The sequence below is a fragment of the Rattus norvegicus genome, chromosome 2, assembly GCF_021556685.1.
Source record: "Rattus norvegicus strain SHRSP/BbbUtx chromosome 2, alternate assembly SHRSP_T2T, whole genome shotgun sequence".
NCBI classification, from domain to species: Eukaryota; Metazoa; Chordata; class Mammalia; order Rodentia; family Muridae; genus Rattus; species Rattus norvegicus.
The window spans coordinates 191685299-191757203 of record NC_141535.1 but is presented as its reverse complement, the minus strand read 5'-3'; the positions used below and the strand labels follow the sequence as shown (position 1 = coordinate 191757203).

The 71905-nt window shown below is 46.7% G+C and overlaps 1 protein-coding gene across 4 annotated transcripts; it reads left to right on the top strand.

Annotated features, from left to right (window-relative positions):
• The first annotated feature begins 23092 nt into the window (after positions 1-23092).
• On the top strand, positions 23093-71489 carry Vangl1 (VANGL planar cell polarity protein 1). 4 transcript variants are annotated; one of them, XM_087634609.1, is made up of 9 exons: positions 23093-23216; positions 31702-31885; positions 39267-39405; positions 44342-44949; positions 62160-62293; positions 63259-63297; positions 63602-63734; positions 65045-65279; positions 67760-71489. In XM_087634609.1, exons 2-9 carry the CDS (start codon positions 31815-31817, stop codon positions 68018-68020), a joined length of 1620 nt encoding a protein of 539 aa, XP_087490735.1. In that variant the 5' UTR covers positions 23093-23216; positions 31702-31814; the 3' UTR covers positions 68021-71489.
• Positions 71490-71905: the final 416 nt, after the last annotated feature.

The following is a 71905-nucleotide window of genomic DNA, read 5'->3' as shown; positions in this document are numbered from 1 at the left end:
AAATTCAGCATGTCAGATTCTCCTAGGCAACTGAAACTCCCATTGTGTCAGATTTAGCAAGTAAAATTATCCTCAGCAATTATGTACTTTTGTAAATTAATAGACCAATCTTGTAAATATGGTAAAGCAAAGTATCTTACTCATTTCCAACATCATAAAAACAGGAAAATAAACAATGCCTATGCCAGGCAGCATGATGGCTTAATGATTCCAAGACTTGTAGCAGAGCCTACATTATACAGCCTACAGGAAAGAGTCAGGAATCTTTTTGTCATGGTTTCTACACTTATTTGGATACCTGTCCACAGTGATAAATTACTCTCATAATCAAGAGAGGAAATTACCATCTCAGCAGAATGAGCCTCTCCAAGACACAGGCTGGATATACGCCAACTCTCACCGTCTGGTCTAAGCTGTGTCTTCATTCTCTCTGCATGATACACATTGTCCCATTATTCATTTTTTCTAAAGTCGTCTGTTGACATAAACAGAAGTGATGGGTCTATATGGAGCGTTCACACACACAAATGAGGCCTCCTTCAAATCATTTCATGTATGGTTGTGAGACAATTGTTTTATACCCAGCCAAAGGGTACTATAGATGAATTAATTCATGAATCTTCAGGAAACAGAGCTTCAATGTCAGGCAGCCATGGTTAAAATACTTGCATGTACACACACACACACACACACACACACACACATACACACACACATACATGACACACACACATGTGCACTTGCACACACCTCACAATTTATGTTGTCATACCATATAGCTCAGTAGCAAACTCTGCAGTTTTTCTAGGTGGAGTCACCCATGTTGTTAGTTCCACAGTCCTTAGTCCTTCCATGTGCTGCTTGCCATTTCAGGGGCTCGAAGAGGGCTTGCGTACATGGGCCTGATACTTGGTTACTACAGGAAGCCTGGCACAGGTTCAGTTAGCAATTGATCCTATTGCTGCCTACAGATCTGGGGTTCAGCCTCTGCTGTCAGCAAAACAACCCCCCTAATACTGAACCTCTGTCCTAACCCTGGGCCTCCTTGACTGTGGCTTTCTACCCAATCCCAGCATTTCTTCAGTAGTGGTCCATGATCATTCAAACAAAATCACCTGGAGTACTACTTGCTACGAAAGTGGAATCCCAGGTCATAGCCAAGATATGGTGAATGTCTAGGTATAGATGTAGCTAGAAATAAACACACTTTTTTTTGTCGTGTTACTTTTTGTTTGTTTGGTTTCTGTGTTTCCTGGGGTAGAGGTATGCATGTGCATGTATGTACATGCTTGTGCATGCATTCATGCATGCTTGTGTATGTGTGTAGAGATTTATGTACATCATGGGACAATTGTACTCAGGTATGTGCCTGAGTGTAGAAGCCAGATATCAATGTCAGGTGTCTTCCCTGATCGCTCTCCACCTTACTTTTTAAGAGATTCCATTCAGCTGAGCTGGTTTACCAGCTCACCCCAGGCCTCTTACTGTCTCTACCTTCAAGTTCTGGGATTACCGGGATGACAAGCATGCATGCTTGTTCTGTGCTAGATTTTTTTTTAATGTGAGTGTTAAGGTTCAAATTCAGGTCTTATGCTAATGCAACAAGCACCTCACTTACTGCACCTCCTAAATCCTGCAACTTACTTGTTCAAAAGATAATTATCATGTAAAGATATGAAAACAGTGCCTAAGAATCATGTACTTAATGATTCTCATGTCTGAGCTTTTCCTTGAACCCACAGAGGTGGTACTATGTCTTTTCTACATAACTTCCAGGGAGCTGCTGACTAGGTAAACTTTTTATCCATTTTCCTGTGCCTATGACTTGACTTATATTCTCATTTAATTAGTCTTGTCTATATTTCATTACGATTTGTTCCATAGGTGTCACCTTTGGACAGTTTTAAATGCTAATGGCAGTATTTAATTTCTTTTGGCTCCCTGAAACCATTAGACCATCAACTGTCCCAGGGTTCTCTGGATGAACAGAGCAAATGGGATACACATAGATGGACACGGGAAGAAGAACTGTGTTCTAGACTGTACCCTGAAATTATGAATGCAACAAGGCCTCATCATGTGTCACCTTCGAGTTAGACTGGTGGGAAAGCTGCTGTGGTTCTGGATATAAATGTCTGGGAACTGGGACAGGAGAGTGGAGAAGGGTGAGAGTGGGAAAGGATTGGGGTGGGTTTATTTCTTAGCGTCCAAAGCTCCAAGAATCGAGAAATCTGATCTCCAATGGAAGAGATGAATGTCTGAAAGAAGAGAGAGCCTTGCCAGTCACCTTTTCTTTTACTGGACCCCTCACTTAGATAACGGCACCCACGTTAATAACAGTGATCTTCGCTCAGTCTGATGATACAAGTACTGACCTCTCCTGGAAATACCCTCAAAGACACATCCAGTAATAAAGTCTTACCAGCTACCTGGGCATTCCACAACCCTCTCAAGCTGACACATAAACGTAATCATCACAGACTTTCCATCACAGATCACTGGTGTCTCTGACCCAAGAAAGATTTCCATCAACAAGACAGAAGCCTCTACAGAGTTACTCTTCAGGTTGGAGTTTCGGGATTTGAGCTGAAAAGAAAATAGGCTCCACAGTTACTGGCCAATCCTCTGAAGAAACATCCAGGGAAGTGGAAACTCAGAACAGCCCGGGAAGCACTGGGCCATCTACTAACCCTTCTACGCTGGAGAGCAGAGCGTGTCCCACCCCAGCCACATCTACTTCATACCACCCACCATGCTGTAACTCTGTTATTGAGAGTTCTAGCTCTCAGGATCTTCTGCTTCCCCAAGAGGAGAGCTGGTTATTACTAGTTAGGTGTGCTCCCTCTTCTTTGAAGTCCCTTAATCTTCATGAGCCCTTATTTAGTTAGGCAAGTAGAGCATGTCAGACTGCGGATTGTCTTATGTAACTCTCTGTGGGACATTAAACACAAAACAGAGACATCACCAGGAAGGGGTAAATCCTACTCCCAGCCCCATCTCTCTTTTCTAGAGCCTTCTACTGGGAGAATAAGATGAATGGCTCTACAGATAATTTTCCATTTCACCTGTCCATTTCTATTTCCAGCCCCTACCTCTGCCTGCATGCTAGATCTCTTGGCCTTTCTCTTGGGCACCAAGCATAACATCCCAAACTAATAGAGCTCATTTTTCTCCAGACTTGCTTCTCTCAGTCTCTCTGGTAACCAGAGGGCCCGTCTCCTTGCTCACACTCTTGGGCACTATGTTCTGTCCACCAAGCATCAGTCAGCTCCGCTTTCCATGCTGGGCTGATCTCTCCTCATCGTATCCTTCATTGCCTTGTATTACAAATACATCGATGAGTTCCTTGGGGTTATACCCGCCCCTCTCTGCGGTTCATACTCCATGTGGTAGCCAAGCCTAAGGTATCTCCCCGCTTAGGCCCACTTACATATGTCTGCAGCTCTGATCTTGGGGCCAAAGCTGCCATCCTCATCCTGCCAAAAAGCCATGCTGTCTACCTAGAGCTTCTCCTGCCCCTCAGCCGTACCTCTTCATCTCCTTCCACTCCTTATTTTCTACTCTGCCTCTTCAGCTTTCCCAGCATGCTCTGCTCCTGCTCTTCAGCTTTCCAGGCTACGCTCTGGCTCTAAGGCTTTCCCAACATGCCACCAACTCAAGAACTTCCTTATCATTCTTCTCTCCTTTACCAGCTACCCCGCCCCAGATCTCTGATGCTTGCTCCCTTGCTTATTGCAGACCCCAACTCAAACATCACCTCATAACAGAGGCCTTCTCACCCCCCACCCATGCAAAGCTTCATTAGGGGCTCTTCCCTGGAACTCTCTCCACTCCCCTCACTGTTCTCCAAAGCACTTCTCCTCTGATGGTGTGTACTTACTTAGTTCCTGCTCCAGCATGTAAAGTCTATGATAGTGAAACCTTTGGTTTTTTGATGGAATTACCCCCCCACACACACACACAACAACATCACACTTCACAGTTTCTCCATGGACATTCGGTTACTACGGAGACTAGCTGTTGATTCTTGCACGAGTGTCCCATCTGCATTATTATGCCTCAATGTCTCAACAGACTTAGTGACTGAGCAATGTGCTTTCATTTTTACCACGGATAAGACAAATTCCCAACAGCCACAATGGCCTATAAAAACTCCAACACAGGGTGATCTGATGCCCCCCCACACACACACATCTCTTCTTAACTAAGTAACAATAACAATTTTTAGAAATTGAATTTTAAAATGACACTGTGCACAAAATACAGTAATATTGGACCCTTCACAACACATTTCATACATTCTAGCATGAGATCTTCCCCAAACCAAACGCTGTCAAGCCACACCACACACTTTCCCTTGGCTCACTCTACAGCATGGAGCCCCTCACCAGGCCCCCTCTGTATAGTTAGCCTGGAGCAGTGTTCCTTTCTGAGAACACATAAAATGTGACCTGAGCAATATGAAGAGGGTGGACATGTCCCTGGAACAGATAGGCTGAAATTCTTTTCTGTGGAATACTCACTAGGTGACTAGATAAGACTCCATACTGCTCAGTGCCAGGTCTTGTGTGGCCTGGGTCACAGGACGGCTGTGGTGGTCAAGTGAGGCTATCTGGGCAAATGCTATGCAATATGGTGTCTCAGCATGGGCTGGCATGACTACCCTTCTGGCTAAGTCCCCTCTTGCTAGACACTTGGGCCTTACCTGAGTGCTGTGGTTTGATCTCTTGCTATGTCTTTTAATGCTAAATACTGTACCTGATTACCTCAGGGACAGGGACAAGAAAACTCTCCCATACATCAAGTGATGCTATGTGACCTTGCTCCTTAATTTAAAACTGTCAATTGAATAAAGATGCTAGCAGCCTGTAGCTGGGCAGAAGAGAAGTAGGTAGGGTTTTGAAAAGTTCCCCCACCCCTCCCAGACTTGAGGTCTAAGGAGGACCATGAGGGAGAGAGAGAAGGTACAGAGAGGAGAAGACACCATGGGGTAGGTCAATTGGAATTAAGAGCTGCCCCGATGGAACATGTCAAGTTGTAGCTTGGGGTTTTAGCTTGGGAAGTAGACACTAACAGCTCAGAGGGTTGCTATCTGCCCAGCTCTAATATAAAAGCTTTGTGTCTTTTATCTGGGAACTAAATGATCTCAGGCAAGGTAGAACCCCATGATTGAAATTAAACATTTCCTATAACACCCCCACTGAGGGATGCAGGGCTGATCTAAATCCCTCCATGCCTACCTGTCTTTCCCTGTTCCATGATCTCCAAAAACAATGCCATGGGTGTGGGCCAAGCGTTCAGACACACAAGCACCCTCAAAGTTCTCCCCTACCTTTGCTGTGCACTCCCCCTCCCCCATGCCACAGCTCAACCCTCACCTCACTCCCGTGATGCACGCACTCGGGAAGGTTTTAGTAGACACACGTGCACATGTGCTTTCTCCCTGGGCTCAGCTTCAGGCAAACAAAGCTGCACAAGAGGGTGGTCCTGTGGACAGCAACAGTTTGGAAACCGCATTGGAGAAATCCCTAGGTTAGGCTTGTGTGCTGTGTGAGGAGTGGGGTTGGAAGTGCTGGCAAAAAGCAGACAGCAAGCAACTGAGGGTGTTCTGACCTCAATTCTGACCCAGTGTGAAGCTGCAGCAGCTTTTCTCCCAAGTCCTCCTTCCTCAATGTATGGGATGTTCCAGAAAGCCACCCAGGCAGGCTTGTGTGTGGTTGATGGCAGAATTGATGCTCTGAGAGAGATAAGTCCTCACCACTCACCCCTACCCATATACAACCCTTCTGGCTCGTCCGCCCCACCCCCAGTCACAGCACCATCCAGCGGGGATCTTAGGGACAGAGAGTTCAGTTTTCATCACTGACCAGAGGAGGAGTGTAACCTCCGAGAATGTTATTCCTCACATGTGAAATAGGAAATTCATGTCTTTCTATCAAAGAGAAGCCAGCCACCCAGGGGGAAGAAAGCTAGAAAGAATGCTGCTCCCATTCTAAGAGTGAGGAAACCGGCGGATAAAATTTTATGGAGGGTCTGAGAAAGCTGCAGCCGCAAAACTTCCAAATAAACCAAATTCCAGAGAGGAACAAGGCTTCAGAGGCGGGGCTGGACACACATGCAACCTCTCTTCCGGTGGGGTATGAGAGAACAAGGCAAAGCTGGAGCATGCTGAAATGTTAACGACTCCTTAAAGGCTGAGGGTGAGCCTGCATGTTAGCATGCAGTGGCTGGGGGTTGTAGACACCTAAGTTTGTCTTCAGTGGCAAACTTTTCTTCAGGGATCTCAAAGATGGGCTTGACGGGAGAGGAGAGCCACCTCACTGGGGGACTGAGGAGACCCACCTCACTGCATTGGTTACTTTTATCATTATGACAGAATGGATTTAAGACTGAACAGTCCATCCTTGTGGGGAAGCGATGTCTAGTCCCATTCCTGTCCATGGCAGCAGGGATTTGAGGCCGCTGCTCACATCTTTGGCTCAGTCTAGACATTGTTCCCACCTATCGAGCTGCTCCCCTGGAGCCCTAAGTTAGCCAGCTGGTAGCCATATTCAAAGGGTTCCACAATCTCCAAAACCATGGCCCCAGTGGGGACCAAGTGTTCAGCCACGTGAGTCTGTGAGAGGCGTTTCACATTCAAATGATAACACTGACACAGAGAGGAGAGAGTGAAGGATGTTGTGGGTGGGGATGGGCACAAAGACTGCCAATGCCCTTGGGTCCCTTCCTGCTGTGGATCAGGGCTGTAAGCCACTATAAGAGAGAAAGTGGACCTTCTAGGTCTAGTCTCCTTGTATAAGAGGAGAAAGAAAGTCCCCTTTCTTTTTAAACTGTAGAAAGCCCTCTTTGGGGCCACTTCCAGGGGGAAAGAATAAAAGCAAAACCTCCCTCCTTTTGGCTCCAGAATCTTACCCTGATACAAAGAAGAGACTGTGGCCACAGATCTGAGAGTAGCGCTAGGCACAAAACAGTTTAACTGTGACAATGAGGAAGGCGAGAATGCCAATAAAGCTGCTTCCCACCCAAAGCCCTGACATATGCTTCCTGGAGGCCAATCTCGGACAATAGCATCACTTCCTGCCGTACTGAAGTCCTCACTGAGCAGCAAACCACTACAGCTGAGGGGAGTGGCAGGGAGAGAAACCTCCCTGTGGTGTAAGGACTCAGGGGAAGCAAATGGTCGAGTAGAGAGCATGAACCCCAAGAAAATCTCAGTGGCACCCCAGTGGTAGCCCACTATTCAAACATGAAGCCCAAACCAGGTCAGGTTCCCACTAGACAGCCACAGTCCCCAGCTCCCCATCATAGCTGCTGATTTGACAGGGAAACGGATGATTCTATCTATTTCCAAGTGTGCATTTCCAAGTCCCACATGACTGGCTAAAACATTTATCCCTTGCAGGTCCCCTCAGTTCCCAGGTTAAAATGTGTCTAGAGAAAGACATTCTGAGGAAAAGCTGGGCTCTGTCCTCCTTCGTCTCAGAATAGGATGGAGCAATGCTGAAGTTCTGACTGACTCACCTTCTGGACCATGAACACAGTGAAGTGCTGAGGGATGGTCACAGTGGAGTCCCTGGGGGCTCCTGCACTGTGAACGAAAATCAGGTGCAAGCAGCTGAAACTCCGTCTGCCCTGAATAGGCTTTCTGAGCCTTGGAGGACTGGCTTGCCCTGGGTCTGAGGCATTTATGATTCTTGGTATTTCTCTGTGAGTACCTTATTGTGGGGTGTTCTGCCTTGCCACACGCAACACTCTGATGTGAGTGTGTGACAAACTTCCACACAGACCTAAGAAGCCCTATAAAGTATAAATGCTTTTCATCCTAGTCTCTTGTTCTTCCTGTTTGATTAAAAAAATGAGTCAAAACTTATTTATGCAATAAAAAGCAACCTATTGTAAATAGGTGATGAGTTACAGAGATCATGATCAAATATTGTTCATACATTGGAACTATCAGAAACCTTGATGTGAGGAGATAACCTGTTAGTTACTGCCCGAAAATAAAGTAAGAGTGCGTGAAGGACAGAGGGGGAGAGAAAGGATGTGTCTCTGCTAAATATTAATCCTCTGATATCAGACATGAACATTTTCTCCAATGGGGCTCTGGGTAGAGAAAACACAGCTGAGAAAAAATATCAACCACAGTGATTCTGAGTCCGCAGGCAGGGTTCAAACTAAAATACAAAGAGAAAAACCGGTGTGAGATCAAAGTATTCGAAGCTACGGGACAATATCTAATGGGCTAAGATACACGTAACCATGGGGACTAGAAAGAAAGGTCAAAGTGAATAAGCATTTGAAGGTGTGAGGTTTTCTTTAAATGATGAAGAACATGAAGCAACGGACCTCAGAGTGACTGAGAACCCAACAGTACAGATACAAAGCAAAAAACCAAAAACAAACAACAAAAACTAGATACACGATTGCCAACTAGATACCCAGATAAAAGATGGTGTCCTCAGAGCCAGCCAGAGAAAACATGAACATGTACAGACAAAGCAGTACAACCACCTTGCCTGACACAACACAACCTGGGAGAAATGGAATGTTAGCCTTAAACAGCTGTGGGTGGGAAAGACCAGCTATCTATATTTCTATACCGCGGGAAAAATGGAGGCAAACTTACGACTGCTTCATAAATCTGGGAAAATTAACTTGGAGCAGATCTGATATATAAGAAATATTAGAACTTAAGTTCTTTGAGTAAAAAGAAATATAGCAAAGGGGGATCTGAATACAGTCAAGGAAGAACATGGCAGACAATAAGGTAATATAAAATGAATAGTTTTACTTACCCTGGGTTGTATTGTGAGATAACTGACTAACCGAAGACAAACAGAATGTCAGTGCGTTTTACTGTTTGTAAAAAAAAATAAGATAAAATGTCAAAAAATAACATGGAAAGGTACAGGGCTTTTCTAATGTAAAGTCTGGGGCTTTCCTATTCTCTCTCTCTCTCTCTCTCTCTCTCTCTCGCTCACTCGCTCTGAAATAATGACACAGAGACTTGGTACATTCATTACATGCTTCTGGCACTAAGCTGGGCAGGTTCAGAGCTGTTCTAACCCAACTATGCTGACCTGGCCTACTTCCCACCTTACTTCCCAGCTATGAGTCCTTACTTGCCATCATGGTCTCACGCTGGGCTTCTCCTTTATCAGTGTTCTCATGGGGACTCTTTGGCTTACCTGACACTCTTTCTTGAGGCATGGAAGTCCCACTCTCTTTCCTGCCCAGCTAATAGGCTGATCAGTTCTTTATTGACCAATCAGGAGATGATGAGTCTGGAAATGCTTCATAATAAAGGCAATACCAAGTTCACACCGCACCCAGATCTCTGAGTGCAGAAATCAGCACTGAAATTCACAGTGCACAAAACCATTCCCCAACAATAACGTACATACACTTTGCCAGCCGAAGAAAAGTAAGGTTGTTAATAAAAGAACCATTGCAAATAAAATTAATCACAAATAAATAATACAAGTGGAGGCAGGAAAAATAAAGCCAGGAGGAAATAACAGCACTGTGGAAAACAGAAAGCCAACCACATGTTAAAGTAAATATAATTTATAATAAATTAAAAATAATTAAATATAAATGGTCTAGGAGCTCTGCTTTAAGCAAGATGAGGTAACAGTGAACAGATTTATCCAGCTCCCTGAGCCCACCGGTAGTGCAAAGCATACTAAATGATGTTTTTCATGACATTGAATAGTAGGTAACTGAGATCAGTGTTCCCTGAGAGACAGGAAGGGAATATAGAAGATTTAGGCTTGCCCAGGCTCACTACTCTGTGAGAGACTCACAGAGAAGTGGTGCAACAGAGATGGCACAAAGAACCAGAAGGACAGAAACCTCAAAAGCTATGCATGGATGGAAACCAGGCTCTGTTTTCCTATTCATTATATGCTTGAATCTGAACCTCCCCACTCTCCCACCCCCCACTCCCCCTACTTCCCCACTCTCCCTCTTCCCCCACTTCCCCACTCTCCCTCTTCCACCACCCCCTCACTCCTCCTCACCCCCACCCCCTACTCCTCCCACCCCCTGCTGAGAGGCTCCTATATTGAATGTTTGTTTCCCTGGCCAGCTGCACTATTGAAGAGGTTGTAAAAAATTTAGGAAGTGGGGTCCCTAGGAATGGGCCTTTGTAAGGTGATGCAGAGCCCTCCATCCTGTCAGCTTGCTGCTTCCTGACTGCTATGATGTCAACAGCTACCCTCTGTCCAAGCTGCCCCCTGCCAGGATGTTATGCTCAAGAGCAAAGGACCAAGACAGCATGAGCTATAGCTTCTGAAATGGGGGCCAAAACAAACCCTTCTCCCTTAAGTGGTTTCTGGCTGATTCTGCAGTCACTAAGTAACTAATAAATGCACTGCAAAACAAGCCTAGGGAATTAGATGGTTTCCAAGTATCTTGATGGTGTCTGAGACAATAGTTTAATCTCTCAGTTCCTTTTTTTAGATTTATTTATTTTACTTTATGTGTTTTGCCTACATGTACATCTATGTATCATGTGCACACCTGATGTGCATAGAGGTCAGAAGGGCTTCAGATCACCTAGAACTGGAATTCAGAATGGTTATGAGCTATCACACCGGTGCTGGAAACGACCTGCTCCTCTGACAGGGCAACCGCTCATAGCCTCTGAGCCATTTCTTCAGCCCTGCTTAACAGTATTTATAGAACTGCAAAATTTATCTGACACACACAAGATAAAATGCCCAAAGTTTAATAACCAAAAGAAAAAAATCACTAAGCAGGTCAAGAAGCAGAAAAAGAGAATCCAAGTAAAAAGAATGATTTAATCGCTTGAAAATGAAGAAGGATTGGTAAGGACTTTAAATCTACCCGATAAGAACATTAAAATGTGTATTTTAACAAAACCAACATTTACAAAACTCTTAGTAGAAATACAATTCAGGGATAAAAGTGTTTAAAATGAGCAAGTCTACTCAATAGGGTCGGGAACAGATTCGATGCTACATGAGAAAAGATTAATGAACTTAATTTCTCAGATTGGGGAATAAACTGTGAAATGAATCCTTTCAGACTTTACAGGTCTGAAGACTTTGGTCACACCTTAGCTTTTTGGTTTGTATGCTTGTTTTGGTTTGTTTGTTTGTTTTGAGACAGAGTTTCATGTAGCTCAGGCTCGCCTCAAACTCACTACATAGCTACAGAGCCAAGAATGACCTTGACTTCTGATGCCCCTGTCCCCATCTTCTGCATACTGTGAGTACAGGCATGCACTACCGTACCCGGCTTGATGCAGTGCTTGAGCTTAAGCCCAGGGCTTCCTACATACTAAGCCAGCATCTAGCAACTAAGTCACATCCATAGCTCCTCACCTTGATTTTTTGCAAGATAGAAATGGATACATTGCATAGAATTACAAGTTAAAAACTACCTGGTGGCTGTAGAGATGGCCCAGAGGTTAAGAACTCTATCTGTTCTTTCAGAAGTCCTGAGTTCAATTCCTAGCAATCACATAGTGGCTCATGATCACCTAAGTGATCTGATGCTCTCTTCTGGCATGCGGGTATACAGTCAGATAGAGAACTCATACATAAGATAAATAAATAAATCTTAAAAATAACAACAACTGTATCAGTTCCTTCTGTAAAACTGTTACACAAACACTCAAGAGAACTGCTTAAAGGAAAGACAGCTAACTTTTGCTTAGCGTTTCAGGAAGTTTAGTCATAGCTCTTGTCTTTGTTGATCTTGAGCCTGTAATGTTACAAAACATCATGGTGGTAGGGACAAGCAGAGGGAGAGGGGACAGGAAGGAAGCAAAGAACAACGAAGGGATTGAGGAATGGTATAGTCTTCAAACCAGCTTCCTTCAGCTACACCCTGAACAGGTCCCAGAACCTCTGAGGATATCATCCCCAGTTAGGCAGAGTGTTCAACACTTGGAAGACATCTTGTGTTTAAATGGAATACTTTTTCCTAGGGCTGGAGCCATAGGTCAGCAGGTTTGGTTTTCTTCCAGAGGTCATGAGTTGATTTTTGGCAAAGCAATGGCTCACAACCTCCTATTACCCCAGCTCCAGGGGGTCTGATGCCCTCTTCTGGCCTCTAAAGGTATCTGGGAAAATATGGCATGCATCCTCACAAACAGAGACACACAGAAACATTCTTTTTTAAAATGTTTAATAAAATGAAGATTTCAGAAAGAAAATATTTGCTATGTGGGATCAACGGAAGGTAAGACACTGCAGAAGGCTTGTAGACTAAGGACTAAGCCATGGGAATCATCTATGAGGAAACACGAAGGGAAAGGGTAAAAGCGAGAAGCAAATGGAGCATCTTCATTCTCCTCTCTAGAAGCTCATCCTCTGCATCCTTATGCTTCCCAGGGCTTTCCTGCCATGTCTAATCTTTCCATAGTATTCTGCACATGCATAAATGCGCCTGAAGGACCACGTTAGCGCATTTCTACCAGTCTCGTCAGCTCTGCCCGTCCGGGTGGGTTTCAATGGTTGCATTTCCCCTCCTTAGGATTCCTGTCCTCCATCTTCTTTACAAGTTGGGGTTATTTCTCCCAGAATTCCATCCGTTGTACACTTGCCTTGCTGGATGCTGGGAATGTGTCCAATATTCCATACATTGTGAAACTGTTATGAAATATAAATGTGGTGTAACACAGTGAGGGTAAGGGAGTTCTTGGCCGGCCCTTGCCAAGGTGTCCCCCTGAGAAATCATGCCATGCAACAGGCCTAGTATAAAAAGAGGTTTATTGTGGGAAGGGAAGGGAAGGGAGGGGAGGAGGAGGGAGGGGAGGAGAGGAGAGGGGAGGAGAGGAGAGGGGAGAGAAAGGGAAGGGAGCTGGAACCTGGAAAAGGGGTGGAGACAGAAAAAGGGAGGGCAGGACAGAGAAGGACAGAAAAAAGAGGGAGAGACGAAGAGAGAAAGAGTTGGGCCAGGAACACGTGGACAGAGAGAGACTGGAAGAAGAGGGGTGATGATGATGTATGATGTTACTAGGTCTAGGTCTCTGATGCTTGGTTCCTGGGAGGGGCCTAGTGCAATGGTCTGTAAGCCAATAGGAACTTTGTTCTGTGATTAAAAGTACGGGGAACAGTGGGACACTTCCTAGTTTTTGAAGCCTTCTCTAGCACAAGCAGAGAAGCATTTAATTCTTTTTTTTTTTTTTTTTGGTCCCACCATCAAGGCAAGGCTTTTCTGATCACCCTTCCACTACCCTATATGCTAAGGTGTTACAGCCTCCCTACACACAGATATCTACTTTCCTGTTGAGTTCTGTGCATTGCTGCTTCTCAGCCATTTGGAGGATACTTTCCTCTTACCCCTGCACTGAATGTGTTGAGTTGGGTGGACTATCTTAGGGAACCCAGGAGACCCCTAGGCAATCCTCCCTTGAAGTCTGGCCCTCTGCTCTACAGTCCTGGCCCTGCCTGCTCAGCATAGAAAGCAACAGACTTCCCAATTCCTGTGTCTCAGACTGAGCGTTAAGCCAGGGGTTCTCAACCTGTGGGTCGACACCCTCCTTGTGGGGAATGGATATCTCCATGACCTTTTTACAGGGACCACCTATGACCATTGGAAAACAGATGCAGATAGTATGATTTGTAACAATAGCAAAATTACAATTAACATAATTTTATGATTAAGGGTCACCACAACATGAGGAACAACATATTAACAGGTCACAGCATTAGGAAGGTTGAGAACCACTGTTGTAGGCAGAAAGCTGGAGAAATGGTTGGGATAGCCTGCTTGCTTCCTGTCTCTCAGAGATCACTGTCTGCTGTTATCTCACACCTGATTTCTTGCTTCCCTCTTCTTGAGTAATGTTTTGTCCTGAGAAATGTAGACCAGAGGCTTTGTTGTGGTCCCTTTAGGAGGAGGCTCATGTGAGACAGGACAGGATCTGCCAGTCTGGATAATTCCAGCAGATTCCAGGATAAGGGCTATCTCTGCTTGTCTGGCACTTGGCCCCGAGGTGCTTACCATAGATAGCAGAGGTCCAGAGAATTCGACCTCCATGGGAACCTGAGAAAGGAGGCGAGGGCTGCAGCTGTCAAGACATCAAAGTATGGACATTGCAGAGGTGTGGCTAGGGGCTGGAGAGATGTCTCCGTGGTGAAACTGAGTCAGGTTCCCAGCACCCACAGAGCAGCATGCAATGCTCCATGACTCTAGTTCCAGGGGTTCTGAGGCCTTTCTCTGGCGTCTGTGGTAAACAGGCATGCTGGCAAACATACATACACAAACAAACATACACAAACAAACATACACAAACATATATGCAGGCAAGACAGCCATACACAAATAAACATACACAAACATATATGCAGGGAAGACAGCCATACTCATTAAAAAAAAACACCTTAAACGGAGACAGAGACAGAGAGAGACAGACACACAGAGAGACAGACAGACAGACAGAGATCAGGTGGCAGCGGCACACACCTTTAATTCCAACGCTTGGCAGCCAGAGTCGGGCTTATCTGACTTGGAGATAAACCTGGTCTGCCAAGTGAGTCCCAGGACTACACAGAGAAACCATATCCCCCAAAACCAAAGTGGGGGTGCTGATATTAAAATATTAATACCAACCTTGATTGCTCAGATGGCTGTGCTGTCCTACCATGTTCAGATTTGGCTTACATCACCTGCAGTTTTCCCACCCATGGAAAATAGTACCACCTGCTGTTAATTCAAAAAATCAGCTTAACACTACATGTGGTGGGTTATTCAAGGTATTTTTCCCCTCATAAACAGTAAGTGGGCATGGATGCTCTCACAGATTGGAAATCAGCTTTAAAGAAGAAAGTCCCGTGTCCCAGAAAGTATCCTGAGCCCAGCTCAGTGCTGCCCATGATTGGCTCATGAGAATAGCCTTCCGAACTGCGCAGACAATTGGAATCACTTGGGAAACACCTAGCATCCTCAAAGGTGTGCACCGGTTGGTGTCTTTATTGGGCCCTCTGTCCTGGACCTGACTCATATTCTTTTCACTGATAAGAAAGCTGACCTAGCTCAGGGATTGCCTGTAGCCCTAGAAGGATCCTGCCTCTGAGATTACATATCTACACACCTGTCACCATGTTCCCTCCTGGGCCTGAGAGCCTGGTGGCTGGCCTGCCTGGGCTTGCAGAGAATCATGGAGGTATCCAAAGGGCTGGCCTTGCTGGGGAGGCTAGTATATTTGGTCCACAGACCTTGGCTGTTTAGGCAGCCATGGCCCTGGTGAAGTATATACTTGTCCACAGACTACACATTATTAAAATGACCATGGAAACACACACCTCTGGGTGTGTCAATGAGAGCGATTCCAGAAAGTTCTACCTGAAGATGGAGGATCCATCCCTACTGGGGTGGCACCATTAGTGGGATAGAAGGCTAAACTGATACAAAGGAGAAAGGACACTGGTGTTCGTCTCTCTTTACTTCCTGCCTGTGACCTGCTGCCTCAGTTTCCCGCCACCATGACTTCCCTACCAGGATGGACTGCACCCTCAGTCTAGGAACGGAGATAACCTCTTTCTTCCTTAAGTTGTTCTTGTCATGTATCTTGCCTCATCAACGAGGAAAGCGACAGGAACAACGGGGCAGGGGCGCAGCTCATGGAAGAAAGAAAGCCTTAGATGTGAAAGAGACCATATAGCACAGTATTGGAGTCCTCAGGTCTGTAACCAAGTCACTGGGCTTGCTAAAGTCGGGGTGGGGTTCCATTTCTGTGTGATTTCCACCTCAGTGATCATCAGATTCTCAGAGGAAATCGATTATGAGACACCTCTTCCTCTGGCTCGACTCCACCTCCCAGCTTCCTTAGTTTCTATCTGCCATTCAGAGCCTTTGCCTCCTACTACATCCAGAACATTGAGCCTCTCCCTGCCGCTGTCACTTGACCCTGGTCATCTCACCTTTGTCTGTGCCGATGCTCTTTATCACAAGACTGCTCTGTCTCGTGGGATTACCCCTTCTTTCTTAACTTTAGCCTCTCTGATTTTACTTCTCTCCCTCTAAAGGTTTCAGAGCTTCCTGCAGTGCAACAAACCAACAGCTACACCTGTGTCACCACCGTCACCTCTGCCCTGCCCTATCCTATCTCTCTGCTTCACACAGACAGTATTTCCTCACACCTCTCTGCCTCCTAGTATTTCACCACTCCCCTCTTTACTGAATGGAGACTTACAACAGCTGTCCCAAAACTATATTCCCTATCACTAGATTATCTGTTTACACTTTTAAAAACAATTAATACCCCAGCTCCGGAAAAAAAAAGAAAAGAAAAAATTTAATAATTGTATGTGTATGAGTGTTTTGCCTGCACATCATGTGCATTCCTGGTCCCTGTGGAGGTCAGAAAAGGGTGGGAAACTGGAGTTACTGATGGTCGTGAGCCACTGGGAATTGAACTCTGGTCCTTTTTAAGAATATCAAGTGCTCCTCATTGCTGGGTCATCCCTCCAACCCCTCTTCATGACTTTTAAACCCATTGCTATGTGGATTAAAAATGAAGAATCTGGGGGCTGGAGAGATGGCTCCGTGGTTAAGATCTCTTGCTGCTATTGCAAAAGACCAGAATTTAGTTCCCAGAGCACACACTAGGCAGATCATAACAGTTTATAACTCCAGCTGCCAGAGATCCCACACCCTCTTCTGTCCTCCAAGGGCACACATTTACACACAGACACATATGTTCTCTCTCTCTCTCTCTCTCTCTCTCTCTCTCTCTCTCTCTCTCTCTCTCACACACACACACACACACACACACACACACAGATGATACATAAATAAATAGATAGATAATAGATAGATAGATAGATAGATAGATAGATAGATAGATAGATAGATGGGTGGGTGGATGGATAGGTAGGTAGATGATAGATAGATAGATAGATAGATAGATAGATAGATAGATAGATGATAGATAGATAGATGGATAGGTGGGTGGGTGGATGGATAGGTAGGTAGATGATAGATAGATAGATAGATAGATGATAGATAGATAGATGATAGATAGATAGATAGATAGATAGATAGATAGATAGATAGATAGATAGATAGATAGATAGATAGATAGATATTTGTGGTCTGCCAAGTCTGGCCCCAGCTGTTAGCAGCTGAGTCATCTTGGGCAAGTGATTTGGCCTTACTCTATCTTTTCCCTGTAGAATATGATGTTAGGATGATAAAGACCATGACCACAGGAAACTTGAAGAGTTTTTTATTTTTATATTTTTACAACAGATGGCGCTCAGTAGGGGCTTGCTCCTTGTAGCCTTCTCTGACTGCATTCTTAGAGCAACCAGGATCACCAACCCATAGGTGGCACTGCCCAAACTGGGCTGGGGTCTCCCACATCAATTATCAATCAGAAAAATGCACCACAGGCTTGTCCACAGGTTAATCTGGTGGCGACAGTTTTTTTCAACTGAGATTCCCTCTTCCAAAATGACTCTAGCTTGTGTTAACATAAAACCAGTGTCCCCTGAGCTCTGGTCTCTGCGTCCCTTCCCGGCCTGTGTCTACCCTCTCCTACGAAACTCACATTCCTCAGATTCTCTTTGTTCTCCAGCCCAGACTGCCGACTGGCACCTGTGAAGAGCCATCCTGCTTTAACATCCAGCTTCTCCCTTCTCTCCCCATGTCGCACCTCCAGCAAGTGGGTCTTCTCAGCTCAAGCCCGTGGACAGCCTCCTTAGCGAACCCTGCTGCCCCTGCTGGCCAGTAGCTTGTACTGCATCTGACTGTGAGAGGCACTTTCCTGCCTTTGCCCAGTGCTCCCTTTCTTTATGGATCACCCACTTATCCTTCCATTCCTGGGCTCACAGCCAGGTGAAGCCAGGCAGTCTCTGCAGGTTGAACTGGGCCTTCAACCTCTGATTTCCCACAACATTCACATCCACCCACCCAGTCACAGCGCCATTGATCCACTTTGCAACATTGGTTCTCAACCTGTGGGTCGGGACCTGGGGGTTACCTACAACCATCAGAAAATACAAATAGTAAATATTTACATTACAATTCAAAACAACAGCAAAATTACAGTTATGAAGTAGCAACCAAAATAATCTTCTAATTGTGACAGTCACCACAACAGGAGGAACTGTATTAAAGGATTCCAGCATTAGGAAGGTTGATGACCACTGACTTACAGCAACCTTTCCAGGCTGTGCACAAGCTCCTCCAGAGGGGTGTCCTGTATCTCCCATCTTCTATCCCTCGCTGCTCTCCACCTTGTTAAAGAGAACATGTTTGTGTTGCTTGTGTGTCCCTTCCCCTCCGCCCCCAAGTACACAAGCTTTTGTCTGTCTTGATATGTCTTTAGAGCCTAGAATATGACTGGATTGTGGTAAATGCTTAATAAATGTTTGTTGAATGAATTATTGAATCACTGATTGAAGCAACACAACCTGGATTTATATCCCTAGTGACTTACACTAAGTTGAGACACTTCTCTGATTACCATGAAGTTACGGTCCCGATAAACCTATTATGTTGAGAACATCCTAACAGCGTTTAGCTGACCTAGCCTACCAAAACACCATAGCTTAGCAAAGCTCACCTTAAATCTGAATCTCTACCCCCTTACTGTTGGGGGAACAAACATCGACTATAAGGCCTATCTAATAATCCAGTGTTGACTATCTCATGCAACTTAGTGGACACATATGTTGAGAGAGCATTGGCGGCATAATGTGCTACATTTGTGCTGTTTACCCTCCTGGTCACTTGGTCCACCTGGACGCGTGGCTCCTTGTGGTTGCATGCATATTACTAATCAGAGTAAAGGCTGATACTTAAAATTCAAAGTCCATTTCTGCTGGATAGGTATTGCTTTTTTAGCACTGTAAAGTTGAAATGTCTCTCTGTGTACATGTATGTGTGTGTGTGTTCTGTATACATGTATGTATGTGTTCACATGTAAGCACACATCTGTGCACATATGTTGGTGGAGACCAGTGTTAGATGTCTGTGGCCTTCCTCCATTCCTTTCAACTTTTTTTTTTTGAGACAAGGTCTCTCACTGAAACTAGAGTTCATCTACCAGAGGAATTTAGCTCCCTGGATCTTTCCTGTCTCTTCCTCCCCAACACTAAGATTATGGGCACAGAGCAATGCTTTTTTATGTGAGGATTTAAGGATCTGAACTCAGGTCCACATGCTTGCATAGCAAGTGCTTTACTGGCTGATCTATCTTCCCAGACTGAAACCTCCTAGGTAGAACCATTGTAATTCAGAAACTTGTATTTATTCATGGATTAAGGAACACTTTTAATGTGTAGCCAGTTTGCTTTTTGAAAGTCGGAACAGTAGGGCTGCATTTCATGTTCTCTTCACTCTGATCCTAGCCCTGGCTTTTGAATTCCCTATGCCTCTCCACATAACTCCTCAACTTCACCTTGTCTACTCCCTGTCCTTGGCTATATCCCAGCGCTGTTCCCTCCACACCTATGCCCAGACAGACACACTACTGTCCATTTACTCAGCACTGGAGAGAGCTTTGCCTTCTTCCAGCCATCACCCTCCACCTGTGAACATTCAGGAGAAAATGACCCTTCCTTGGGACCTTCTCCGGCTATCCAGCCATCTCGTCACCAGGAGGATCAACAACAAGAAGGCTTTAACTATGTGTAGATCTTATATAAATGTTAACATTAAGTGGTCCTTTAAATGAACAGCTCCTTTTCCCAGTTTAAACATTCTGGATGTAAACCTTTCTAATATTTACTTTGCATTTTGTCTGCCTTCTTAAATAATTCAGATAGCATTCTTCTAGACATTTACAGTGCATGCTCATCCCCGTCCTCACTAGCTATTATCCTGTCATGTGGTCTTGAGCCAGGAGAAATATCTAGTAAAATGACCTTTGGGGCTTCATAGTCCTCACTATGACGCTTTCACACTCCCAGGTTCCTCTTAAGGTTTCCTCAGATCCTCAATGTGAGTGGTCTCTGAGTGTGGGTAAGAGAGTCTCCTATCTGTAGGTCTGTCCTCTTTTAAACTGGGTGTACAGGGCTGGAGAGATAGCTCAGAGACTAAGAGCATTTGTTTTTGCAAAGAACGAGGATTTGATTTATGCCACACACATGGCAGCTCACAACAGTCTATAATTTAAAACAAACAAACTTGGATACACATGAGTTTTTCTATTAGAGCTATTTCTCGTTTAGCTCCTGGTTCTGTTTTGTTTTGCTTTGCACTGTTTAGTAGCTTTGGGTTCTGGAGGTGGGATGGGTGACGTCTATGAAAGCACTCCTTCAGTGCACTTAACATGTATACTAACAGTATCGCCTGCCGCCATTAACTAACTTCAGGTACAGACGTCAAGACTTTTCTGTCAATTGTTCCCTGATTATTCTATTAACTTCTCAAGAGTTGGATATCATGATAGCCACACATTTTTGTTGTTGTTAAATATAACAAAGCCAGGATTGGGGCTAGAGAGATGGCTCGATGGTTGAGAGCACACGCATACTGCTCCTGCAGGGCACCAGAGTTAGTTTCCCAGCTTTAACTCCAGCTCTCAGGAATCGAACCCTCTTCTAGACTCCTTTGGCACATACATTCACAGGTGAACAATCCTCCAGTCCCAACAACAACACCAATAATAATGCCCAAAGCATTTTGGAAGTGGTAACAGGGAAGAGACTGAATTCTGGTTGGAAGAACTAGAGGCTTTCTGGAGCTGGGCGTTTGAGTTGGTATTGTGTAAGTTTCCTTTGGAATCAAAGCATTCCATCCTCTAGGAAAATTTCTTAACTAGGAAGATACACAATTCAAAATAGCTTCAGGAAGTCCCTGAAACTAAGCAGATTCACTAAGCCCCTCCTTGCCTCAGACCAGCAGCCAGTAAGAAGTTAAATCAGCTGCCTGGAAGAGGCTTAGACCAACTGAGGCACCCAGAAAGGACACTCTCCAACCCATTGCGCTGCCTGCAGGCTGTGCAGTATGTTCTAGGTTTCCAGCTTTTCGAAGTGCCACCCATGCCGGGGTGGACTTTGGTGATGCAGCCATCTTTTAGTCATTTCTGCTCCTGTTAAGTAACCCTTCACCCGTACTTCTGTATGAAACCTCTTTCAAACCTTTTTCATTGTGGTATCCGTACTTTGTTCTGTAATGGGTTCCCTATCTGGGGTGAGCAGATGTGTGTGTTGCATCTCCCCAGGAAAAGTTTTGTCATACAACAGTTCTGTCTCCATAGACAGGTGGATCACAGCAGGTGGGGAGGTGAGTATAAGAATGGTGTTGCACCAGAGGTAGGCAGGCTGAAGGTTTGAGAACACCCAGTACACAGCATGCCTCTTCCCTCTTCAGTTGGAAATAAATGGATTAGCAAAACAAAAGAGTAGCAGGTGGTGCCCACAGAGTCACCTCCATTATTGATAAAGGTGAAGCTGGAGGAGTCAACATCAGAAGAATGGCCAGTGGCACTGAACAGCTCCGTCACAGACAGCTTGTTCCAGTGCAATGTGCAGTTGTGTCGACGGCCACCCAGGGTCTGAATGCCTTCAACTGAATTTTTCAACTGGAAAACTCAAGTTCATGAGGGTAAAAACAAACAGAAAATGGCACTTGGAGGATTATTTACAATAGTTAATTTTGGACTATCCTTCTCCCCCGACCCCTCTAAAAAGCGCTGTATCATAAGGTTACTCAGTCTAATCACCCAAACTAGCTGGAATTACATTCCGTGAAAATTCATTGCGGGTCTTCATATTACACAGGGCTCCTAGGAACCTCACACAGGAACTGGGACGGCTTGCCCTGCTTTAACTGAAGGTTCTAAATGGCACGTGAATGCGACTCCATTTCCAGACTTCTGAAAACACCTCAGCAGCTAAGCACGTTGGACAGACAGCTGGATTTACCTAAGGAAACGGTTGCTGGAGTCTAGATCTGCTTTCTGGAGTCATTTGGAAGCTGCAGTTCAGGTAGGTGCAAGTGGTTGGGGCCAGTGGAGTCTGGAGGCTGGGAGTGTGGAACATCATCCTGCCACCATGAATATCTGGGTGTACTTGGAAAGAAGCGGCCTGGATGGTGGAGAAAATGGAATATAGAAGAAAAGGAAAAAGCAGACAGTGCGAAGTGAGGGCTTCCTGAGGCTACAGGTTCCCAAACAAGGCTACTTCACAAAGAGCCAAATCACCCCCAGCATTCCTGCAAACAAACCGCAAATTCAGCACTTCCTGCTGTGCGTGCCTTCACCGGAGCATTTTGTGACGGCAGCAATTATAGATCTGTCATTCTGGGCACGGATTCTATTACAGCTAAGAAAGAAGGGTGAGACTATTCACAAAAACAGTTGCCAACTGTTCAGCACTTTCTACAATTCTCATTTCAACCCTTCAAGGGCAACATTAGAGTCCTCACCACTGTCCAGTCAAGGAAAGGAAGCTTAGCGAGGGAAGTCTGGAACTTTTGACTCCCTGCTCTTCTGGTAGTTTCCGGTAGACCAGGAGAGCAGAGGCATGTCTGCTCTGGTAGAAGAGGAGCAGGGAGAAGCTGCTGTAGGACTGTGGGCGTTGGTGGTTACTGGTTGGGTCATCTCTTGGGCTACATTGGAGTTTAAGTGTATTAGTGTGCTGAAAAATGTATGAGTTTGGGGGAGGGGTAGAAAGTGGTTCTTGAGCCCTGTGAATATGCGGGTTGGAGCTTTTAATGATGGCAAACAATGAGAGGGCTTGGATTTTATGCACAAGTCTGTGTGTGTGTGTGTGTGTGTGTGTGTGTGTGTGTGTGTGTGTGTGTGTGAGAGAGAGAGAGAGAGAGACAGAGAGACAGAGAGACAGAGAGACAGAGATAGAGACAGAGACAGAGACAGAGACAGAGAGATCTCGGGGTTATATCAATCCCTGTGTAGGATGAGGTTTGCTGGACTGTGTGTTAGTGGGTCCACAAGAGAGGAAAGATGTCAGTCCCCAGCCAGGTCGTGTGTGTGTGTGTGTGTGTGTGTGTGTGTGTGTGTGTGTGTGTGTGTGCGCCCCCGCCCCGCCCTCCGCTGCAGGTGGGCCGGGCCGGCCGCGGGGCCCGCAGCGCTGGCAGCTCTTGGCTGGCGGCCGCGCCGGGCTAGCAGGGCTGGGCTGGGGCTGCGGGGCGGCGCCGGGACAGGAAGCGGAAAGCAGCAGAGAGCAGCGGCCGCGGCGGGGCTGTGCCTCCACTGCAGCCCAGCGCAGGCCGCGGAGCCGGGGCGCTTCAGCCGAGAGCGTGGAGCGCGGCGGGCTGGCGCCGGGGTGAGTCCCGGGAGAGGCGGGCGCGGCGCGGCGGCAGGGGACTGAGCTGGGTGGGAGGTCAGGCCCAACTGCGGGTGTCCCTGCTCCCCAGCAGTCCGATCGGGGTCCGGGGCCTCGGGCCGGGAGACCCCTGGGCTCCTCCGGGTCGTGCTTCTCGAGACTCGGGTCCTTCTATCCTTGCCCCGGGCTCTCTCCGCCCCATTCCACCGCTCCGAGTCTTGGGGCAGCCTGCGCTACCTCGGACGCTCCTTTGCCCTGTCTGGCCTTTGGAGTGCGCCCCTGAGTGCGGGTGCCGGGGTGGCGGCCGGGGAATGACGGCGTGTCGGAGGCAACCAGTGGCTGGACTCGCCTTGCAGGGCAGAACACGGTCGGGGTCCCCGCCAGTACACAGGGTCACCTGGCCGGTCTTCGGGCACACGAACGGAGCTGGCTTGTGTTTCTCACTTCGCTTAAAAAACCGCAGCCCGGGAGGCCTGGGGGGCGCGGCCCGCTGCGCATCGCGGAGCGCAACAGGCAGGTAGTTTACTTTCAAAAGCGCTGGGGCGGAGCAGAGGCATCCAGCCAGTCCCAGCCAAAGGAGGAGTCCCTGTCCAGGGCAACCTCGCCGCGCCCCGGCAGCCTTTGACGCCGGTAGAACCTTATTCCATCCTGCAGCCATTGAACTGCCCCCAAGCAGCGCGCCCAGAGAAGTGTGAAGCTTTATAAAAATTTAAAAGCGTCGGTGGTGGAAGCAGGAGTGGGGGCGGAGCCGTAGCCTGGCGGCTCAGGGACGAGCAGGGGAGAGTTGGAGCCAGGCTATCTCAATTTTCTCGTCTCCAAACCGGGTGTGATGCTCAGACCGCGAAGATGAGCTCCTTCTGAAGCTCGTGGAGAGGTGGCAGGGCTTTTTATCGTGATGGTTGTGTGGCTGGCGCGTGCGTTGGTTTGAACCCGTTTGAGGGGACAGTGGTCAGCATGCGTGCGTCCTTACAAGCTAATTCCAAAACGCTAGCTGTGAAGACTAGTGTTTTCACTGACATGTTTATACGTTTTACTGGGTTTGCTGAAAAATATTATAAGTTGTGTCACCAATCAACAATACTAATTAGCCTTCTCCTTGTAGTGGGCGTGTTGATTACACAGCTCCTAGGCGCTGTAAGTGCGATGGCAGAAACTGTATGAACCCAGGGAGGCATAATTAACCATTTTATGTAACCACTAATTAGAGTTTTTAGAATTGAATTAAATCAGTGTGATATAGTTAGGGCTTTGATGTGTGGGAGGAAACTGTTTTATTCTACATTTCAAAGAAATATCCAGGAGCATTTAGCATTTCTAAAGGTTGGCGACTTCCACTATGATTAGCTAAAACACTCAGTGTGAAATTTTCAGGGATGCAGTTGTTGACAGTGTCAATTGGTGGCAACTTAATTTGTAAGTAAAATGAAAGAATTGTGAATGTCATATTTTTGAGACTGCCTGCCAAGTCTCAAAAAAATTTTTATTGTCTTATTTATTAAGCAATAGGATGAAACCATACAGGAAATTGAAAAGTTTCCTTACCAAGCAACAATTCTATGACACCATCTGTTGAAGAATTAGTGTCGCCAAGTACTCTTTAGTTTACCCCCTGATGTATACCTAAAGACACATTTTGCATTGCATCTGCTGTAGTTTGGGTTGGATGGGGCCTCATCACGCTGATTAATAATACTAGGTCTCACCTGGGCTGGAGACTGCTCGAGATTAATTTTCCTTTCTCCTTACAGTGCACCCCCCACCCCAGCCTAGGAGTAGGAGTTGAGCGGCAGGATTCTTTGTGAGGTTATGTGTAGTTTGGAACAATTCACTATTGTTGCCTGCCCCTTCTCTTAGTAAACAAACAGTTCTGGTAATTACTACATAGCTCTCAGTTTTCCATGGCTCTCTGAAATCAGTCTCCTGAAGGTTAAAGCCATACGGGGCTACTTGCTCCTGTGTGTGACCTTGTCCCTTAACTGTGCCATAGCACTCACTTTTGCCTCCCTTACAGACTTGTTCTGAAGAATTGAGATATTTCATGCAAGTGACTTCAGTCTTAACACACAGTAAGCGGTTGAGGAAGGACTATGCCACCTTTCTGTGGAGTGAGCTAGCTGTGGCCAGTTAACTGTGCCACTTTCTACAAGGAGGACAAGATTCAGTGGCTATAGCTGGACCCTGTTTCTGATAGTCTGTGTCCTCCTGGAGCCAGAAGCAAACTGCCTACATTCTCTGCTGCTCTGTCTCCGCCCTTGTCCCTCTGAATCCCAATTAGAGCACCATGGATGCATGGTGTGCATAGGGTCTGAGTCTGAAGCTTTGGAATCTACTGGGGGGAAAGGCTTTGCCTGAAAAGAAATATCCATCATAGGTACAGTAGCCACTCGCATCTCCTCAGCAATCTTTTTCCAGGCATGTTTCAGAGATAATTGTTAACCCAGGCCAATAGCAGTTAGTCTGGGAATGGGAATTGAACTCACTGGCAAACCAGGTAAAATGAGGCTGGCATTTTCTCTCCTGGTAAACAGTGGCCCTTAGCCATACTTCTTGAAGTGCTGTGTTGCTGGAGGTGGACCATTGACTTGTCCCTGGTATCTGAGCCCTGCAGAGCCTCACATCACAGAGTTGGATGATGCTTTTTGATTTACAGGTGCAAGTTCAGGCTTTGTCACACCTCTCTGTCCCATCCTTCCTAACCCAAGATCCACCAAGTCAACCCACACATGCTATTCCCTGGACCCCTTGTGTAGTAACTTTTTACCTTCCCAGGCAGAGCCCCTTTAATTAATAGCTCTCCATGGAGCTGTTGATGTTTTTATAACTTCCTTTTCATAAAAGTTAGCTTACATTTACCATGGCCATTACTATAGCCTGTTGTTACACACACACACACACACACACACACACACACACACAGATACACATACACACAGTTACACACATACACACAGATACACACATACACATATATACACATGTACATTCACAAACACATGCACACAGATACACATACACACATATACACATACACACATATATACACATATATTCACACACATACACACATTCGCACACACATGCACACACACACATACACACATATACCTATACACATACACACATAATTCACACACACATACACACACATACACACATATACACACATTCACACACACAGATACACATACACACACATATACACACATACATTCACGTACATGCACACACATTCTCACACACACACAGATAGACATACACACAGTTACACACATATACACAGATACACACATACACATATATACACACCTACATTCTCACACACGTGCACACAGATACACATATACACACATACACATGCACGCATATATTCACACACACATACATATACACACAAACACATACATATATTCACACACAGATACACATACACACACATATACACACATACATTCACGCACATACACACACACACACCGACCACTTTTTCTTTCAGGTAGGAGTTGTGTTTTTAAGAGTAGATGGGGTCACTGGCTATCAGCTTGTTTTAGTACAGGGTGGTAGGGAATTCATTGCACACTGTGAGATGCTCTCATCAGAGCTCCCCAGGCTGTGTGGTTTGCTGTACTCTGGTCCAGACTGGAGCAGGATAGTCTTGAGCACCAGCTGAAACAATGGTGCGGGTCTTCCCTGAGCACATCTCACATATGTTCTGTTACTGAATAAGCTGTGCATCACACCAGCAGTGCTGCCGGTCAGGATAGTTTTGAAGTCCTCATTTTATCTACCCTCTGTAAGCTTTCTTCTGTGGTGAAGGTGTGCCTCCGTGTTCTGAGATAGGCATAGGACTTTCCATTCATTCACTCATCCATTCATCCAGCCAGCCAGCCAGCCAGCCAGCCAGCCAGCCAGCCAGCCAGCCAGCCAATATTGATTAGGTGCCTCTTGTTTGCCAGCAGCCAGGGAGTCAGAAAGGACTGTGGTCCCTGCACCCAGGAGCCTCTTCAGACCTTATGCTCCGTAATCACACAAGTGAAGGTGTGACTGGTGTGACTGGGCAGAGCTCAGTGTAGGGAGAGGGCAGGTGGTGGGCGGCCAGGTGTGAACGGGAGGGTCAGCATGCTCCCTCCAAAAGGAGTACTTTAAACTGAGAGGAGTTAGCCAAGCGGTTCCCGTGAGAGAATGAGCCTCAGCAGATACACTGGGCTACGCTCAGGTCCCGAGGCTGGAAAGAACCAGGCCCCGAGGAACTGCAGCAGCTGGCAAGACTGTTGATCAAATGGTGGATTCTGTTTTAAAGTTCAGGGGATACCATGGGATGACTCAAAGCAAGGAGGTTAGGTCAGCCTGGCTGCTGCCCCACCTGGACCAAATACGGGTCCTATCAGGGGCTGGTATGAGGCCTCACAGGTTCCAGGATGGCCTGTGTTCTCTCCTACTTGCCTGTATCCCATTTTGGCCACAGCAACAATTCACTAGTTACTACCCAAGAAAATTGTTTTCTTTTCCTTACTTGATCAGGAGGTGTATTGGTTCCCTTTAAGTGCATCATCACAGAGATGAGCATCAGGATAACATGTTTTTACTAATTCAAACGAGAACCCTTACCTGAGGTCAAGCCCTTTCCAGAAGTAGTTCACCATGCCTTTCATTAGTTTACTTCCTGACTCCTCCCTCAGATCTTAGATGAAGCAAGAGTTGGTAACTGTGGTGAAAGGGGGGCTAAGCTCTGTGTGGGGAGAGCTAGGCTCTGTGTGGGCTAGGGCAGGTGAGCGAGCCTGCAGATTTTCTCTAGATTATCTATCCTCTGTGACTGTGAACTGGGAGAGGATGGGGAGGGCCTGGGGACCAGTAGAGCTTGGCGGCAGTGGGTGCACAGATGAACAGCAGAGTGGGGCCGTCTACTGGACTGAAGGCAGCGTCACTGGAAATGGATAATTGAAAGACTAAGCCAGGACACATGAGAGCGCCCTGGGCAAGAGCTGAGCGAGGGGAAAGGAGAGTTGGCTTTATTTCTCAGGAAGTGTTTGTTATGTTTAGAATAATAGGGAGAGGGGCCATTCCTCCTGACTCAGGAGTTTATCCCTGGTGAGGGAGAAGAAGGGGGCAGGCCTTGAGTGTTAAGGATAACTTGGTTTAGGGATAGAAGCAGGTGTGCTAGAAGAGAAGGAACAGCACCTTCAAGCTAGTCAGCAAAGCTTATGGGGACAGATGGTGTGCCCCAGCTGAAGCCATCTCCCTGGCACGGCTGAGCAAGGTCTGGTGGCCATTCATTAAATATGGAGGCTAATCAGTGGGGTATGAAGGGCCTGCAGAAAGAGGGTAAGCATGTGACATTTGGGTTTGAGTCAAGCCAGACTCTGGCCAACTTAGAGCTTCTTCAGTGGCTGTGAAAAGATGGTGAATATAGTGGCACTAGGGAGGGAGGGATTGCACACACAGATTCCCCTCTCTGGTGAGCATAGGCAGAACTGTGGGAGAGGAACTCAGGCAAGGGTAGTTGGTAGAGTTAGGGAAAGGCTTTCCCAGAGGGCTGTTGGGGAGCTATGATTTCCACTTAGGGATATGCCTGGAGTTGCCTTAATGGATGACCCACATCCTCAGGACAAAGAATGATGACCTTCAGCCAAGGGGAAAGGGCATAAACTTGGGTTCTGTGTGCTGGCAGTTTTACCTCAGGAGTCTTAATCCTCACAGTAACCTTGGGAAGGGAATATTAATAAGATGCCATCTTACTGGGCACTTGGGTGTGAGATAGAGCAGAAGCACTTGCCCTGAGGTAAAACTACTAGGAAGTACAAAAACAATCTCAGTTGTGGTGTGCTGGGTTGGGGCTGCCTTCCTCTAAGATATCCCTCACCAGTTGGTGAGAAATCAATAGGAGTTAGAGTAGAATGGAGCCAGGCGTTATAGGATGGGGGCAGGGGGTAGAATACACGTCAGGATGAGAGGGGTTAATTATGAGTCTAGAGAATAGTCTTCTGAAGACGGTGCCAAGCATTGGAATCTACAGGTCAACCAAGAGCCTGGCTATTGGGTATCAAGGAAAGAAGATTGTTTTGTGCTATGCCCCTGTATCCTGACCGTACCTCCTAAAGTTGGCTGTCTGCCAGCCAGAAGGCCCGTGAGAAAAGAGCACAACCCAGAGCAGAAAGGAAGGGAGTGCGTAGTATGCTGAAAGCTCACTGGACAGCTGTTGAAAGGCCTGGGAGGAAGACGAGGTGGACTCCGCTCAAGGAGTCCGCTCCTGTTCTGAGAGATGCCTGCTCGGTCTTTATACTCAACCCCTTCCTCCCAGGAAGGCTGCTTGACTTTCTTTGACTGGGTGGAAAATCCACAGCTCTGAGAGATTAAACTGCCTTGTTCCGGTACACAGCTGGTGGGAGAGCAGGCAGCCTAAGGGGCAGCCCCATTCTGCACACAGCAGGTGAACCTTGGGTGGGATGGCCTAGAGGGAGGCGCTGGCTCTCCACCCTGCTGCTCTCTAAGACAAGGAGATCATGGCGTTTGGAAACCACTGAAGGGACCACCCACTTTTACTTACCCCAGTGCTTGTGGTGCCCATGCTGGGTACTGTCATCACTGCCAGCTCATATAGTCATCAAAGCACTCCTGAGGCTCACATTTTATAGATGGGACTTCAAAGAGATCGCATCGTAGCTGAGGTCCTACAGCTAGGAAGTGAGTCAAGTCTGTGTCTGTTTATAGCTTCACCCTGGGAGATGGTAGCTGGTTCTTGGGTTCCTAACTGACAAGTGAGCAGACTGAGATTCAAGAAGGCAAGGACGGCAGGGCTGGTCACCGGTGGCTAAGTTTGGGCTGGACTCCAGGCTTCCCCGTGGCTAGGCTTCGGCTCGTGATGGTGGAAGGCTGTTAAGTAATAACCTGATAGGGAGAAAGGGGACCAAAGGTTGGAGGAGAAATGGTACAAGTGCCATCCGATTGGAAAACAGTCACCAACAGGGCGGTTAGTTCTCTGTCATAGCTCTGTAGCCTTAGCACTCCTGAGCAGGGTCTCCTGGCCACTTATAACATGGATATAAAATGGATGAATGAGTGCATGGTGGCCTTCAGAGTTAACTCCATAATTATCATTTCTTACAAATTTGTGCTAATTTGGGTAGAACTGAACCATGTTTCCTACATTCTTTGGGTTAGGGGACCTTTCATTGTTGCTAGCTTTTGATCACAATAGTCATTGAGGAGATAACTTTTTTTCCTTGAAGAATTAGTGCTCTAAGATAAATTCCTAGTCAAGTCACGAGTTGAGACATCTAGGACAGGGCTTCCAGGGTCTCTTTAGAAACTTTTCTTTCTCTTCACCTTGGAAGAAACAGAATACTAGAAAGGCTCTGGGCCGCCATAACTGTATGCAGTCAAGACTTCCAGGCCCAGTTTGAAATGTCTCCCAGTCTTAGCTGTGGCTGGGTCTGGGAGCCAGAATCTCCTCCCTCTTGTGGCAGGGGTGTGGCCTTTGCAATTCCTTTGTTTTCCTTCCCACTTATCTCCCTGCTCTGTTTGCAGTGTTAGCCTCAGGACCCTGCAGGGTGAGGAGCCCTGTTGAGCTTAGAGCAGCCCTGGGAGAACAGTTCAGAAAGAGGGGAACTTTCCAGTTGACTTTCTAGAAGTGAGGACTGAGCATGCGGGGGCTCTGGAATGTATTTGGAAGTGTTTCCAATTTATTTTTATTGCAGAGCAATATTAGAAGGAAGTGGGGAAGGACCTAGGATCTTGTAACTAATAAATCACCATTACTGATGTCCCCTGTGGTCCCAGCCCTTCCATAAGTTATTTTACATCATTGCAACGGTTATGTAGAGTCATTGGCTACCTGCAATCCCATATCCTTCTTATTAAAATCTCAGTTCTTTGTAATTGCCGTTTTATACAGATATGTGGTATTTGACTGACAGAATCATATTTTCCTCCAGTTATTTATTATTTCTTTGTTTGGGGAGGTGTTTACATTGCTGCTGTCTTTTTTATTATCATAGGCAGCAAGGCAATTGGGTGATTGTTGAGTTTTAATTATCGAAGATAAATTTCTAGGAGTTTGGATTCTCAAAGAGACTAAGAACATTGACTTTTGGAAATGATGGCCAAATTGCTGAGTAATGGCTTTCCCTGGGTCTTGTTTTTATAACTGACAGTTGGGAGTGAGGTAGACATTTGTCTAGGGGTTGGTGTATTACTCTACAGCCAAAGCCATAAGGGTAGCAAGGCTGTGCCCAGGAAAAAAATGACCCAATGCCTATATCTCTTCCAAACCTTCTTCCTCCTGTTGTGTTGGGGTCCAGCTTGCTAGCACCCCACTTGCCTCTCAGACACCTGCGAAGCTTGTTCGTGGGCAAGTAGTGCATTTGGAGGTTTGACTTTTATGCTTACCCGTATTCTATAACACAGACCCCAAGGAGAGTTGACTGTCGTTGGTTTATCTTTCCGCCCTCTGACTTTGAGGATTAATCTCTCCCTTTTCTCCTCTTTACAGAGTCCTGTTGAAGAGTAGCGGCTCTGAGTCCCACAAGGCCTTCAGAGCTAGTGGGTGAGACTGCTCCTGGGAGAACAGCCCCGCTCCTTCATCAGAGGAAGCTTGCCGTTGCTATGGATACCGAATCCACTTATTCTGGATATTCCTACTACTCAAGCCATTCAAAAAAATCTCACAGGCAAGGGTATGTAAGTGACCAGCCACTCCATCCTTCTATGTAAGAGCACCAGTAGGGCTCTCTGTTAGAGAACCAGTTTTACAACAGCCTACCTCAGGGCTGAGGATGCTGAAGGTTCAGTCCCCTGGTGCAGGAGAAGCCAAGCTGTAGGGCAGTTGGCATGCTTGGGGAATCACTGTACTGCCAATTTACATTTTATAGCTGCCATTAGAGTCGATGACCTTAATTTCTCACAATTGGTTTTAAATTAAAGTTTCCCTGGCAGTGGAAATGTTTCTCATTTCTAAGTACTTCTTATAGGTGTGTGTTCTCTCCGAGCTTTACTGGTACTGTAAATGAAAGTTAAAAGGCAGGTGTTAATTTGTTGCTTCACCCGAAGCTGCTGACTCACTGGCTATTAAGCTTCTCCTCTGAGGCTATCTGGGACACACACACACAATTTCGCAGACACACACACATGGACACACACACTCACAGACAGACAGATAGACACACACATTCGCAGATACACACACATGGACACACACTCACACACACACACATTCGCAGACACACACACATGGACACACAGACAGACAGACACACACACGGACACACACACACACATGGACACACACAGACAGACAAACACACACACACACGGACACGGACACACAGACACAAACACACACAGATACACACACACATTCGCAAACACACACACACATAGACACACACACTCACAGACACACACAGACACACACAGACACACACACACACACACACACACACACACACACACACACACACACATGCTTGCTTGGCCCAGCCTTTGATTTCTCTTTAACTAATCTTCCAAGTGAGTTAGTATTTGAAACCACTGTCCTGAGTGGTAGAGCCAAATTCCCCTTTCTCTGCTCAATGAAGAGACCTGTGCTGATATTCACAGGGTCAAGTGCATTCTGAGGAGCAGAGTGCTCTCTGAGTGGAGAGAGAAATGGACAAACGAACAGATAAATGATGAAATGGGTGGTACTACACTGTGCAGGGTAAGAACAAAATGGATGAGTTGTCTCCTCCTCTGTGAAATGGGTACAGGGATCTCCTCCTTCTAGAACTAGTTAGGGCTGAATGAAATATACATGGGAAATGATTAACTCAACCCCTAGGAGGAGGTCTCTCTTTTGTAGCTGAGTTAATGCTATTTCGGGTCTTGGTATTTCCGGCACCTTTGTTCAAAGGTAACAGCTGACCCCAGCTCAGAGACCCAGCTGTGGCCACAGCTGTGTGCTGTGTGGAAGTGGTGGCTGTCCTGGTGTTTGCTTCTCTCAGTGAGCAGATCACCATATAGGTAACTGAACCCAGAGGGAGATTTCAGAATAAGCTGCATGTTTCATGGACTCTGCGTGGGTGGCCACACCTGGAGAGAAGCCTGCACGTGTTTTCCTAGCTGCTAGGTGTGGCATCTTCAGGGAAGGGGCTCTTGGCAATGACTGATGGATGGGAATTTTACACTTGAACTTTATTTTTCTGTACAAATGTGTATCTTGTCATTTTTTTAAGTGAAAGTGTTAAGGGTCAGGGGCCTTTAATCCTAGCACTTAGGGGTCAGAGACAAGCATATATTTGTGAGTTGGGGGCCAGCCTGGTCTGCATTGCAGGTAGAAAGTTCCAGGCCAGGCAGACAGGGCTACACAGTGAGACTGTGTCTTTAAGACAGTGAAGTGAGTGGAATGAAAGTGTAAATTAAAGCTCTTTACAGATAACGCCATTATTTTAAGGAAATAGGCTTCTGTCTGGTTCGTTTAAAAATTGTTACTTTATTTTCTGATCATCCCCGCATTGTTTGTGTGCTGTACTGGAGCTCAGCTTGCTGTTCATGTGAGACTCAGTGTGGGTGCTTCAGGGGCAGGGGAGAAGAAAGCCTACAGTGACATTCTACAGCCCGGATTCCGAGAGAGCCCTGGTTTTCAAAATAATCACAGATTTCGATCAGTGGACGAACTTGACAGATTTATTATAAAATACCAGAAGCAGCTGTTTTCAAATACCTGCTTTTTGGACCTAACTGGAAAACGCAGCTGGCTTGCTGGGGTGTTGGACTTCCTCTTCCAGATGGTATGAATAGGAATTTGGGTTTCCTTTGGGGCTGGGGGTGAGTAGGAGGGGATTCAGAGAATTCTGAATGGAGTCAGCTCTGGCTTCTTTCATTCGTACACTCACCAAGACTTGCACACTTCGAGGCCCATTGCCGCTATTTCCCTATTCCTCCTGGGGACCCAGAAATGGATTCTCTAGTGCTGTTATGGGAACTGTAAGAGACTATAACTTTCAATTAAGATGACATGCAGAACGCTTAGTTCTGTCTTGATCCCTTGTGGAAAGTACTTGGCAAATGTGAGTTGGAGCTGAGGCTTTTAATCAATTGATCAAGGAACATTGCCGAGCGCCTACCGAGAGGAGCGCTGAGTGGAGCTCCGGCTGCCCAGCAGTTGATCAGGGAATATTGCTGAGTGCCTATTCCAAGTGGAGCTGAGTGAGGGGTTTGAGCTGCAGGGTTGTGTGTGCACTTGGTGGATCTTCGAAGGCCCTGCGCCTCCTGTTGCTTTGAATTGTCTGAGGGAAGACCACAGAGGTCATGAGAACTAAGGGGCAAAGGTTGTAATACACTCACAGTAGGTGCTGTGCAATGCTTCACCAAGGCAAGAAGGGTGTCCGACAGTGAAGGAGCCCTCCACAGGCTTGCAAGCTGGCTGCCTCAGGATTTCAGGTCCCAGGAGGGCCCTGTGAAGGCTTCTCTGCTTGATAATTTGTGGGGAGTTTAAATGGAGGACCAGGGAAGAGAGGGACCTGGTCTTCTGGTAATTTTAGCACAGCTCCAACTCAGAAAGGAATAATGAAGTGCCTGAGGACACTGATTGTCTTAGAGGGTTGGCCACCGTCCAATCCTGTTTTCTGACAAAGAGGTCACTGATGCATGCTGTCTCCAGAGCGTATCCAGTTAGCTTTGTTGGGAGAGTGTACAGACTTCAGCCAGTCTCGGCTCACCTGTAGTCAGCCGCAGCATTAAGCATCATTTGCGGACTACCTTCAAGGTCCCTCACAGTTCCCCCCTTCTGTGCTTGGAGCTCTGTTTTATAGGTGGTAAAACTGAGGCACAGGGAGGAACATGGTTCCCAGATACTGGCAGGCCAGGCTTGTGGGCCCTTCAGAAGAGAATGCCACCTTTAAAAGGGAACGTGACTAATGTGCTATAAAATGCATTGTTCTAAAGGGCTGCCCGGGCAGTGGCAGATTCCGAGGACTCAGAGCCTGTCCCACCCCCAGCGGGAGGACAGGTGGGTGGTAGAAAGGAGGAAAGGGAGGAGTAATGGGGGGAGGGGGGCTTTCCCCATTTAGAAACAGACAAACAACAGAACGGGAGGAAATGGCCTGCCCGGGAAATGCTGACTGTAAGTAGGGACAGTGTGGGAATTGCAGGCATTCCGGCTGGACTTGGATGGGGTGGGGGTTGGGGGGGGTGCGGGGGTTGCTGCAGTCCTGGGACTCAGCTAGCAAATCACCTAAATGATGATGCATTTACCTGTGTACACAGTTGCCTCTTGCATGCTGCAGCTTGCTCTCCCCACCCTCTCACGCTTATGCACAGATACACTTATCTTTTGCACTGACAGAGTTACCTTTGGACTGATAGACTTACCCTTTCTCCTGTGGGCCAAGGAAGCAGGAAGACGGATTTATCTGTAAAGATACAGATTCCTGTGGGTGACCAGGCTCCCCAGAAAAGGGCCCCCAGGTGATCCTGACCACTGAGGCAGTTAAATCTTGGCTATGTCCTGATGCTCCATTTATTGGTTTATTAAACCGTTTACTCCCCCTGGACTTTTACTTATTTCTACACTCTTCATCCTTGGGGAACCCTCTCCTAGGATACTGGGCAGCCACATAGATGTTCCTTAAACTTACATCATCCATTGTTATCCCAAGCTGGTCTCAAATTCTATCGGTCACTAAGGGTCACAGGTGTGTCCCATTATGTCTGGTTTATGTGCTGTTGGGGACTGAACCCAGGGCTTCAGTAATGCTAGGCAAGCACTCTACCGACTGAGCTATTTCTCCCTCCCCTTGTTACTACTGTCTCTACAGCTACAGGGATGAGTGCTTAGCTGTGTTCTGCAGTGAAATGACCTCTTAGAGGTTTGTAGTTCTACAAACTAGAAAGCACTGGATGGATGGATGATCAACAGTGTTTTTCTTGGACGTCACTGCTAAGACCTGGCTTGGCTTGGAGACCTGCCCAGAGCAGTAACTAACATCAGTGATTTCTGTAACTGCCCTGTGAGGCTCACTCCATCCACAGTGAAGTAATAGAAGGAGCAGCTCTCTTGGTGCGGTGCTGATGGGACCCTCACTATTCTGGGGTACCCTCAGTCGGGGCTGCGTGCTGTCCTTCGTCCACACAATACTAAAAAGAAAAGGCTTGTTTTTATTTATGTGTATGGGTCTGTGCAAGTGTCTACAGGGGCTGATGGAACCCAGGACCTGGAGTTACAGGTATTTGCCAGTCTCTGGGTGAGGGGTGCTGGGAACAAAACTCAGATCCACACTCTTAACTGCTGGGCCATCTCTCCAGCCCCGCTAGGTTAATAATGACACACGGTGTATTACGGTGCGACGGGGCTGAGCACCCATGATTTTGATCCCCTGCCATTCACAAGGCGTTTTACACACACACACACTTCCAAGTAGGAATTCCCAGTCTCCCCAGAAACATAAGATGGGAAAGCCATCAGGAACAATCCTTGTATCAGCTGCATCCTGATGAGCTGGGGTGCTGGAGAGAAAATGTAGATTCCTGTCCTCTCCCTCCCAGACAAATTCTCTGAGGGCAGGGCCACCCATCTCTGCGTCCCCAGAGATTTGTCTGCACCAGGAGTCTGAGAAATGAGAACACTGGTGTAGGGGCAGATGCTAGAGGATGGAATGTACCTTGGCCTCTTACACAAACCGTTCTTACCTGGTTTACTCCAGGTGTTATCCGGGAGCTGAGAGACAAAGCTGTTTAGATGCTGGCTGTTCCCACCTCAGTGCTCTTGGGTCCTTTAAGAACCCTGCTGGGTGGTCCAGAGGAGAGGACCGAAGTCATTTTTAGTCCTGGTTGCTTTCCACCTGCTTTGCACCCCTGTGATGTCCAGGGATCAGGAACTGGCACGAAGCAAAAGGATTTTGTTTCAGTAGAATCTTTGCTGTCACAGGATTTGACCTACAGGAATTTTCGATAGAGAACCAGGTTTCTAAGCATGTGACGAGGCTGATGGCCAACAAGAGTGACAGATGGAGAGTCACAGGGGAAGTGGAAGGGATGGGATCATTCCGGGGTCATCCTGGGGTCATCCAGCTGGCTGCAGGTGGGACCTGGTGGACTAGCAGTTCTAGACCTTCCCTAAAATTCACTCTGAAGACTAACCAAGCTGGGAGCAGGAGTCTCCTACACTACTTACTGTTGCTCTCAGAGAATACCCTTCGGAGTGCTGGTTTTGGATAACCCAGTACATACAGCTAAGGCTATCCACTGGTGTCACAGCCAATGGTAACCTCAAAGGCCTATTTCGTAACTCCAACAGTGCAGCTGTATAGGGGTGTGAAGATGAAGGAATACTGACTCTATGAAATCTCCACCTTTTTCGATATTTAGGAAAGGAAGGGGACCAATGGGGGAGGGGAAAGAAAGATGAACATAACCAAAGTACATTATCTTTATATATGAAAAGTATCACAGTAAAATCTCATCATTTTATATAATTACATGTGCTAATTTTTAAAAATCTAATTGTTCCTCAAAACATAGTGACTTTGAATGGAAATAGTGGCAACAGATTTGGCATCAGTTCCTGTTTTGCTCCTTATCACAACTTTCGGAAGGTGCTTAAACTCCTTGAGCCTTAGTTTTATCATCCGTGAGATGGAGCAGTAATATTGGCCTCAGAATCATTTGTTAGAATTGAATGGAGCTAATAGAGTCACAAACTCAGCCAAGTGCTGTGTGAAGGGGGCAGGGGAGGAGAGATTGATATCGCGTGATACAGTGCTGGGTGAACAGTCAGATTCTCTGCTTATTTTACTGCCCCCCAGTTGCCTGGCTGGAACCACACACAGCTAACCAAAACACATCTCTTTCTAGTTATCTGGCTAAGAATGGAGCTATTGTCATTGAAAAACCATCTGCCCTGGGAAACCCTTTGTTCCTTGAAGGAATTATCCAATGCTTATCCAAGGGAGGGGTTCCCAAGAGTCTGGCAATAGATCTGTCATGCAGTCAGTTTGTTTTAGGGTTCCTGGTTGTTGCTATGTAGTAGGTTAGTAGGAGATAAATGTGTGGTGGGGAAGAGGTTTTGGTGGTGTGCCCATAGTGCACCCATGGTGTGTCCATGGTGTGCTCATGGTGTGTCAAAGGTGTGTCAAAGGTGTGTCAATGGTGTGCTCATGGTGTGCTCATATGAGAGGTCACACATGGGAGAGCTGACCGTCTGGCTTTGCACACAAAATGGGAAACCTTGAGCACCAGGCCAAGTGGGTATGGGAAAAAGTGATGTCGAGTCCCATGTGGGAGACACCAACTTTGGCCACTGCAGGCTGCTTTGGTTCTTATTGATCACCTTGTGGCCTCTAGGGCTTGGCCACTGTGGCTGATGCCTTTTATAGTTTTAAGACTCAACAGTGGTGTCCTCCCACTGTCTCTGGAAGACCACCCACCAAGTTCCTCTGGAGTATAGAAAGCCTGCTTTTCATAGGTGGCCTGGGACACACACCCCTTGGGCCATTTGTTTCACCTTTGTTTCTATGGGTGCCTTTGAGCTCAATCAAAACCCCCAGAATAGCTTTTCATGTTGGATTTGTAAGACAAGTAAAGGATTCTCTATCCTGGTTTAGGATTTCCTTTCTTCTCTTCTTGTCCCAAACTGTAGGGTGGTATCATGTCCCAGATTTTTTTTGCTTTCCCTTCTTTCTTTTTTTCAGATCGAAGTTTAGATATGATACAGTGTAGTGTTTGTCCAGTAAAAAACATTCCTAATTTAGGCAAATAATAACCAAATCAGCTGAGTAATTATTACAGTAAAATATGCCCAAGCAGAAGCTTTCTAAAACTAGGCTCTGCAAAACCGTGACCATTGTTGGTGGAGGAGCAGCAGTCCTTGTTTTGAGAATATTTAGTTGGGAAAGTTACAGCCATCCCCTGGCAGGCTGTGGGGACGGGTAGGTATGGGTGTGGGTGGGGCAGGGTGTAGGCACAGAATTTTCCTAAGGACAAAATAAAATTTATTTTTTTAGTGAGCTAAAGAGTATAAGTTTTGGTGTCTGGCATAAGTTTTGGTGTCTGATTATTGGGTTATTCCCCCCCCCCCCCCAGGGAAAGAACAAGAGAAAGACACAAATCACCACGGAATAAAGATGGCAGGGGGTCAGAAAAGTCTGTCACCATCCAGGCTCCCACTGGAGAGCCCTTGCTGGCGAATGACTCTGCCCACACAGGCACAGAGGAAGTTCAGGTAAGGATCAAAGGCTGTGCTGTAAGCCAGCTGCCACTCAGCTCGGCGCCTCCCTGCAAACGTTTTCCTAAGTCTTGTTGCACTAAGTTCTCTTGGGTTTTTAATCTTCGTTTTTCTAGCATCTTAACTACTTCTCTGGTTTTCTTGTTGGTCTAAGAACAACATGTCCTACCATTGAATACCTCGGGGTGGAGGGGGGGTCTGTCCTTTCTGCCGTGTGCTTGGTTAGCCTTCTTTGAATGGTGTTGGAAAGAAGCCAGCTTGGCTGGTGACAGGTCAGAAGAGGGAAAAAGGGTCCCTGGAGACTCATTCTAAACTGGAGCAGGACTGGAGAGGGCTGGAAACTCCCTCAAAAACAAACAACCAAAACAAAACAAAAAAACAAAACAAACAAACAAAAACAAAAAATGCACCATCAGGGAATGCTTAACATTGACTCAGAGTCAGCCCAGAAACTAGGCATATGAGGGAAATCAGAGTGTTGGCATTCAGATGACAAGCATGGAAATCGGGGTGAATGAGTTAGTACTGAGTCAAAGCTCAGGGCAGAAAGACGTCCAGCAGACTTTAGAGTTAGTAGCGGTAGTCTTTAGGGTACATCAGTGTCAAGGCCACAGGTTGGGGCTGGGACAAATCTGGAGAATGGGTTTCCTCTGTCAAGATCCATCGGCTTCTCTGGTCCAGACTGCAGCCACTCAGGACCGCAGGAATTTGGGGTTGCTAGGCCTTGCATGTTTAAGTGATATTAGCATTAGGACATCAAATGAAGTCAATCAGTTTTAAAATATCAGCACTTTATTACTTAAAAAAATAAAAGAAAGTTGTGTGGGATTGTCTCTGAGGCCCAACTGTTTGGCAGCCTAGTTGATTTAAATAAATGTGTGAGCTATGCTCAGAAGTATGTTTGCACTGCCCTTGCCCCCCACATCTCCTGAAACGTTGCATGCCCAGCCTTGCCTCACATAAACAAAGTGATGTAGGGCACACAGCTCTAAAGATACAGGAACAGAGATAAGCATGTATCCGTGCACACCTGTAGGTGCCCACAGAAAGGCATTTATAATCAGATAGGAAGACTGGAACTACAGTTCCTCCAAGGACACAGATGCCTTTGAGACTCAGAACTGCTTCCCCACTGAATGTGGGGTTTGTTCGTTAGTGAGCAAATGCCTTTAATGCCATTGTGCTGCTTGCTTTGGTTCTAGAAAGGCGGATGGATGGATGGATGGATGGATGGATGGATGGATGGATGGATGGATGGATGGATTGGAGATGGATGTGGTCAGTTTTAGGACCAGATCATTCTCAAAAGTTTCGTAGGTCAGTTTCCCCCTGGACTTGTATTCAGGGGTGCTAGTAACCCACTGTGAAAAGCATTTGCTTCTTTGTACCCTGAGTTTCCTGGGAAGCTGTTGATGCTTACAGCAGGATGGTAAGAGGAAGCCCTTTGGAGGTTGTGTGTTTCAGCAGCTCTGTCAACTTGGATAATTTAAACATTTGTTGTCCCCAGCTTCTGAGAATCCAAAGGTTTAGACTGGTCAAATTCAGATCCATTTCCCACCCCCCAACCCCCGAAGACCTCAAATTTGAAAGAAGCCTTTGTAGAGCCCTACTTTTTCAGACAAGGATGTGCAAACGTTCTTAAAATGAACAGGGACTTAGTTAGCAGTGCACTGGCAGGAAGCTGATACACGGCTGAGTCAGAGCAGTGATATTACACAACAGAATGTCCGCATATTTGTAATGGTTACCTCAGTGGGGATTTATCCATCGCATGTGTAGAATTCAGCATTTGTCTTCTCTGAGATAATTACCACAAAGTGAACTGTTCTCTATAGCCTGTGAACTTGTCTTATATTAACGCAAGTTATATGTCTTGGTGGTTTGTTTTCTCTTGTTGGTGTACCTTTTAAAAAAGACTGACCTAAATTTACACACAGAAACCAAATGGTTCTCCAGGGTGTACTTTGATAAATTTTAACAGATGAACCCACACCCCTCAGCAGAAAAACTCCTCCTCCCTCTTCCTAGTTCATCCCTACCCCCACCTCCACCTCGCCAGGGCAACTGCTGTTTGGATTTCCATCTCAGGGGGTTGGTTTTGCCTGCTGTAGAGTTGAGTATAATTGGAATCATATGAGTTTTTCCCCACTCAGCATGATGAGTTTGATATTTATCCATGCTCCATGTGCTACAGTTCTCTCTCTGTTATTTTTGCTGACTAGTGTTCCACTGAATTGACCACAGTTTGGTATCTGTTCTGATGGGTGGACATTCGAAGTGCACACATTCCAACTATGATGGATTAAGCTCTTGTGAATACTTTTATAGGTCTTTTGTGGACATATTTCCATTAACTTTTGATAAAATCTAGGAGTCGAATTGCTGGTCCGTATAGTTAAACATATGTCTACATCAATGTGAAAGTGTTAAGCTAGTTTTCTGGTGGTGTTAAACCATCTTAAACTCGACCAGCAGTGCCTGAGGGACCTGGCTGCTTCTAACTATTGTCTATGGCCATTTCTCTCATGCCCCGTGATACTTCTGACTTCCTAAGTTGATGGCTTCCATGTCCCTAGGTTGAGATCTTTACTAGCCACTCCCAACATTGCTCAAGTCTTCATAAATTATAATTTTTTAATGATAAAACATTATTTCTTTTTCTGGATTTTTTTAAAAATTAAATATGTTTTATTAATTATTTTAGAATTTCATACATGCATAGGATTTATTTTTATCATATTCACGCCTCCTAATAGTTTCTCCCAGATCCACCCTCACTTTCTCACCCGCTCCCAATCATATGTCCAATTTTAAGCATTTACCTAGTCCAGTCTATGAATTAGACTGAGTCATCCACTGGATTATTGTCGACCTACCATGGGCCAAACCTTTAAAGAAACCAAACTGCCTCTCCATCCCCCGGAATCCGTGAACTGTTATTAGCTCCTCCTCGCTGGGTTAACTGAGGTGTTTTTGTGCAGGCAACCATAGCTGCTGTGAATTCGAGAGTGCAGCATCCTATCACGGCCCAAAGACACTGTTTTTCCTAGGTTCTCCCTGAACTCTGACCCTTACCATCTTTCATCCTCTCTTCTGCAGTTGTCCCTGACCCACAAACATAAGGAGTGTGATGCAAGATGCCCCATTTGTGACTGAGTCACCTTTCCTTTTAATCTAACTAGTTCTGAATTTCTATGTTAATTGCCTCCTTCACAGAGAAACCTTTTTGACAAGGTCTGAGAGCTACACTACCATAGGTAGAGAGGTATATTATGACTGTTTAGCAGAACAATGGCAGTGGTGTCCCCCTGAGATCTGTGAGTTCCCCAACCACGGATTCTTGGCCAGATGTACAGTACTAGGTCTGTTTCCTCCTGTGGAGCAGGCTTTAAATACAGTCGGAAAGCAGTTGGTTACTGTCGTAACACCACTATGGCAGCCATGGGCATCTCTTCCCACACTGGTATTATTGTAGCTCCGAGAGTTCATAGTAAGACTACTGATAACTCTCCCACTGTCCTATGCAAACTAGCCAGCAGGGAGGAAGAGTCCGTGTCAGTACCTACCAGATTTCTCCATTTCCTATGACCAGAGAGTACGATGCCTCAGCAGTAAGGTCTTACTATTGACTTCTGGTGGACACATCCAGCACTGGGCTTTTTATTTGGTAACCTGAGCCTTCTGTGAGGTGCTTTGTGCCTTATGTAGGGAGATTCCAGTTACACTCTTATATGAATATATGGATATGTGAAGTTTGTAAAATAGTAGTTCTCTTCCCCAAACTCCTCTCCCCACTTAAATTTCCCTTTCCATCTCTTCTTTCCCCTTCCTATAACCTGTGTTCTACAATCCTCTCCCTTTAAAACCTTTGTTATCCCCTCCACCAGTGGTCCCCTCTCTAGCTTCTCAGATTCTATGGCTACTCCAAATTAACCACACAAATCCAAAGACTCACTGCTATGGTCCACATGTGAGTGTGGACATGTGGTAAGAGTGATCTATGTTGCCGCTTTAATCTACGAACTGAAACCCCATCTATCGCAAGCCTATGTCCTCATTCCAACTCTTTGCTCTCTACGGAACTGTTTTTCCCAGTTAAATCATATGCATGGGGCTCACAGGGTTTCTGGTGCATCCTGGCTCTGTTGTGCTCTAAGAAGCTCTAGCTGCCAGTGAAACAGCAGCAGCATTCGACAGCCTAGCAACAGACCCTTGTTGAGTGAACAGTCCAAGGGCCCACACCAGCAACTGCCTAGAATCATTAAAGGAGAAAGTATTGAGTTTGAAGATATATTAACCCTGGTATTCCTATGCCCTCGTTCAGTTTATTATGAAAACATATTTTAGAAGAAATTTTTGAGCTCTTCTGGCCATAGAGTTTTGAACTTTCTTTATTTAGTCAGTGAGAAGTTAAAGAATTCTTAATGCTGCTTCTTACTGCTGAGTCCTATAGAGACTTAGGTAATGTGTTTCAGCTGTGGGCGAGTTTGTCCTCTCTGTGGTAGGAATTCTTGTTTTGTGCTCTCTGCTCTGTGGAACTACTGGAAGGTCTAGATTTGGGCTTTGTAAGCCTAGAACGTAGCATGGGAGGGGTTTACTGCACTAAGGGTGGCTGTTCTCCTGTAGCAGAGTCCTGCAGCTTGATCTAACAACTGCTAGTCACTGTAGTTCAGAAAGGCCAGAACTTTTCAATTCAAGGGATGACAATGTGAAATAAAATCTCCCGAACAAATTGAAAGGTTAAATTGTGTTTTCTAGGTTGAAAGGGCAAGTATAAAATACATTTTGAAAATGTCAGTGAAAATAGCTGTAGTTAAAAATGCCCCTGTGTTAAAAGCTGATTCTATGTACATTTCAAGAAAGTTGGGTAACTGGAGTATTTTCTTTTGCTGTGGCTTTTATAAATCACCCTCGTTGTCTTCTCTGTCATCAGGATGACAACTGGGGAGAGACCACCACAGCCATCACAGGCACCTCAGAGCACAGTATATCCCAAGAGGACATTGCCAGGATTAGCAAGGACATGGAGGACAGTGTGGGGCTGGATTGCAAGCGCTACCTGGGCCTCACCATTGCCTCGTTCCTCGGACTACTCGTCTTCCTCACCCCCATCGCCTTCATCCTGCTACCCCAGATCCTGTGGAGGGAGGAGCTGAAACCCTGTGGCGCCATTTGTGAGGGACTTCTCATATCTGTATCGTTCAAACTGCTTATCCTGCTCATCGGAACCTGGGCGCTTTTCTTCCGCAAGCAAAGAGCGGATGTGCCGCGGGTGTTTGTGTTCCGAGCGCTGTTATTGGTCCTTATCTTTCTTTTTGTGGTTTCTTATTGGCTTTTTTATGGGGTCCGCATTCTGGACTCCCGGGACCAAAATTACAAGGACATCGTGCAATATGCAGTCTCTCTCGTGGATGCGCTGCTTTTCATCCACTACCTTGCCATCGTCCTGCTGGAACTGAGGCAGCTGCAACCCATGTTCACACTGCAGGTGGTCCGCTCCACCGACGGAGAGTCCCGCTTCTACAGCTTGGGACACTTGAGGTAAGGGGCATGCACACGGAGTAAGCAGAAAGGATAGCCAGTAACTCTAGAAGAGGGCTGGCTATTAGTTGGCAGGGGTGAGGCGAAGACCTAGAGGCAGATGCCTGACCCTTCTCTGGTTTTAGTAGGGGCTGTGTGAGATGTGAGGTGTCCATGCTTTTCCAGTGGGGCTCTCAGCTAGGTTCAGAGCTTTGCTGGACTCACCCTCTACCTCCATGGCAATTCTCAAAGGTAGACACAATGACGGCTACCTACCTCGACTGTGAACTAGGCTTAGAGATGATGGATGAGGTGACCAGTACTTCCACTCTGTCCAAAAGAATGCATCAGGTACTTACTGTAGCCAAGTTTTGAAATCATCCTAGTTGTTCACCAGCAGATGAATGGATTTTAAGAGGTGATATATATAATATATATGTATATGTATGTATATATGCATATATATGTAGTAGAGTTTTATTTAGCTATAAAGAAGAATAAAAATGGACAATTAGGATAATCATGTTAAACAAAGAAAGCTATATCTGCAAAACAGACAATCACATTTTCTCTAATGCAGAACTTAGGTTTTATATGTATACATACACACACACACACTATATATATATATACACACATATATATATATATGCTAGTGAACATAGTTAAGTACACGATGCATTTTATCAAAAACCACATTATGAAATGTATTACTTTATACAACAAGTGTACATCACACTCCTGAAATCAGTATTCAAAAATATAATGCCATTTTTAAAAATGATGCATCTAGTTTACCTTGGTACCTTGGTGGGATTATTAGCTTCTCCTTTTTGCTTCTGCTCTCAGAGACAGCCTGGTTTGGTCGGTCAATTATGTAGTCACCCTAGTGACTGATAAAGACTTAGGCTCTAATCAGTGGTAGTAGCTCACACCTTTAATCCCAACGTCTGGAGGCTGAGGCAGTCAGATCTCTGAGTTCCAGGCTAACAAGGGTTACACAGAAAACCTGTTTCAAAAACAAAAAAAAAAAAAGACCAGACTCCAGCTACAGACAACAAATGTGTAAGGATTGAGTGTTTTGAAACATTTTCAAATGAAAATTCATATCGGTGCATAATTTTAGTGTATTATCGCATGGTTAACTCAAAGGGTAAGAGTCTCTTTTTTATTTTATAAATAAATGAAGGTAAGCACTCTATCCTGGTTATACTATCAAACCTTGTGCGATTTTATTAATCCCAGTGTTATAGATGAAGAGCTGGGGTGGAGGTGTAAGTAGTTTACACAATATATCATGCGTGCCCAGCGTTAGTTGTATCCCTGCAGTGTCCCGGGGCAGGCTGAATGAATGATCCAGGTATGACATCTGTCCTTCTGTCCTTCTGTGTAATATCTTACTCTTTCATCTCTTTCCTTCCGTACATTTTGAGATCCCTGATGACATAAGCTGTGTCTTATTCCACCTGGCATCCTTGGTGCCTGGCATGGAGTATGACCCACAGTTGGCAGCCATGTGGTTCCTGGGTGATTGACCCACTGTGGTGGTTTGAATGAGAGTGGACCCCATAGGCCCATGTATTTGAATGCTTGGTCCTCAGTTGGTAGAACTATTTGGGAAGGATTAGGAGGTGTGGCCCAGTTGGAGGAGTATGTCAGTGAGGATGGGCTTTGTGGTTTCCATCTATTTATTTCCATTTATTTAGTATTTCCAATTATCTCTCTCTTCTTCTTGCCTCTGCCTGAGAGATGTAAGCTCTCGGCTGCCTGCTCCCTGCCATGACGGTCACAGCCATAGACTCTAAACCTCTGAAACTGTGGGCCCCCAAAATAAATGCTTTTTTCCCCCATAAATTGCCTTGGTCATGGTATCTTGTCACAGCATTATAAAAATGTCACCTTGAATGTCTGGCTTCAAAGTTTCACTGTCCTGAGCAGTAACCGCTGATGTGTCACATGGCAAAGCAGCCAGGACTGGTGAGGACACCACAGTGGCCATCAGAATAACTGGCTTTGTCATTGTTTTAGCCACTGTCCAAAGAGGTGGCCCAGCCCCAGTTGGAGTCAGATCCCACAGCCCATCCAGTGTCCTGCTGATGTGCACTCTTACCCGCATCCTCTGGCTCAGGTCATACTGCCTGAGGACAGGCTGGTTTAGTGTTCAAGCCTGCTGCCACCAGGATCGAGCCCCAGGGGAATTTCTCTTTGGATTAGTGTGCCAGGCAGGCTAAGTTGGTTTCAAATTCTCTGTAGATGCCAGTAAAATTGTGGGAGCCAGGAAATCACTGGGCATTGGAACCTTAGAGAACTTTCTTCCCACTCTTTACACTAGAGAAGGACCCCTCCTGATGATCTTTCATGGAGCCTAAGCCCAGAGTTTTCCAGGGCTCCCAGGCACTTGGAGAGAGGCCGGCATATGGCTTTGAAGTGGACAGTTACTCTGCCAAGCCTGACATGGGACCAGGGCACAGGAAGATAGAGAGTTTCAGACAGTGGCAGCTGCGAAGCCTAATGGTAGACAGCCCAGCTCGGAGGCAGGTCTGGTTATAGTTGATGCTATAGACCTGTGGTCTCAGAGCAGGTGAGTAGCATTTGGGACTGTGGCAGCCAGCCATAGACTAAGAGTGAGACGAGCTGCAGCTTTGTGTCCCAGTCTTCCTTCTGAGTAGTGTCCTTCCCAATTGCACAGAGAAGGGTAATATCACCCTCACCTTAGTCAGTCCAGGCTGATGGGATGAACTGCCCCTTCTGGGCTCCCGCCGTTCTCTAAAACAGGTTGACCTCACCCCCACATGAGACCAGGGTGCAAATGGAAGGGGCCTACCCAACGGCCCCTGGAAAATAGGAAAAGAACCTTTTGCTTTGCTTCCTCACTGCTTAGCTATGTGGGTCAGGGGCAGAACTGGGTGGGAAAAGCCAGACTGCTCCAGGCTGCTGGCCTGCTGCAAAAAGCAGTCACCTCAGGTCCCCAGGAAAACTGCAAGTGACATATCTAACAGGCTTGGAGGGGAGTGTTTGAGTGGAATTCTTCCTTGGCTCCTCATTCTCCCCACTTTTATCGGTCCCTTTTGTCCCCTACGTGGTGATTCTGAATTCTGAGGTGAGAGGAAAGGTGTCCTGTCTCTCCTTGGACAGCACTAGGTGTCCTGTGACAACCAGGGTAAGAGAGCTAAAGCAGGCTTGGCACCTCCCCCTGGTCCCGCGCAGGTTATATCACCTGCTGCTCTGTGGGCTAAATCTGGTTCAAGCCCAGCCATGGTGGGAAGAATCAGTGGGGCAGAAATATAACTTCTAAGTCCTTTTGTAAATTGTTAAAATAGGAGGGAAGCGGGGAGCAGGAAGGACAAAGAAAGCCCCAGACATCAGAATAGCAGGTCTTCAGCAGACCCAATGAGAGCCCCAGGCCCTTTGCTTTATGCAAAGCCTTCTCTGCAGTGACCTACTGTGCTTAGGTGTGGAGAGCTGGGAAGGTCTTTCCTCCTGTTTTCAAAGGAGGTTTTCCTGAATGGTCTGAGCTATTTTTGAGCGTTTTCAAAAGAATGCCTACTCTTTAGTTTCATAAAGAAAATGGCTTCTTGTTAGTGCTCATAAAAGGCCCTTGCTGTGGCTTTCCTTGTGGGCAGGGATCATTTGGGGTTTATTTGAAAACCTTCAGAAATGGAAGAGAGCATTGTTGCAGACTGTGAAATTCCATAAATAGATGTGAGATATGACATAGCCTTTAACTGATGCCTTGGGAGTCACAGGGCTTTTCATGTTTGAACTTAATTTACCACACCTCTGGGGGTCAGGACAAGTGGGACAGTGGCAGACATCTTTTCCAGTTGAAGAAGGGTTAAGGGACCTGTTTGAAGTCAGCAGCAGGTAGCACCGTGCAATTCATTGCCTACCTCTGTTCTCCATGGCTCCTGGGTGGGGGATGTCTCAGCCCATACACACCCCACTTGTCATGTTTTCTCACAGTGATTTGCTAAATTTCCTTTAACTTTACTAGAAATATAATTTGTTATTTTTTTTAACTGACTGTATGAGGGGAGAAAACCAGATGAATATGGAAAACAGATCTTAAAATGACATTTAATAGCTGCGATGTTTCTGTGATTCGGAATTTTAGAAGCAAAACTTAGTAACTCTTAGAGCAGACGCTAATACAGCTGCCATGATGAGCAGCTACACAGCTGACCCACAGCAGGGGTCAGGTGCCTTCTTGCTTTGAACACAGAACTTAGTCTTGTGGGGTGGGGACTGTCTTCTTCCGTGGATGAGGAAACAGGCACAAAGGGTTCAGAAAGTTCTGTAGGACTCTGTGGCATTTGTAATCGTGAGAGACAGGGTTTGAGCGGTGGTGTGGTTTCAGAATGATTTAAACCACATGCTGTACTGGCCTGGAACAGAGAGAGGGTTTCCGATGTCTTCATTCACATCAGCAGGTACCAGCTGGTGTCAGGTGTGTCATACTCATTCAGTTCTGTTCACAGCTGGGTGGTCAGGAGGCGGGTGTCAGTGGTGGCCGCTCATTCTCTTCAGTCCCTTGGCTCCACCAGTTCTTTAATTTACCAGTTGACAAGGCTGGTCCTTGGGGCTGTAGCAGTGGCTTTGAGGCTCTCTGGTCGACCCTTCTTTTTTTACCTTTTCTACTTCCTTCAAATATGTTGACCCAGTGCTGTGTAATATCCAGCCTAAAACACAGTAACAACCATCATTTTACATCAAATGGTTCTGCAACATAGATTAGGCTCTGCTGGGTGGGTCTTCTATAAGCCCTGCATGGGTCCCTGTGTAGTTATACACACATAGCGAGCCAGCCTGACTCAGCTTCGGCCCTGCTCTGCACATCCTGAGATACTCTCCATCCCGACCTGGACCCGTTGCTCCTACATCAGTATCTAGACGTCAGTGGCAGCTCAAAGCTTCGAAGGATGCTCAAGTAGAATTCTCAGGCCCCACAGAGCTGAGGCCTAGAGCCAGCCCAGCAATACTTCTGCTGTGTGCATTCTTGGTTAAAGCCAGCCCAGATTTGAAGAGTATATGTTGGCTCACAGTTTGAGCATGTCATCCGTCACGGAGAGAGAGTCAGGGCAGCAGGAGGTGGGTGGTCACATTGCATCCCCAGTTAGGAAGCACATAGGAGGCAGGAGTTATGAAGGCTGATACTCAGCCTACTTTCTCCCCTTTATTCAGCCCAGAACCCCAGCCCAGGGGATGGCACCGCCCACAGTTACAGTGAATCCTCCCACTTCCATTGTCTTGGTAATCTCTCATAGGTATGCTGGGAGGCTAACAGTCTAAGTAATCTCTTATAAGCTTATGTCTTTGGATCTTCTAGATCAGTGATTCTCAGCCTGTGGGTCTCGATCCCTTGAGGGTCAAATGGCCCTTTCACAGGGGTCACACGTCAGATATCTTGCCTATTTACATTATAATTAATAACTACAAAAGTACAGTTATAAAGTAGCAACAAAATAATTTTATGGTTGGGGGTCAGCACATGAGAACCGTATTAAAGGATTCACAGCATTAGGAAGGTTGAGAACCACTATCCTAGAGCCCTGTTAATATCTCCACCTTAGGCTCCTCATTCCTAGTCTGCTTACCTTTATTTTAGATATAGTTCTGATATTTAATATCTCTATCCTAAAGAACCAGAAATATGTTACAAATGGGGACAAAGTGCTGTTCTGGGGTTGTGCAGAAATATTATTAACACCTTGCTAATAATCACCCACAGGAAGAAGAAAAGTATCACGGTAAATATGGGGGGGGGCGGAACTGTGGGTTTCTACTCCACCTTAGATCATTTAGTTCCCAAAAGACATAAAACCATTATACTTAGAATAAACCTTAACCACAGATATCAGACCTCTATGCTATTTTGTCTACTTCCTGGTCAATAACCCTAAGATATAATTTATCTGCCTGGGCCACTCCTACTCCACCATGCTGGTCCTTGTGTGCTCACAATCCACCTACCCCATAGTATCTTATTTCTTCTTCTCCTTTCTCCCCTTCTTCCTCATAGTCTCTGCCTCAGACCCCAAGGCCAGGACCAGAAGCCCCACCTGTCTCTCTTCGCCCAGCCACAGGCTGTTGGCATCTTTATTCAACCAATAGCTTTAACTTAAGGAGCAAGGTTCCATAGCATCTCTTGGTGTGTGTGAGGATCTCCTCATCCCCGAGGATCTCATCAGGTGCAAACCAGATCTTGTGGGGCCAGTATTCAGCACTACAGTACATAGCAATAGACTAAGCCTCCACAGAAAAGTTACCCACAAAGGCCCACACATCTCACAGCACTGTGCGTATTAACTGTTTTTGTTGTTGTTGTTGTTGTTGTTGTTGTTGCTGTTGTTTTAAATGCTTCATCGAGTAAGACGATGAGCATCTTGTTAATTGGCATTGAGAACGAACCCCTTCTTCACAGGGATGATAGCTAACCAGAGAGCCTTCTTTGCTTGAAGAGAAATGAGCCCGGAATTGCTTTGTAAACCATAGGAATGTATGATTGATTGTAAGCAGTTGTTGGACAGCTTTGCTGAAAAGACATTTTTATGATCCTTCTTCCACATACACGGTGAAGCCCTTATCCCAGTATGATTGCATTTGGACATGGGCTGCTAAGGAAATAATTGTGCTTACTTGAAGTCATCGGCTAAGAATCTAGGAATCTACTAACCTAAGAATCCGATAGGATTAGTGTGCCCTGGCACACAGAGACACCAGAAAGCCTACTCTGTCTTCATGTGCACACACACACAAACCATGTGAGAGATTGCCAAGGTGGTCATCTGAAAACTGGAATAGGAGTCCTCATAAGAACCAAATTGGCTTTGATCTTGGACTTCCAGCCCTCAGAACTGCGAGAGAACAATTTATGTTGTGTAATCTACCCAGACTCATACATGTTGTCACAGCCCAAGTTAAGATAAGGATATTATCAATAATAGCAATTGTTAACCTAAAGACCAGGAGTCCGTAGAGTCAATAAGCACTGTTTGTCCCTAATGAATCAGGGCTGGTCTTGTCCTCTGGGTGGCTCACCCACACATCCCAAGGCATGAGTAGAGAATTTTCTTTCCCTGGTTATTCTATGATTTTCTAATTAAAACAAGAACAGAGCAGTCTCCCAAGGGTTACCTTACTCCAGCATCTGGGAAGTCTTAAGTCCCTGACTGACTCCAGTGGTATCCAAGCTGGTCTTCAGGCCAGCTATGGGGCTGGCCCAGGCCTCCCCTCCCACACTGGAGACTTAACACCAATGGTCTTGGGAGGCTGCTGAGGGCCCAGAGCCATTGGCCACGACACTGAGGAACGTTTTTTAAATGCTTACTGGAGTTCTTGGTTCATGCTATTACTATCGTGGTTTCATATATAAACTGTTATTTTTAGACATGGGTGTTTTCATTTGTAACTACTTTCCAATAACGGTATTTTACCAGTCCCCATGCCCCACTCCGTTAAAAAGCAATGGATAAAAATGAATGCAAGCTTAAGTCTAGAGGGTGAAGGGTTTATTCAGGCTGTAGGAGAGTTTCAAGGCAAGCTCAGAGCTGCCGTTTGTGGTTTGGTGCTGTGGTACCTCTTAAAAGTGGCTATAATGAGAGTGTAAGTTTCTGGACACTGAAGCACTGTGTTTATACAGCTGTTCCCTGCCAGCTCCACAGCTGGGATGGCTTGCCGAGGGAGCATGGCATCTGCCTGCAGCCTCATGCTGAGGCCAGAGGACTCACCTCTCACAGGGTACAGTGCTCTGTGGAAGGGAAGGTGCTTTCCACTCCCTGGAGTGGGGGGGCGGGGGGGGAGGTTTGTGTGTGTGGCCGTTGACAGTGCCTTCCCAAGGGCAGTGCTTATATATGCTTTCCTAGGAGTCATGCTGATGTGGAAGGCCTTTCTGGGGACCATGTCTATATGGAAGCCATACTGGTATTTCCCCATGCTGGAATGAACAGCCTACCTGGTACCCATGCTAATATAGATAGCCTACTTGGGGGCCATGCTGGTATAGAGAACCTTCCTTAGGGCAGGGTTGGTATAAGCACTGAGGACCATGTTGGGGAAGGTAGCTGTCCTAAAGAGAAACAGCTGTGCTTCCAGAACAAGTGGCATGGCTTTCCCTCGAGAGCTCATGTGGGTTGTTCCCACACTCTAGCTCCTGTCCGTAAATACAGGTGTGATTGTGCTATCACAGCATTGACAAGCGGGAAGTGGTGACTGGGCATCCTTCTGACTCATGGATGGCATTCAGCTCTGTTCCAGGTCTAGCTTCGCCCTGTCTTTGTGATCGGAGATCCCATTGGATAGCTGTTAACCTCTGGACCCCAGACTTAACCATCACATTCCCATCTTCCCAAAGCTAGCGGTGTTGATGTCGAGGAAGGTGAGGCAGGGAAGAGAAGGCCGGCAGAGCCTTGGTTGTATGTGTCTTCAGGCCTTCTTAGCCTCTGTCTAGAGAGATGTTTTCAAACACACTAGGCAGGCACTTCTTTGATCCTTAGGTCTCTGGTGTTTATCTTTATGTGATTCACCACAGTAATGTGTGAAAGTTCCCAGATAGGGACTGTTGCCAGACTGGACTGACAGTACAGGGAGGTGACAGTAAGGCGTGGTTCAATACTACAGCCTGAAGCAGAACTGCAGCCCTCTGGGGAGCTAGGGCCATGGCTTTTGCCTGTAGGAATAGGTCTCCTGGGTACCCAGTAGGAGAGGGCTCCTGTAGCCTTGGCTCTGGCTGTGCCTCATCAGACTCAGAGGAAAATGTCTGTCAGTACCATCAGCAGACTCAGGCCTGCACAGGATTGTGCATAATGGCCAGGGAGCGTCACTCCCGTGGCAGCTGTGTGCTGTTTCTCCTGAGACCAGAAGAAGCAGGTCTCTCACAGACCCTTCCCAATGTGGCTGCACTCGCAGTATGAAAGTCGGGATCTTTCAGGGCTTCACTTTCTCTATAAAATGGGAAGAGTAAGAGCATGGGGTGACATGAGTAAGAGCTCAAGGTGACACTGAGCCTGAACTTTGGAGAGCCTTCCATGGTAACTCACTCAGTCCTGTTCTGTCTTGGAGGTCTGGCATCAGGATCCCAGGCTTCCCATGGGCTCCCTCTCCCTGCACTACAGATAAGGATGTGCTGTGAGTCTCCAATGGTATTTAGTGTGGAGGCCAGCAACCTTCTACATCCTGTCATTACTGAGTTAGAGCTGCCAGGCTTGACCACTAGCGAATGCAGGCAGTGATGGGCTAGTGTTTCCTGCAGGATCCCCAGCCAGCCAGAACCCCTGATCTGCTCCCTTCCTCAGGTGGTGGTGTGCCCCAAGGTTCAAGATTACAGGCAGTCTGCACCCCAGAAGTGTGTCACAAGATGTTTGTCCAAGGAAGTTCACCCTGTCTCCTGGGTTAGTAAACATAAGCCATTTCCAGTTTCTGGAAACTGAGTTCCAAGGTTGCTTGTTCCCTGTTATCCGTGTAGGACTTGATCAAGCTGTCTTCCCCAATACAGACCTCTTAATTAAAAGGCAGAAGGGCTGGAGATGTAAACACGTTTTGTGCCTGCCTGAGGCAGCAGCAGTTGGGGGCAGGATGACTAACGTTTGCTTCTCTGGGATTCACACAGTTACTGCTGTGTGTGGCCCCAGCTCTGTCTTGCTCCTGGCCCGGGACAGTGAAGTCCATGTATGCAGAGTGACTCAGCGCTCATTGATACTGCTAGGGAGAATTCACAGTTGGCTGAATGGGGAGCATTGGTGGTTACATTAGTTACTTGCCTGGTTGCTGCTGTCAGATACCTAACAAAAGCACCCTAAGGAAGAAAGGATTTACCAGGAGTTTGGCCTCATTCTTCCTTCCAGCATCATGCTCCCAGATAAGACTCAGGCTCAAAATATATTTACAAATAACTTGACCATGTTGCTAGGTTTTTTCTTATTATATTGCCACTAAAATAACCCATTTATTTTAACCTATATTCTGCCACGTGGCTGTTCGTGTGTGCTCAGGTGCCATGCATCTGCTAGTCACATCCTCCTGGTGAATCTCCCTCCTGGCACACTCCCAGGATTCTTTCTGCCTCCCAGATGTTCCACCTCATAGTCCCTGCCTAAACCATAGATTTTTTAATTGACAGGTGATGTATCCATACAACACACAAGATGTCCTCTCCCCAGTGATGAACACTGACCCTGCTCCTCCCACTTCGGATATTTCAGAACAGTGGTTATCACCCACTTCCGTTCATACTGTTTCCTCCGCTTGGAATTTTTGGAGCCCAGTGTCTACAGAATGGGACCAACAGTGACCTGTTAAGACTCAGCCCAGACACTCAGCATTTTGTTGACAGTGATATAGATTCAGTTTATATTGGAAAAGGCTGAAACTCAAGAGGGTGTTACCTGTTTGGCCACGCTCTTTCCCCTTGGAGAGGAGTTGAGGATATAAGGGTGTTAGCCTGGATACATCCTAAAGACCAGTGCTAATTTCAGACCTCAGTTAAAACCCTCTCCCATCCCTGTCATCCTCTCCCCGTCCCCTCCCCTCTCCTTTGCTCCTCTCCCCTTCCAGCCCCTCTCCTTCCCCTCCCCTCCTCTCCCTTCCCCTTCCCTGTGTTTACTTCCACCCCTGTCTGAGTCTTTCAAGCACTCTCATCCTTTGGGTGGCTGTCACCACCTATTGGAGGAGTGAACATCCTTTATAAGCCCTGCTTGTAGCTGGGCGTCTGGAACGCCACAGGTGTTCAGTGTTTGCAGTTGTTGGGGGAGGGGCAGCTGGTTATTCATCCTTTTCTGAACCTTTTCTGGACGTCAGTGTCCTTGGCTCAAAGGATAATGACTACATACCCTAAACGGAAGTCTTCCCAGATTTTACTGTGATGAGAAACTGTTTAGTGCGCCATCTGTCAGCACATGCCAAGGTATTCGGAATAGTGTCCTGGCACTGATGTGGGGCAGTTACATGTAAGAAAGATGCTTGCATTTCTTACTCGTGGAAAAAGCTGTTTTATTGACAGTGTTATAGATTCAGTTTATATTGGAAAAGGCTGAAACTCAAGAGGGTCTTACCTGTTTGGCTATGCTCTTTCCCCTTGGAGAGGAGTTGAAGATATAAGGGCATTAGCCTGGATACATCCAAAAGACCAGTGCTAATTTCTGAATTCAGTCATATGTTCAAGTTTGGTTGCAGAAAGCACAATCAAGGGGAGAGAAAATGAACTAAAAACAAAGGAATGTGTATGAAGGTGCACATGTATGTGTGTGGGTGCACATGTATGTGTGTGGAGGTACATATGTATGTGTGTGCAGAGGTGCATATGTATGTGGTTACGGAGGTACACATATATATGTGTGAAGGTTCACATGTATATGTGTGTGGAGGTACATATGTATGTGTGTGCAGAGGTGCATATGTTTGTGGGTATGGACATACATGTATATATGTGTGGAGGTTCACATATATGTGTGTGTGGAGGTGCATATGTGTGTGTATGGAGGTGTGCATATATATGTGTAGAGGTACACATGTATATATGAAGGTGCACATGTATGTGTGTAGAGGTACACATGCATGTGTATATGGATGTGTGAGAGTGCATATTTTTATATGCTTCAGTCCCTCTTTCTGCACCTAGAGGGGTTAAAAAAGAGATGGTTTATGGCCAAAGTGTTGCCTCCAAGTATGAGATATTTTCATAAGTACAGGGGACTTGTCTCCAGAGGAAGCAGTAAGAACCAGTAGCAGAAGTTAAAGATTATTTTGGCATAGTAGGAGAACGATCTTTTCAGAGGCTAGGGTACTCTCAAAGGAGTGAATTCCGATTTCTTTGATTTTTGAATCCCTGGCAGAACACAGAGATCACTCCATGACTGGGAGCGTGTTCCTCAGCTTCCTGTTGCTGAGGCAGAATACCTGAGATGGTCAGTTTTTCAGAAGGAAAGATTAACCGGGCTCACAGTTCCGGGTTTGTTCGTTCGTTTGTCTTATGTGCTCACTCAGCCCCAACACTGTGAACTTGCAGCAAGGTAGAGCAGTGTGGTGGGGAGCATGCAGCCCAACAAAGCCATGAGTTCAACTCATGGCTGAAAGGAAGCAAAGAGAGCTATAGGCGAGCCCAGAGCCCCCCCCCCCCCCCCCCCCCCCGCAAGAGTGCACCCTGTGTGTCCTGACTTCCTTCTGTGAGGTTCTGCCTCCTCAGGGCTGCTGAGGCTCCTCACTGCTGCCCCCTGGCTTCTCAGACTGACGACTGAGTCTTTAGTACATGGTGTTTTGGGGAACATGGGAGACACAAAGCATGATTCAGTATAAATGGATACTGAGACCAGGAATGGCGTGAACCAATGAACCGCATTTGCTTTTATAAAATGCTTGGGCCCATTGTTAATAATATGATATGATTTTGTATAATGCTTTATGGTTTGCAAATGCAATCATTGGCGAGATTTCAACTACATAAGGTAGCTGGCGTTCTCTCTCCATCACAGTCCACGAGGAAACAAGGGGCCAGAAAGTAACAGAATGGCAAAATCAGGTCTGGAGTCCAGACTTTCTCCGTCTTAGGCCAATGCTTTTTTCCACCTGAGTCCTGGCCACCTCCCAATAAGTGAATCGGATTGTCGAGTGGCTGAGTGTTATCAAAGAATGCTGGAACCTTAGGGTTTTTATGGTTTCTCCCTCAGGGAGAGCTATTCAGAGGGGTCTCCCTTGGCTCAGTTCCCGAGGCAGCCCGTCTTGGTGAGAGAGATTGGCACAAGTTCGTGCAGGGGCAGATCAGCCTCTCCGGCACACACAGGGACAGAGAAACTCGTGGCCATGGTGGTGTCATTCACGAGGCATGTGCCTTAGGCCTGGCCCTTTAAATTATATTACCTTATAAAATCTTGCCAAGCCTAAACCAACCAAACAAGTCAAAGTGTGGAAGACAGAAGGCAAACACCCCAATCTCCAACATTTTCCCCAGCCTAAATGTCCGTTAAAGTGAACTCTCAGAGAGTCAGAGGCCAGAATTTGCCCACTAGCCATGATGCTTCGGAGACAGCTCTCAGAAACGGATGCCAGCCTTAGCCAGTATCCCATAGAGTTGACCCTTGGGGTCTCCCACTGGAATTTCTAACTACAGCAACCTGACAGGTTCATTTCGTTCACCTTCAGTGATGTACCTCATACATACATATTTTGGAACCCACGTACCATGACAGAACCAGGTATTCTGGGTTATTAGTCCCACCCTATTCAAAGGAAAAAAGAATGGAGTTTGAAGGGAATACTTTAAGATAAAATGACTCTCTCTCTCTCTCTCTCCCTCCCTCCCTCCCTCTCTCTCAAGGCTGAAGTTGTCTGGGGTATATGGTATTATCAACAGAATTTGTATCATAGATTAGGATATTGGAATAGTTGAATTATGATTTGTTTGATTGTTGGGTTTGGGAGAGAGCAGGGAGATTGTTTTCATTTCTAGACATCTGGGAATATGATGCGGTTGTCTCCACAGTCTGCAACCCAGGCTCCTGCTTGAAGGTTTGTTTAACTCACTGCCTTTCCTCTCTGAATCCAGTGCTACATGGTGCCAAGCTCCACAGCAGTTTGATTTTCTTTGCCCCAATCTTTCCCCAGAGATGATCTTGTCTAGGAATCGGGACTAGTTTCAAACATCTCTCAGCCCCCCTGCCCCCTTTGCCTCTACTTCTTGGCCTTAAACCTTACGATCTTAATCTTAAACCTATGGGAATCCTAAGGTTTTAGAAATAGACAAGTTGAGCAGCAAGTGTTACGTGTGGAGGAAATAAAAGATCTTGCTTGGGTGAGGGACTTCTGCAAGAAGTTAAAGAGGCAGGGGTTGCATGTCTAACTCCTTGTAGGACATTACTGGTCTGTGTTACGCTGGGCTGCTCTGAGCCTAGGGACAGGCCATAGGGTCTAGGGAGACCTGTGTGGTACCGTAGTTGGAGGATACAAAGAGTCAGAGACAAAGAAGGTGTCTGAGCACTGACACAGCTGAAGGATCAGATACACTGGATGTCCTGGTCTTGTGGGTCTATCACTTAGCCAGCACCGGAATCACTGACATGACTTTCCTACCAAGAGTAAGGGAGACTGTAGAAAATTACATCAACTGAGTTCTGAGTGTTTAGGTTGTTCTTGTAGCCTGGAGCAGAGCATGGGCACCAGTGGCCTCTGCCTGCTGTTTGTACCCACGTCTTCTGGCTGTTATATCCAAAGCACAGCTCACAGAACACAGGGGATTGCCATCCTGAGTCTCGACAAGACTTCAGCCATGCAGTACATGGTTTACTCTGTAAAAAAGATGAAGCATCCGGAATACTGGATTTTAACTCAAACGACTGCAGTCTTTTAAAGTTGGGCACATTGGCTGTGTATTGTCTTAGTTCTGTGGAAATTTTCATTCCCTTGTATTGTTAGATGTGTTGAGTGCCAGACAAATGGTTCTCTGTAGGCGAGAGTGTGCACAGTTCTTGGAGGCATTTATAAACTTGGCGCGAGAGTACTTCAGCTCCTGCAATAGCTTGTCTGCCTGGGCATCCGGCCAGGACCGTGCCTGGCTCTGAGTCACCCTGGGCTCTGTGCAGCGATGGGGTTGGAGAAGGAGCAGGATGCCTGCACTTCTCTTCTGTGCTTCTTGGGAAATGGGCTTCTCTGGCCTTGGGAAGACTGACACCCTTTGTGAAGCCTGGGTCTCTGGCCCCCAGCACCAGCCCCGTCTGTGGGAAGTTCTTAGGGGATGCCTAGAGTTTTGCTCCAACATTGGCAGCTGTGAGCTTTGCCTCAACCTTGTCTTAGGCCATTCTGAAAGCTGACAAGGTAGGCGCTCTGAAGAGTGAGACAAGGACAGAAGCCACTTCTAAAGGTGACACAGGTGGGATAAAGACCCTGGACTTGGCAGATGGCATTCCCTAGGCTTCTCCTTGTGACCTGGATGAAATTCAAAACCCAGCAGTCACCACAAGAAGGGTTACTTTGAAGATGGACCTGAGGATAACTTCTGAAACTGCCTTTATACTCTGAACTTTAAAGGGGGGATTTATTTATAACGTGAATGTCCCTGCAGCGTTTATGTGCACCTCACGCATATAGACCACAGAGGCCAAAGAGTATACCGGGTCACCTGTCACAGGTGGCTGTAAGCCATATAGGTGCAGCAGCTGAGCAGCCAGTGCTTAATGGCCAAGCCGTCCCTCAATTTCTCCCCTCCAGTTCTTAACTTTTGACGAGGCACATGATTTTATGGTATAACCCAAGCACCTAGAGAAAATCTTCTGCTGATATCAAAGCACAGGATGAACTGGTTTGAACCAGTGTGTCCGTGTATGACCAAACTGATTTTTACACTTCGGGCTTTCGAAAGTTAGTGTGTGGGCAGAGGCAGAAGACCAGCGATGTGCAAGGATGCATGTGTGTGATGGGGGTGAGCATGCCTTTGGATGCAATGGAGGTGAAAGAACCCTTGTCCTCTCTGGAGAAGGTCACCGCAGATGGGCGGAGACTGAAAGCACATTGACCAGAACAACACTGAGATTGAAGCCAAGCCCTTCTCCACAAGCACCGTTTCTCAAGGAGGTTACGCTTACACTCCACACTGTCCTAATGTGGACCAGCCCGCTCGGTTCCCACACAGTGCAGAGGGGAGTACTCTGCCATGGAGGCTCCTCCCCTGCCCTGGGTTCAGTTCCTAAAGCCAGTCCAAAGGGAGTCTTGGGGAGTGGGGGTGGTACAGGGCTTCAGCTGTCTGGCTAAGGGTCGCTTTCGTGGTTGGAAGGGAGTGAAGGTCTCAGAGCCCTGGGAGAGCCCTGGGATGCCACGTAAGTCCTTCAGGAATCCAAGGCAGTCCCTGTCCTGGTGTCCAGGCCATTGTAAATAATCCTTGTAAATCCATTATCTTAGCAGAGTGCTGGGAAAGAGACTCCGAAGGGCAAGATAAAACAGAGCTGCGGCATTCAGTACAGCGTGGTTGGTGAACAGCTTCCAAAGCTGCAAATGTCAGGACACACAGCCCAGGGTGAAGGGCCAGCATCTAGGTTGTCAATTCACACTAGACTTCTAGCCAGACTAGAGCACTTGGCATGCCATTGTGTGGCCGTGGGTTTCTGTTCCTTTGTTTCCTTTCTTGGGGTGACTGAGATGAGGTGAATGAAAACCCTTCCTGCATCGCAGCTGGTTGATCTTTGAAACAGCAGGGGTTCTGCAGTGTTCCCTTCAGCTCCCAGCATGCTCCTTGGGTATGGATTATCACCTGGGCTCCAAAATGGTAGCTTAGAGTTCTCACCTGCTGAGTGTCCCAGACAGCATTTGAAGGATGGGAGCTCCTGAGGATCTTAAGACTCGGAATATCTTAGCTGAAGCCTCATTTGAAGGACTCTGCCCCATAGGAGAACATTGCTGTAACATGAGAGACCAGTTCCTTAGACCTGGGACAGGGTCCTCTGTGTGTGTGTGTGTGTGTGTGTGTGTGTGTGTGTGTGTGTGTGTGTGTGTGTGTGTGTGTGTGTAATGAGAAGCTTTGACCTCTCATTCTTTTTTTTTTTTTAAGATTTATTTTATTTATTATATATATAAGTACACTGTAGCTGTCTTCAGATACACCAGAAGGGGGCATCAGATCTCTTTACAGATGGTTGTGAGCCACCATGTGGTTGCTGGGAATTGAACTCATGACCTCTGGAAGAGCAGTCGGGTGCTCTTAACCACTGAGCCATCTCTCCAGCCCGACCTCTCATTCTTGATCCCTGTGAGCAACATCAAACTTCCTACCTTTCAGGGAAGGGGCTTCTTAATTTCCTTCCTTCCTTTTTCTTCCTCCTCTTCCTCCTTCTTCCTCTTCCTCTTCATTTTCTTCTTCTGCTCCCCCTTCCTCCTCCTCCTCCTCTTCTTCTTCTCTTTCCTCCTCCTCTCCTCCCTTTTTCTCCCTCCTCTTCCTCTTCCCTCTCTTCCTCCCCCTCTTCTTTTTTGTAAACTAAGGACAAACAGGAAAAGCTCTGTGTACCCCAAACCTAAATCTCAGTTACAGGTTGCAACTTTCTCCTCTTCCAGCTACTGGCAGGATGGTATGAGGGGAATGCCAGAGCCTGGGAGAGGGGAGGAAGCCATTAACAGTGGGAGACATGGGGAGGGTAGGAGCCAGCAGATGCCCCTGGGAGTGCTACCTTGATTTACAATTGACCTGACTCAAATAGACTTCTCATTTCAGCCCCACTGTATTCCCTGAAAACCCCGCATTCATGTTTGCCCTCATCTCACAGCATCCAGCGAGCAGCCTTGGTGGTTCTGGAAAATTACTACAAGGACTTCACTATCTATAACCCGAACCTCCTAACAGCATCCAAATTCCGAGCAGCCAAGCACATGGCTGGCCTGAAAGTCTACAATGTAGATGGTATGTGCTTGAAACCATTTGTGGGGTGTGGGGGTCACAGTTCCTTTTAGTACATTCGCTTCTACCTACTCTGTGCTTCCTTACAGTCTCTTCTCGCTTCAGAACAATTTCTATTTGTAGTTTAAATGTAGACAAGCATGTTTTCTAGGGGAATGTCAGTTTACAGTCTGCATATATGGCAGGTCCATCCATTTGGAGATTTTGCTATTGGAACCTGTAGCTGTGTTTCCTGCCTCCCGCTAGGAACGGTGTAGATTGAAGGTCCTTAGGAAAGGAACGCTTTTCAAAGTCTGAACAGTCTACCCAAAGACTGAGGGTGCTCTCAAAGGGCATTAGGCCTAGAAATGTTGAGAGCTCCCATAACTGGGAGCTCCTCTGTGGCTTCTCAGTCCTGGCTCGGAACGGGAGTTGAATGACAACCAGAAGCTGGAGCCAGCCTCACCAAGTCGGAGCCCAGATTCATTCAGGGTGTCGGGTGCTCAAGTGTGAGAAACAGGACTCCCTGTCACGTCTTGCTGGGCACCTTGGCTAAGACAAGAGCTTTGCAGACTCCTGAAGACATTCGTGTTGTCAACAAGTCAGCTGGTTTACATAGGTGTCAGTTTTTGGTAATGGTATCCCGTCTAACTTTTTTTTCCTAATTTGGCTATGTAAGGTGTATGGCTGATAAGCCAAACCCTTAATGGGAAAACTTAGCTTACCAAGTCACCCAGAAGAAAGAATTAGGCCCTGGCTGTGTCTCTGCGATAGGCTAAGCCGAGTCATGCTCAGGACCTCTGGGCTGTTTCACAAATGGGGTGCATTGTGGTTGCTGGGCTTTGGTGTTCGGGGCAGTAACACCCGGCTTAGCTTGTTTTCCTGTGTGTGATCACTGTAAGTGTCCCTTGACTTCTTTTTTCTCTGTCTGTCCTTGTTCTCCCATCCTGCCCATTCTCTCTCATTGTCTGCTGCATGCGATGTCCCAGCTGCCCTTATGGCCAAACTGAAACTTTGTGTAGCAGATGGTAAGTGACCTCTTCAGCACGCTCCCCGGCGGGTGTTGTTCTTGGCCGGTGTTTTCAGGGGTGAGCAGTCTGTGGCTCCTTCAGAGTTCTTTCTCCATCTCCCTATCAGACTGGGGTTAGAGCTCCTGGCTGCTGTGATTGTGGAGTACTGCGCAGGCCCAGGGAAGTTACTTTTAAGATCTCTGTGTGCTCTGTAGCGGGATGGGTGGGAAAGAACCAGCAGACCACAGACCCTGGTGCTGGTTCTCTGTCCAGCTTCCTGGCGTTTGAGGGTAAAGCTGTCTGTATTCTCCTTTCATCAAAGGGCCCAGTAACAATGCCACTGGTCAGTCCCGAGCCATGATCGCTGCAGCAGCTCGGCGCAGGGACTCCAGCCACAACGAGTTGTATTATGAAGAGGCCGAACACGAGCGGAGGGTGAAGAAGCGGAGAGCGAGGTTTGTGACCCTGCACGCCTGGGCCCTCCTCCCGCTGGACATTTTATTTTCACTTTTTTTTTCTTTTAGCTTCCAGAATTAATTTTCTGTTTGTATGCATGACCTGTATGACTGTTTACAGACCACTTTACTCTGACGTTTCTAAGACTTTGTATGAAATCACCACCTCTAAACAGCCATCACAGGTCCTGGGCCCACTCACAAAGCTTACCGCACAGTCTGTGGGTCTGAGCCCCGGGGGTGGTGGTAGTGGATGGGAGGGTATGTTGGGGGTGGGAACGAATTCCCTGGGGGCTTCTGTTGCTGCCCTTGGAGGGGGCCAGCCCTACCCATACTCTTTCCCATGGGAACTGAAGGTGACAAAGGTGGCTTCCCTTAAGCCTGCCACCTCATTCTTCCTTTTCCTGAGTTGCTGGGGGGAGGGTTGGGGAAAGGTGGAACAAGGGGGCTGAAACTCTGTTTGCTTCTTCTTTCTTCCTTCCTTTCTTTCTTTCTTTCTTTCTTTCTTTCTTTCTTTCTTTCTTTCTTTCTTCCGCCCAACAAGGCTTTGAATGCTCTGTATAACTGAAGATAATATTGAACTTTTTTAAAAAAAAACCTTTTTTAAACATCTCTGTGTGTGTGTGTGTGTGTGTGTGTACATGTGTGTGTATATGTGTATGTCCGTGTTCACATCCATGTATGCCACAGTGAATATGTGGAAAGTGTGACTTTCGGGGATTGGTTCTTTGTCTTCTACCACATGGCCTCCAGAGGTCAAATTCAGGTTGTCAGGTTTAGCCCAAGCACCCTTACCCTGACCCATCCTGTCAGCCCGCCTTCACCTTCTGAGTGCTGGAGCACAGGCATGCGTCACCGTGTGGGGCTGGGGACTGGCCCCAGGTCTGGCGGTACTGAACAAACCATCTGCCACCTAAAGCCCCCCAAGCCCTGGCTCTTCAGCGTCTGTGACCGCACGCTCGCCTTCCCTTCCAAGACGCAGTTTAGGCAGAAGTCTTTTTATCTCACCTTTTATTGGAGGAATCAAAGCACAAGCTGAAGTGAGCTTTCTGAGCTCATTATTGGCAGAATTAGGGGGCCCAGGGGCACCACCTTCCCAGTCCCATCTTATTTCTTCTGTTGCTTTTCTTTCTCCCGGGCTCTCTCCATCCCCTGGAAGGGACAGTCAGGGATACAGGATGACAGAACCTTGGGGAAGTTGATGGTAGGCCAGGGTGCTGCAGTGAACAAAGGCCCTCTGGGTCTCCTGGGACTGTCCCCAGAACTTGTAGTGGGCACGGCCTTGCTGACTGTCCCAAATCTCCTTCCAGACTGGTGGTGGCTGTGGAAGAAGCCTTCATCCACATCCAGCGCCTCCAGGCTGAGGAGCAGCAGAAGTCTCCAGGGGAGGTGATGGACCCCAGAGAGGCGGCTCAGGCCATCTTCCCCTCCATGGCCAGGGCGCTGCAGAAATACCTTCGCACCACCCGGCAGCAGCACTACCACAGCATGGAGAGCATCCTGCAGCACCTGGCCTTCTGCATCACCAACAGCATGACCCCCAAGGTGAGCTGTGGGTCAGGCTTGGAGCAGACAGGTCCCCAGGTTTGGCCGGTCACATGACATCCCATGTCTCCACTGTTGTACACTACATGATTTAAGACTTACTTTTTTATTTTGATTTATATGTACTTGTGTGTTTCTCGGTGAGCATCTCTCCTGCTTGGATGCCCCCTGCAAAAGCCAGAAGACGACATTAGGTTCCCTACAGGCGACTGACTGTAAGTCTGATATGGCCAGTAGAAATGGAACTTGAGTCCTCTGGAAGAGCAATGAAGTCTCTTTAAGTAAGGAGCCACCTCTTCAACCCATCCATCCTATTTTTTAACACAAGGTCTCTCACTGAACAGGGAACTCAGTGATCCTGCTAGACTGGGTAGCCAGTGAGCCCCTGGGATCCTCCCCTCTCTTCCTCTCCAGCACTGGGGTTATAAGAACCCACTGCACATGGGAGTCCTAAGAGTCTGAGTGCAAATCTCCACACTTGTACAGCAAGCACTGTAGCCGCTGAGCCAGCTCCCCAGCCCAGTTGTTTTTAAAGTATACATTGTGAAGGCGTCTAGATTCTGTAACAGGAAAAAGTTCCACCTTGAGCCAGGACAGAGTAGTGGTGAGGGTGGGCAGGAAAGTGAGCACACGCTCAATGTGATAGGAAAGCGTGTGCACATGCTCAGTGTGACAGGAAAGCATGTGCATGTTCAATGTGACAGGAAAGTAGTGTGCACTACTGAGCATGTACACATGCTTCCCTGTCACACTGAGCATGTGCACACTTTCCTGTCACTGTCCCCTAAACAGCATTGTAGCAGCTACTGAGCCTCACAGTGACGTGTAGTCGGTGTTGGAAGCCACCCAGAGATTGTGCACTCTTAAGTACACAGATACCTGCTGGGTACATACAAATGCCCAGCCTGTTTATATGAGAGACTTGAACATCAGATCATGGTACATGAGGGGCATCCTAGAGTCAGCTTTTCTTTTTTTTTTTTTCCCCCGGAGCTGGGGACCAAACCCAGGGCCTTGCGCTCGCTAGGCAAGCACTCTACCGCTGAGCTAAATCCCCAACCCCTAGAGTCAGCTTTTCAATGCCTATCTGTATGCACCACTCTACATTAAAGGTAGGTTGCCCACCCCTAGAAGGCTCCTTGGGTTTTTCAGTCCATACACACAGATCTGACTCACACAGCTCCCACTCACTCCTTGTGAATAGCTGCTCCTGATTGCACCAGACAGGTAGATTTGCTTAACTCCTTGTCTGTTGATGGCACATTTGAGTTAAGTGTCATGGGTCAAAGCCAGGGGTTGGCTGTTTCTGTGACTCCGATTTCACTGGCGCACAGCCACACCTTCTTGTGTGCCTATCACCATGGCTACAGCTGCTTGCACTGCCCAGCAGAATGGAGGAGTTAGGAAAGAGGGTTGCTGAAAACCGAAAAGGTCCTGACCTCGGCCTAGGACTAAATGGATAGGTGCCAGTATTTTTCAGTTTATATTATCGGTTCATTCTGTCTCTCAAATAAACCGATTAACTGTTTAATTCTATGCCAGATACATTAGAAAGTCACACTTTAAAAAGTAGAAGACAGTGATGACGTAGTTTTTACCTTCTCTAAGTTTGAAGGCTCGTGGGGAGGAGACAGCAAGTCAGCATGGTTCAAGAAGTGAACTGTGATGTGAGGCATTGCCAGTGATTTCAGGAAGTGCTTTGGCAGAAGAACGTGTTGATCCATCTGAGAACTTCAGGGAGATAGTTTAAACCGTGAAGGGCAAGGAGGAGGCACGTGAGGACGGAGTGGAATCACAGAGCTTCAGTTTGCTTTGTGTCCCTGGAGCAAAGCACGCAGGACAGGGGACATGGGTCTGGCCAGCCCTAGCACTGGCTGCACACACGTCAGTTCTGCATGAGAGACAACATTCACAGTGTGCCTGCTGGAACTGTGAGTGCTTTGTGCATACTGAGCCTTCCCACCTCTCGGCAGCCCAGTGAGCTGGGTTGTGTAATCTCTGCCCTGAGAAAGGGCTCATGACTGAACGAAGTCACACAGCCAGCAGGCAGGAGAGTGGGCAGTTGTGTCTGTGCAATTGTCCTTGTCTCTCTGCCTTGGATTCATTGGTGACTCCTCTGCTCCAGGCACTCAGCCTGCCCTTGGAGATTTTTGGCTTCCAAAAATCATGGTACATGAGGGGCATGTACCTGAAAACACACACAGATAGCGTGTCTTCAGGTAGCGTGTTACGTCAACAGTGGTAGCTAAACCACTTCATTCAGCTCACCCTCTGGTTGTAAATTTCCAAAAGAAAATTCAGAAGTCCAAAGAGTCTTCCTTCCCTAGAGAGGATCTCATGGGGCCTCAGCATAAGAAGCTGAACTCTAGTCTAAGGTATCGGTGTAGTTAGGTAACCTTTCCTAGGGATAACAAAGATGCCCCTGACCACAGAGCACAGCAACCCTTGTAACTTCTCCAATGTTCTTCCTTGGCTTTCAGGCTTTCCTTGAACGATACCTCAGTGCAGGCCCCACCTTGCAGTATGACAAGGATCGATGGCTCTCGACACAGTGGAGACTTATTAGTGACGAGGCTGTGACGAACGGGTTACGGGATGGAATTGTTTTCGTCCTTAAATGCTTGGACTTCAGCCTCGTGGTCAATGTGAAGAAAATCCCATTCATAGTTCTCTCAGAAGAGTTCATAGACCCTAAATCTCACAAGTTTGTTCTTCGCTTACAGTCCGAGACATCAGTCTAAAATTTCTATGCTTGTGGCTTTATGGAAAACAAAAGAAGAATATATAAATATATATATATATGTGTGTGTATGTCCAGGGGGAAGTTCTTTTATAAAGATTTTTTTTAATTCTTCAATGCTGACTCAAACTGGCAGAGGATAGACCAGTATCCTTCAACCATCTGCACTTTATTTGGAAGAAAGCAGATGTCTACCCCGACAAGCAACTGGTGGCATCTGACTTAACTAGATAGGACTTCTGAAGAAGCTGTTCCCCAGAGTTTTTGTGACAGCTGTAAACCAAAGTGTAGCTGCTGTGTCCTCGGGAGCCATGCCTTACAACTGTCCCTGCCTGCGGCCCAGTACCACACCCATCTGTACTTCTGGTCAACCCCTTCATAGATTCTAGGGGACTTACTTTATTCTGCTTCAGGAAATCAGACACTACACACTCATGTGTGTGTTTGTATGCATAATTATCCACATCACCACAGCACCCTGGGGAGTGGTGGGCAGTCCAGGAAATGTCCACCCACCCGAGTCTTTGTTCTTTGCTGCCTTACATTGGCGAAGAGAAAGAAAGGACCCGACAGAAAATGTTCACTGCTGGTTTACAGCTGTTAAGTGATTGGCTTTCCATTTTCCAGAGAGAGAGCCTACCTGCCCTGTTTCTGGCTCTGCTCCTCTGTTGGCCTGAGGCACGTAGCCGTTCCTTAGCCCTAGGACTGCCTACCCAGGCTTCACTCTGTACCCACTCTCCTGAGCATCTGGACCATGGCCACACCCAGTGGGCAGCTCTGGCCAGGCTAGATTGGCCCTCCAGAACTGACAGGGACTTGGCTTGTCCCTTTGGACAAGCTCTTTGCACAGCCCCTCCCACAGCTTTGTCTGGAGAGGTAGGATATGACCCTGGGGATCCATTCACCTGCAGCCCCTCCTTTAGGTTGCAGCAGTAACCCATCCACCCAATCCTCCTTAGCCCTGCTTCACACAAATCAGGAGAGACCAATACTGTGACTCCCAGTTGGCAGATGCCCCTTGTAGCCATCCAGTTTCCCAGGGAGACAAGTATTCACAAAGCTCGTGTGCCAAGCTGTCCTGCCCCGGGAAACCAAACAATGCCCACCACCTTGGCAACTGCTGTCCCATCCCTATGGTTTGTGACTACCACCACTGTGCAACTTACTGCCAGGAAAAGGATCACTCTGCCCTTGTCGTATACACTGCCCCTGATTGTTGGTCAGGGAGAGAGGGGAAAGAGTTCTGCAGAGCTGGGGAAGGGAGAGTAGGGAGCCAGTGGTGCAGTCCAGAAGGCCCCTCTGTTAGCATGTCATAGCTGGTTACAGAGAACTATCCCCTTAATGTCCCATTTGGAAACATAGCTGCCTCCTGGCAGAGCCCTGTGCAGGGCAGTGCCCAGGGAGCTATTTCCTGACACCTTGAGGTGGGCTGTCCTGGGATTTGCTTGCCGTATCCGAAGCAGTGCTCCACCAAGTGCTCTTTCCTTTCCCGGCTTCAGGGACCTCGGTTCAGGAAAGGAGAAGGCCGTTATCGCGTCTGTGCCTGTATACACGTACCATTCCCGTTTACGCATTCCACAAAGCACATGCTCTTGTCTGTCATTAAAAAAGATCCAAATTGGCGTGGGATATTTGTGATACACCTGTGCTTGGAAAAGCCAACATTATTCTTTGTTCGGTAACACTTTAGTTCAGAACGATGTGCTGGAGAAGGAAGAGGAACCCGTGGACGAGGCACAGTCAGGATGCCCCGTGTTAACAGGGTGGCTCTGAGACACACATACACACACACACAGAGTGTAACCAGGTCTTAGTTCTTTCCCTTTAGGTCCCTTCTACTGGAAGTTGCTCAGGATGTCTTTCTCAGGAAATACTTTAGGAGATAAGGTAAGGGGTGGGCAGTCTGTGAGAGACTGGCTATGTGTGAGGGTAATGTCACAGCATAGCTGCACTGCCACAAATACCATTCAGTTGTTAAGTGCCATAAATGTAAATAGCGTAGAGCTAAAGGCAACACTAGTCAGCATTTTAAAATCCTGTGCTTCCAACCCTGTCTTAAATTATGGGTCTTAAAGGAGTTCATTGGAGTGGTGTGTTGGTGTATGCATTCCCAGCAGGGCAAAGGAAGGTTTAAATTAAGGAATTAATTTATTTTCCCGCCTGACCCCTCTCTGTCTACTTTGCATAGAACTTTGGACTTCCTGAAATTATTGTTTTGGTTGTAAATTGAATATCGATTTTTTCCCCCAAAACTCTTAAGTTTGCATCGATTCCTGAAGGAAAAACAAAAATCAAAAGCGGGATCCTTGAAAGTCTTTGTGCTCCCAGCATTTTTCCAGCCCGAGTCGAAGTGGGAACTGACAGTGTAAAAGGAAATGTGAAGTTGCCGAAAGCCACAGCACACAATTGAAGACGATAAATTTTTATTTGATTTCATGAACCCTCATAGCCTACTCTTTTTAAAGAATGTAAATTGCTCCCCAAGGCTGGTAGGATGCAGGATCCTATTAGAGGACACAGGATTCCATTACCTTAAATGTTTATAGATTTTTTTCCCCTATAACTTTCCACCTAAGTTATTAAAATTCTAACATTAACTGTGAAAGAACTCAATGAAGGGTGTAGGTCTGAGATTGCTGTCTTCCCCCCGGTGATTTTCATTATCTGCAAAAGTAGACAACTTTTGTTCAGGGAAAAAAAAGAGCAGTCCTTAATAGTACTCGAATTGAATGTTCAAGAAGTCTGCACCGCGGGAGTTAGAATAGATTTTAAGGTTATAAGGCTCACCTTAGATTATCCATGGAGTTAAAAATGTTTTGGCTGAAGTTCACAAAGTAAGCCCAGAGAAAATGCTTAAGTTGTCCCCACTTGAATTTCTCTGAGTGTGTGTTGCTGTGTTTGCACGCTGGCAGTCATGACATCCATGTGACCAGTGACAGGTCATTGTGTGTCTCGTTTGTACAAGTGTGTATGGCCGAGCCTGTGGCTCTCTACATGTCTTCCTCAGGGCTGGATCCTTGTCTGTACTCTCCTGTATCCCTCATCCTGGCTTCTCCTTGAGGAGCTGTCTGTGGTGTCTGTTGTCAGCTTGCAGGCACGCCCATTCATTTCTTTCTTGCATAGAGATCTCTATGACCTACAAACAGTGAGGAACAAGACAAAAAAGGCCAAACTCTATGGGGGGGGGCGGGGTTACTATTCAAACTTCACTGCCCTGGAAGCCCCTGTGCGTTTAGTTAATGTAACTTTAAAAAGAAACAAACAATGATTGGTTGTTGCAACTGACAGGGAGATCTGCATTTGAAGAGTCCCACAGCAGAGACCCTGCTATTATAACCTATTTCTGGGTAATGTTTGCTCCTTGCGGATCTTGTCACACCAGAAAAACAAATAAATAAATCACTACTGTGAACTTACTAGTATGTAACCTTATCATATCCCATTATAAATAAAACATGCCTCGTTTTTAAGCCCGTAGTGCAGTTCTTCAATGGTACTCGCAGAGTCATGAGCTGACACCAATTCGACTCCATTTTAACCGAATGGGTGCTCAAAAAAAAAAAAGAAAAAAAGAAAAAAGAGAATCTGATTGGGGACCACATTTTGTGATTAACTCTTTTGGGTTAGTGTATAGAGTGATGATTTCATTGCAGTATTATTCTAATAAAAATGCATGGAGTCCCCATTTTGACAAAACATTGTATTTTGGTCATAGGGGAGGGGAGGGGAGAGTAGTGATGCTCTCCAGCTGCTACACATCAGACTCTGTCCAGCACAGCACGCACCCCCCCACCCCACCCCCAGTGTCTTAATAGGGATTCTTCCATTTGCAGTGAAAAAGAAAGTTGAAAGAAGAGACTTGTAGGGGGGCTGGCTGGTAAACGGG

What these genes read in the sequence shown, in the direction of transcription:
- Vangl1 (XM_087634609.1), top strand. Translation starts at nt 31,815, where the DNA reads ATGGATACCGAATCCACTTATTCTGGATATTCCTACTACTCAAGCCAT. An exon ending in AAAAAATCTCACAGGCAAGG is followed by an intron (nt 31,886 to 39,266) that starts GTATGTAAGTGA and finishes CCCCCCCCCCAG; the next exon opens with GGAAAGAACAAGAGAAAGAC. An exon ending in GAAACTTTGTGTAGCAGATG is followed by an intron (nt 63,298 to 63,601) that starts GTAAGTGACCTC and finishes CTTTCATCAAAG; the next exon opens with GGCCCAGTAACAATGCCACT.